Source organism: Gorilla gorilla, chromosome 9, assembly GCF_029281585.2.
Source record: "Gorilla gorilla gorilla isolate KB3781 chromosome 9, NHGRI_mGorGor1-v2.1_pri, whole genome shotgun sequence".
Lineage (NCBI taxonomy): Eukaryota > Metazoa > Chordata > Mammalia > Primates > Hominidae > Gorilla > Gorilla gorilla.
In genome coordinates this window covers 84,561,866-84,633,347 of record NC_073233.2, presented here as the reverse complement: position 1 = coordinate 84,633,347, position 71,482 = coordinate 84,561,866, and the positions used below count along the sequence as shown (strand labels likewise).

The window sequence follows — 71,482 nt, the reverse complement described above, 5'->3', positions numbered from 1 at the left end:
CCTGGGTACTTGAGATTAGGGAGTGGTGATGACTCTTAACGAGCATGCTGCCTTCAAGCATCTGGTTAACAAAGCACATCTTGCACCGCCCTTAATCCATTCAACCCTGAGTGGATACAGCACATGTTTCAGAGAGCACAGGGTTGGGGGTAAGGTCACAGATCAACAGGATCCCAAGGCAGAAGAATTTTTCTTAGTACAGAACAAAATGAAGTCTCCCATGTCTACCTCTTTCTACACAGACACGGCAACCATCCGATTTCCCAATCTTTTCCCCACCTTTCTCCCCTTTCTATTCCACAAAACCGCCATTGTCTTCATGGCCCGTTCTCAATGAGCTGTTGGGTACACCTCCCAGACGGGGTGGTGGCCGGGCAGAGGGGCTCCCCACTTCCCAGTAAGGGCGCCCCTCACCTCCCGGACGGGGTGGCTGGCCGGGCGGGGGGCTGACCCCCTCCACCTCCCTCCCGGACGGGGTGGCTGGCCGGGCGGGGGGCTGACCCCCCCACCTCCCTCCCAGACGGGGCGGCTGGCCGGGCGGGGGGCTGACCCCCCACCTCCATCCCGGACGGGGCGGCTGGCCGGGCAGAGGGGCTCCTCACTTCCCAGTAGGGGTGGCCGGGCAGAGGCGCCCCTCAGCTCCCGGACGGGGCGGCTGGCCGGGCGGGGGGCTGACCCCCCCACCTTCCTCCTGGACCAGGCGGCTGCCGGGCGGAGACGCTCCTGACTTCCCAGACGGGGTGGCCGCTGGGCGGAGGGGCTCCTCACCTCCCAGACGGGGCGGCTGCCGGGCGGAGGGGCTCCTCACCTCCCAGACGGGGCGGTTGCCAGGCAGAGGGTCTCCTCACTTATCAGACGGGGCGGCCGGGCAGAGACGCTCCTCACATCCCGGACGGGGCGGCAGGGCAGAGGTGCTCCCCACATCTCAGACGATGGGCGGCCGGGCAGAGACGCTCCTCACTTCCCAGACGTGATGGCGGCCGGGAAGAGGCGCTCCTCACTTCCTAGATGGGATGGCGGCCGGGCAGAGACGCTCCCCACTTTCCAGACTGGGCAGCCAGGCAGAGGGGCTCCTCACATCCCAGACGATGGGCGGCCAGGCGGAGACGCTCCTCGCTTCCCAGACGGGGGGCGGCCGGGCAGAGGCTGCAATCTCGGCCCTTTGGGAGGCCAAGGCAGGCGGCTGGGAGGTGGTTGTAGCGAGCCGAGATCACGCCACTGCACTCCAGCCTGGGCGCCACTGAGCACTGAGTTAACGAGACTCCGTCTGCAATCCCGGCATCTCGGGAGGCGGAGGCTGGCAGATCACTCGCGGTTAGGAGCTGGAGACCAGCCCGGCCGACACAGCAAAACCCCGTCTCCACCAAAAAAATACGAAAACCAGTCAGGCGTGGCGGCGCGCGCCTGCAATCGCAGGCACTCGGCAGGCTGAGGCAGGAGAATCAGGCAGGGAGGTTGCAGTGAGCTGAGATGGCAGCAGTACCGTCCAGCTTCGGCTCGGCATCAGAGGGAGACCGTGGAAAGAGAGGGAGAGGGAGACCGTGGGGAGAGGGAGAGGGAGAGGGAGAGGGAGAGGGAGAGGGAGCAAGGCTCGAACTTTTTTTTTTTTAAATTTTAGAGACAGGGTCTCACTCTGTCACCCAGGCTGGAGTGCAGTGGCATGATCATGGCTCACTGCAGCCTCTACCTCCTGGACTCAAGCGATCCCCCTGCCTCAGCCTCCTGAGTAGCTGGGACTACGGGTGTACACCACCACGTCCAGCTAATTTTTTGTGTGTGTGGAGATGGGGTCTCACTACGTTGCCCAGGATGGTCTTGAGCTCCTGGGCTCAAGTGGTCCTTCTGCCTTGGCCTCCCAAAGTGCTGGAATTACAGGCATGAGCCACTGCACCTGGCCCCAGTTTTGAACTTTATATTGCCAGTATATAAAAATGCAACTACTTTTTATGTATTTATCGCATGTTCACATGTTTTGCTAAACTCTATCATTTTAATTATTTACAGATTATTTGTAGATTCTATGTGGACAATAATATTATGTACAAACAGAGTTTTGTTTTTTTCCTTTCATATCTCTATTCTTTCATTTCTTCGTATTTTATTGTGCTGGCTAGGGGCTCCAGAAGAGAATTCAATAGCAGTTTTTGACAGAAGGAATCCTTTTTTTGTTCCTGATTTTAAAGAGGATTTAATAAAAAACAACTCACTGTTGAATATGATGTTTGCTTTAGGGGTTTTGCAGGTATTCTTTATGAAATTAAGGAAGTTTTTATTCTTGCAAGTTTGCTAAGAGGTTTTTTGTTTTCTTTTTCAATTGTGAATTAACTCGAGTTTTATTAAGCACTTTTTCATCTATGATATGAAAATATGGCTTTTCTCCTTTAATATGTTATTGTCCAATATTAAGATTAGGGTTGGCTATAAAAGACAGAAAACCCAACATACTAGTATCTTAAACATAAGAAGAGTTTACATCTTTCTCAGACACAGGTCTGGAGGAGGGAATTCAGGGGTATTTTGGCAACTCTGCTCCAGGAAGTACCCCAGGCCCCAGGGCCCTCCTGTTTTGTGCTCTGCCACCTCTCCAAGGGCCTCACCCAATTGATCCAAGATGGTGCTGCTGCCAGCACAGCCTCATGCCACAGGGCACGCAGAGAGGGCCAGGCAGGGGCACAGGGCTGGCCAGGTGGCACTCAAGAAAGGCTCCTAGAGCCTCGCGCCCTAGATTTTGCTTATATTTCATTTGAGATATTTACACACATGTTCGTAGGTTCTATAAACTTGCAATTTTCCTTTACTATGTTGACTTTGATTTTGCTATGGAGGAGCTGTATGAATTAGGGGTTATTCATTCCTTGAAGGCTTAGCATTGCGTATTTGAAAAAGTTTTTATCTTGGGAGTTTTATTGTGGGCAGATTAAAGACAAACTTTCTAAAAACAATTTTAAATTTACAGACACTTGCAAGTAGAATACACATACTCTATTTTTTCCTGAGTGAATATTTTAGTGTTTCCTACAAACAAGGACATTCCCTTACATAACCACAACACAACCAACAAAATCAGGAAACGCCCATGGATACATGACTCTAGTCTCCTCCAAAATCTTGCGTTGTCATGTCTTTTCGTCTTTTTCAGACTAAACAGTTCCTCAGTCCTTTCACTTTCATGAGCTTGAAACCTTTGAAGATTATAGGCCAGTTATTCTGTAGAATGGCCTTCACTTTTGGTCTGTCTGATGTCTCCTTATGATTAGATTCAGGATTGAAATCTTTAGCAGGAGTACTACCGGGGTGACACTGTGTTTTTCTCATTGCATCCTGTCAGGTGGCATGTGACTTCAGTTTGTCCCATTACTGGTGATCTTTGCTTTGATCACTTTGATGGTGCTTGCCAGGCTTCCCCATAGGAAAATTACTGCAGAAAATGATTCCTTTTCCATGTGTAATGAACATGTATTTTGTGGGGAGGTATTTTGAGACTATATAACTATACTGTTCCTCATCAAATTCTCCCTTCCTTGCTCGTTCCCTCCCTAACGGTTTGGACTCATGGTTTCTTATTTTATTCAGTGAGTTATAATCTGTCATTACTGTTACTTACTTTGATGCACAGAGTGATCCAGACATGACCCATGGGAGCCCCTATGGGATAACTTCTATGTCTTTTTGACATGTCCCCATAACTCTTTGAGCACTGATTTACTTTCTGGCACAGCAAGCTGTTCCAGGCTCATCTTGTAAGTTCGTTGTCCCAAGCCTGGAATCAGCTATTGCTACAAGGGGCCCTGGCTTGAAGAAGCCAAGACTGGAGCGTTCATTGCTATTGGGATGTGGCTTCCAGGCCCTCTCAATGGAGAGAGCTAGAAAGCATATCTATCTGGAAAACCATGAGTTCACACTGATACCTCCAAATCCAATCCAACACCATTGGGTTAATTTTATTTTTCTCTTTCCATACCTGTAACTCCCTTCTCTAGCAGGGAGAAACCTGGCTTTGATTACCTAAAATACATTTACTTTTTTTTATCATATATAACCATTCTTCCATCACTACCCCTCCCCGCTCTGAGTGGATATCCTCCTCACCCTGCCTGTGCTCGACACCCATGCCAAACAACCACCCCCACGTGGTCCCAGGACCTGGCCAGGGGAGTAAAGGCTGACGTTAGTTGAACTGACCTGCTTGATGCTCAGTCTTGCCCAACCCTAACTTCAGAAATTCAAGTTTTATTCTAGGAAAATGCCTTTTAATTTTGAATGGTCACGGAAAAGGAAACCATTTGCCTTCACAGCTGGGACGAGCTCTTAAAAAATAACGCCAACTCAAAGAAAACACTCAATTTAGTAGCCTCATTGAAATCCTGGAACCCCAAGAATACATCATTAGATTCCTGATTGGAGACCCTTTTCCTAAAATGAATGTTATGTGTTCATGCCTGTGTGAGCAGAGTCGCCTCAGGGTGCTTGAGCATTCTTTTATTTACTTATTTATTTTTCAGACAGGGTCTCCCTCTGTCACCTAGGCTGGAGTGCAGTGGCACAATCATGGCTCACTGTAACCTCAAACTCCTGGGCTCAAGCGATCCTCCCACCTCAGCCTCCCAAGTAGTTGTAACTACAGGTGTGTGCCACTATGCCTGGCTAATTTTTGTATTTTTTGTAGAGATGGGGTTTTGTCATTTGCCCAGACTGGTCTCGAACTCCTGGATTCAAGCCATCTGCCTGCCTCGGCCTCCCAAAGTGCTGGGGTTACAGGCGTGCACCACCGCCCCTGGCTGCTTAAGCATTCTTGATGTCTGTGAATCGTTATTAAGCCCACTCACAGCCCCAGTGCTCATGCCCTGCACTGCCTGGTCCAGACGGAGAACCATGGTAACTCCTGGTATCCGTGGCTCGCGGTTGTAGATTTCCATGGCTGACATATCTTAGGCCTGCCAGCATGCCCCTCCAGGGTGCTTCTTTCTGACTTACTGTTTCTAGTCTGAAGAGGTCTGAGGAACAAATCGCTGGCCCCAGTAGGAATGTGGGGATTTAAATGGAAATCCCATGGCAGTGTTTGTTCAGCCTTGCCCTACACCCTAGCCAAGTGCTCTGTTCTTCTTTCCCACCTTCTCTTTCCCTGCCTGCAACTGGGACCTGGGCCAAGCCAGAGGCTCTGGAGTCTGGCCACTGCCATTCCCCGGTTTAGGGAGAGGCCTTCCCCTACCATAGCCCGCTGTGCCCTTTCTGCTCCCATTCGTCTCTCCTCCTGCTTCTCACCCCTTAGAACTCTCTGTCCAGCTCTCATCTTTCCTCCAGGGCCCTTTCTTCTTTCGCTCTCTTTGTCACCTGTATTCTGAGCCTGATCCTGCCATGATTTGCTGGGCCTCAGTTTTCTCACCTGCAAAATGGGGAGAGGGTTGAACATGGTGGATTCTGAGGCCCCTCCTGGCTCTGCTCTCTCCTACGTCCCATCCCTGGCACACATCCTTGTATTTGTTCCTCTCTTTCTGCTTCTTGTTTGTGGATCATGTATCATTTCCTCTCTGCCTCTGATTCTTTTGGCGTCTCTCTCCATCTCCTTCCTCTGTGACTTTGTTTCTCTTCCTGCACATCTGCTTCTGTCATAATTTTTCTTCTTGGAGTCTCTTTATCTTTCTCCCTGTCTCCCTTTCTGTGTCTCCATTGCCTCTGACTCTATAGTTTCTGTCTCTCTCTGCCCCTCTTTCTGACTTTCTACTTCTTTCCCATCTGTGATAACTTTGATGTGATTCTGTTTCTCCTTCTCATCCCATTGCTACTTGGTCACTGCCTGCCAACTCCCTTCCTGACACTGCTTTTTCAGTCTGTTCCCGATGCCAATGTTCCTGGGTCCCCACCCACTTCCCTATCCCTGTTCAGAGTCCCCCTTCCCATTCCTGCCCTGACCTAGGACTGGGAGCAGGGAGCTGGTGCCATGCTGCCCCTACCAGAGCCAGGCTCCTCCCTGGAGTGGGAATAGCAGCTGTGAGGATGGCTCCAGGAAGCACGTTGGGCCCAGCTGGCCACCTCTGTCTTAAGGAAGGCTCAGAAAGTTAGACGCACCACTGAGAGGGTGGAAGTCCTGCCACAGCCCAAACCCAGATAGTGGCCATCGGCTCCACAAGCACCCTCCACCCAATGTGTGGGGTGCACACGCACATGTAATGCGTGCCCCTGCATACACGTGCATGCAGCTGGGACACAAGTTCTGGCACTCAGCTCTCATCGGGAGTTTCTGCTGGCACTCAGGACCACCTAAAGGTTGCTTCCTCTCTTTGGAGTCTACTCCAGCCTTAATTGCAAACTTCCGGCCCCAGTCTGGCCCTTGGAACGTTCTCTATGTAGATATGGATCAAGACCCAGTAGGAGGCTGGGCAGGTGGCTCACACCTGTAATCCTAGCAATTTGAGAGGCTGAGATGGGAAAACTGCTTGAGCCCAGGAGTTGTAGTCCCAGCTACTCAAGAGGATGAGGTGGGAGGATTGCCTGAGCCCAGGAAGTCGAGGTTGCAGTAAGCCACCATGGTGCCACTGCACTTCAGCCTGAGCAATGAGAGTGAGAACCCTTCTCAAAACAAAACAAAACAAAACCCAAAGACCCAATAGGGAGAAAGAATTCTGACCCAGCCCCAAGTTAGGAGCTGGTGTAATTCCCATCAAGCCCGCAGATTGCGATCTGGCCCCTATGCATCCCAGAATCTGGATCTAGTAGACATTTACTGGGCATCCACCAGTGCCCGGTGCACCTGTCACCCCAAGCAAACCTCACAGCTGCCCTAAGAGGCAGGTGCAATTGTCCTCCATTCACAAGTGAGGAGACCACAAGTCAGTCAGAGGCAGAATTTTCAGCCCAGCACAAGTCTGGCCTGCCCATATGTCCTCTGCCTACTGTGACAACCCATGTTGAAGATTTGCCAGTGGGAGGAGGAGCTGAAGGAGCCTGCAGAAGCCGACCTTTGACAGTGGGTCCTAGTCCTGGAAAAGACACAACAGAAATAAAGTAAGTGAGATCTGCCGTCTCACTAGGGGTCACGTCAGAGTCGGATTCTGACCAAAGGCTCTGGGCCTGGCATTTTCAGGGTGGGAGGTGTGGCAGGGCTGAGCCTTTAGAGCCAGGTCTAGGGGGCAGGCACATCACAGGTGGCACAGCCATGAAGGAAGCACGAAGCCCCCAGAGGGTGGCCCCAGATGTCAGAGTGAGGTGTGACAGGCCTGCCTGTGGGGTGCCCCACACTGGTGGTTTATCAGCACTGAGGAGGAGCTGCCTCCTTCCCCATCCCACTGCCCTGGAACTCTGCACAGGGGAGCCTGCTGGGCCCTCAGGTCTCCACAGCCTAGTGTCGTCTCTGCACATTCGGTCTCACCTCCAGCCTGTGGTGAAGGCTGCAAACATTGTGCCAAGCCTGCCTTGTTCGGGCATTTGTTGGGGCTAAAGCCGCTCCATTTTACATGTTAATCTGCCATGATGACTTCTGATTAACCCCAGTCAAGGAAGGCCTCTAAGATTTCTACTTTATTTACTATTCCTTGTATAAGAGCACTATGTACTGTAAATCCTGCCTTTAGGCCAAAACAACCTTGACCCTAAATCCTGTCCTTAGGCAGATTCACAGAGCATTCCTGCCTTTCCCTGTAACTGTCGTACACATTCCTTCCCTATGGTAGATAAGCCCTGGGTCTGGAAGGGAATGGCTCAGGAATCCACCAGTTTGTCTCTCGGACGTGGCTTCTCTTTGAGTCCCTCTGAAATGTTTCTTCTGAGGAAGGGGATATGTCAGCCTCTTTCTTCGGCCTCTCAGCTTCCTGGGCCTTTGGAAATAGGCTTGCACATGCCTGTCCACTGTGGAACAGCACCGGGGCCGTGGAGAATAATTTGACAGTGCATCAGACTGCAAACTCTCAGCCCCATGCCCTCCAGACACCAGCAGGAGTCCCGCTGACAAAAGCAGCTCCCTTTCTCATTGCATTGCTGCTCACAGGTCTCTGGATTCCTCCATCTGCTCCTTGCTCTTTGCTGCTGGCTCTCTGTCAGTTGCAGGTCCTCTCCAGCCTGCCGTCTGTTGCTTTTGTCTCACTCCACCACTTAGCTGGAGATTGCGATAAGGTCGCAGAGGGCAAGCTCATCAACCTGCACCATGCGTGAGGATAGTGGGGATAGGATTTGCCAGACCACAGGATCCGCTTCCAAAGCCGGTTGTTCGCGCCTCCTGTTGTGCCTTGTACCCTCCACCAGGTTGCAAACCTCTGCCTTTCCCATCAGGTTATAGCAGTCTCTTTTGTCTCACCAGTATCAAAAACAGAGCTGGCACAGACCAGGAGATCAGAAAATGTTGAGCCCACAGATGCATGAAGGCGTGAGACTCAACAAGTTGGACTAATGAGCAGAATGCTCTCAGGGGAACTTCATCAGGGATGAATGCAAAGACCACGTTTGAGCCCAGGACAGGGAGCTGGGGCCATGTGCTTCAGGTGGAGGAGGCAAACCCTCCAGGTGGCAGAGGGTGTTAACTCACTCTGGGTGCACTACATTGGGGGCAGCTGAAACACAAAGGTGGTCTCAGGCGGCAGCCCCACCAGGAGTGGGTTTAGACCACAGTGGATCTGTCCTGCTCAAGGCTATACTGGCCTGCAGTGCCGCGGCAAGTTCTGAATGCTGCCTTATGAGAACAAAAAGGGCAAACTGAAAGTACTATCTCCCTCCCAAATTTGGGTCCCTCTACCAGTCTCCAGGCTGGCCCTTACCTAGCCAGGGGACCAGCTCTCTACCCAATGCTAGTCCGCTGTTTTGTGCTCTGGGCTGGACCCTCCCTCTGCTCAGCACAGCCACTTGCTTCCGGGAAACCTGAGATTGGCTTTCTCTGCTTATTCTTTCTCTGTTTGAAGCTGTCTGGAACTGGGCCTGGCTTCTTTTACAGGATGCTGCCTGCCGACAAGCTCATTCTGAAGCAATTCAAACCAGGCTTGGTCCCTGCGATAAATCCCTGGCAGGGATCAGGAGTGACAGCAACACGTAAAATAAACCCCAAAGGAAAAACTCAGCCTCCTGAAACACTCTGTTAAGATGGCAAATTCACATCCAGTCACTGTGGGAGGTGCAAGTCAAGTTCACATTAAAATGATAATTTCCCACACTACCGGCTTGCACCTGGGGCTCCTGGTCGGGTGCTAAGTGCGTATTTAGTATCCACCCCAGGTGGCAGGACAGGCTCAGGATGTAACTCAGCCTCCCAGGGTCTCCAACAATCGTCTTCAGCCTCAGAGCAGCCCCCCTGACCCCACAAATTGTCTTGATTCCCCAGGAACCACTTTTACTCTAATAGAATTTTCTCTATTTTTATAGAAATCTCATTTGGAGCTTCAGAGGCTGTCTTTACCTCTTATCTCGCACTTACTGGGTGGCCTAGAATAAGTCATGCAGGCCTCTCAGCCTCAGATACCTCACCTGTGTCAGGGGCCCCCAGCATACCAAACTTTCCCTCTCGAGCATCTAATTTCATCCTCACCACAAGCCCAGAAGGTGCATCTATTTCCCCAAAGGGGAAAATGGGGCCCCTGAGGCCCCATTCCAGGAGGGAGATGCCAGGGTCTGTCCCTAAGCCTGTGCTTTTTTTTTTTTTTTTTTTTTTTAGATGGATTCTCACTCTGTCGCCCAGGCTGGAATGCAGTGTTGCATTCTCCACTCACTGCAAACTCTGCCTCCCGGGTTCAAGCAATTCTCCTGCCTCAGTCTCCCAAGTAGCTGGGATTGCAGGTGCATGCCACCACACCCGGCTAATTTTTGTATTTTTAGTAAAGATGGGGTTTCACCATGTTGGCCAGGCTGGCCTTGAACTCCTGGCCTCAAGTGATCTGCCTGCCCCAGCTTCCCAAAGTGCTGGGATTACAAGTGTGAGCCACCACACCCTAAGCCTGTGTTTTTTATGCCCCTGCACCCCAGGACCCTAACTTGGTCCTTTGTGTCCTGAGCCTATCACCTGCCTGAGCTGCCCACAAGCTACAGGCTGGGCCTGGTTCCGACTCCAGGTGTGCTCTCCTGCAGGCAGCTTTCTACTGCCAAGAAACTCCAGTGTAGGCCAATTATTGGAGCCTTGGTGCCCTCTGCTGGATAAAGACTAAAATACCAGCCTGATGAGAATTGAACACTGAGAACACATGGACACAGGAAGGGGAACATCACACACCAGGGCCAGTCGTGGGGTGGGGGGAGGGGGAGGGGGAGGGGAAGGGGGGAGGGATAGCATTAGCAGATATACCTAATGTTAAATGACGAGTTGATGGGTGCAGCACACCAACATGGCACATGTATACATATGTAACAAACCTGCACGTTGTGCACATGTACCCTAAAACTTAAAGTATAATAAAAATAAAAATAAAAAATACCAGCCTGAGACCACACTGGACAGTAATGTCTATTTCACATCCATCCATCATCATCCTTGCGTTCGCTTATCCACCTACCGATCAATCTCCCTTCCATCCACCCATCTAGTTTTCCATCTACTATGGTTCGAATGTGTCCCCCAAAGTCTGTATGTTGGAAATTTGATCCTCAATGTGGAGATATTGGGAGGTGAGGCCTTAACAAGATGAGGCCTTAGGTCATGGGGGCTCTGCTCTCATGAATGAATTAATGCCATTATCATGGGAATGGGTTGTTATTGTGAGTTCCTTATAAAAGAATGAGTTTGGCCCCCTTTTGCCTCTCTCTCACCTGCATGCTCTTTCTTGCCATGAGATGCCTTCCACCGTGTTGTGCTGCAGCAAGAAGTCCCTCACCAGATGCCGGCCCCTCAGTCTTGCACTTTTCAGCATCCAGAACCATGAACCAAATAAATTTCTGTTCATTCTGAATTACCTAGTCTGTGATATTCTGTTATAGCAGCACAAAATGAACTAAGACTCTATCTGTCCATCTACCCATCTATCTATCCATCCTTCCATCCACCCATTTGTCCTTTCATCTATCCACCCACCTGCCCATCCATCCATCTGCCATCCCTACATCCACTCATCCATCCGTCCATCCATCCATCTCAATTTTACTCATGTCCTGTAGGCATCATCCTCTCTCTCACTGCAGCATCCCCAGCTCCTCCCCTGCACTACGCCCTGCAGAGGCCTCAGTGAAAGAAACAAGAAAGACCCCCCCCCAACCCATGTGTCCCTTTCCTCTTTGCAGAGCACCTTCACTTCCATTATATCCTTTGTCATGACAGACACTCTAAGGAGCCTTGGGATTCCCATTTAACTGGTGAGGAACTGAAACCCAGAAAGGCCAAGCAGCATGATGCAGTAGAAATAGTCTTTGGGGACAGAGTGACCAGTTTCAAATCAGGGCTCTGTCATTTACTGATTCTGTCACCCTGAGCAAGAATCAGCTCTCTGAATCCCAGTTCCTCATCTGTAAAGTTAACTAATTCAACATGTATTTATTGTGTATATACTATGCACCAGGCTTGGCTTTGGGGGTACAGCAATGAACAGGGCAGGAAAGGCCATTGTTCGTCTGAGCCTTACGCTGTAGAGGTTCTAATGAGTCTCCAGTGAGATGAGACTATATTCCAGGGCCATAGACAAGTGCTACTTATGTCATGTCATTGTTATTACCTATGTAAGAAAAAAGTTTGGAAATGCTTTCCAGTAAAAAGAAAAGTTGGGGAAATGGTTGACACTATTTTTATTTTTTATTTCTATTTTTTGAATGGAGTCTCGCTCTGTCACCCAGGCTGGAGTGCAATGGCATGACCTTGGCTCACTGCAACCTCCGCCTCCTGGGTTCAAGCAATTCTCCTGCCTCAGCCTCCTGAATAGCTGGGATTACATGTGCCCACCACCACACCTGGCTAATTTTTGTATTTTTAGTAGAGACGGGGTTTCACCACGTTGGCCAGGCTGGTCTCGAACTTATGACCTCAGGTGATTCGCCCGCCTCTGCCTCCCAAAGTGCTGGGATTACAGGCATGAGCCACCACGCCTGACTGACATTATGTTAATTAAAAAGCAGAACATATTGGAGTTGAAGGCATGAATTTTGGAGCTAGAGTGCCTGGCTCTAAATCCCAGCTCTGCCACTTCAGAGCTGTGTGATCTTCGGCAAGCAATAACCCCTCTGTGCCTTGGTTCTCTCATCCACCAAATGGGGTTAATAATTCAACATATACTTATTGTATATCTAATATATGCCAGGCAGGGTTTTGGGGACCCAGTGATGAGCAAGACAGGGAAGGCCTGTCCTGTTCATAGGAGTGTGGCAACTGAATGAGTGCAAATCACCTGGGACAGTCCTAAATGAGACATGAACTGGGTGTTTGCAAAGGCTCTGTGGGTGTGATTTACTTGTGTTGTATGTTTGTTGCTGCTGCCTGACTACCTAGGGCTGACAACGGGAGTGGGGCAGGCTTTTCCTGTGGGCAAAGAGCTCAGAACAGCGACCAGAGTGTGGAGGTTGGAATGAGGCCGGTTTCCCAACTCCAAGGATAGAAGCCTGCAGGCTGAGCACTCCACAGCAGGGAGCAGTGAATGGCTCAGCAGTGGACATGTGCAAGCTTGAGTGGAGATACCACAGGGACCCGCTGTCCTGTCTCAGTGGTGGCATAGAGGCCACTTAAAACTCCTTCCTCGGTGAAGGACTTCCATTTTCCTGGGGAACAGACGGAGTGGCCTTTAACACCCTTGATGGGCCTTTAATACCCCACCAGCCAGGACAGTCCTGTCTCCTGGTAACACTCACCAGAGCAATGGCCCTCTGCCTGTGACTCAGTCTCTGCCAGGACCTAGGAGCTGGTAGCTGGCCTTCCCCCCAATTCCTGGGACTTGCCTCCTGGTCCTAGCCATGCCCTGCACTCTACAAGTTGCTTTGGAGAAGTGGCCCCAGCTGATGCTGTATGGCATAGAGACAAAGCTTCCTTGTCAATCCCTGCCCAAATTGTAGGTTCATGAGCGAAATCAACAATAGTCAATGTGCTAAGCCTTTAAGTTTGAGGTAGTTTCCCATCATCAGATAACTAGAGCGTAACACCATACTCTGCTGCTCTCCCCAGGAATTCAAAGAGATAAGATGCTTCTAGGATGTATGTCACATGACTTGCACAAGCTATGTCACCTTGTGTAAGTTATTCACCTACCCTGAGTCTCAGTTTCCTCGTCTGTCAAATGGAGACAACAATAGTAACATCTCAAAAATGCAGACGAAGCCATGAACTCTCCAGAGCCCCCTGCTACCTGCTCTTTGTCTTTAGGGTAAAATCTAAACTCCCAAGCCTGGTATTTAAGGCCCTCTTTTATTTGGCTCCTGCCAACCCCTCCAGCCTCATCGCCTGCCATGTCCCAGCCTCAGGAAACCAAGCATTTGCTTTTCCTGGCATTCTCCATGCCCTTGTGCCTCCAGACACTTGCTGATGCTGGTCCTGTTGCCTGATATGCCTTCCTCTCCTATGTGCCTGGTGAGTGGCTATGGACACTAGAGACACAGTCAGAGGACACCTCCTTCTTGACAGCTTCCTTGTCTTTACCCCACGCACTTAGTCTCCTCTTCTGGGCTCCGTGCACACCTTGTATTTTCTTCTAGCTGAGCTGTTATTGCCACAGGATTTTATAGAGGCAGACACCAGACAGTGGCCCCTTTAGGCATGGAAACCATGTCTCACTTGCAGGGCTAGGCACTCAGGAAAAAATTGGTTAAAGGGTTAAGTTTGGGCAAATGAGCCCTGGTGAGATCAGAGCCCTAAAGGCCTTGGGAACTGGGTGGACAGCAGGGTAGAATGTTGGTGTTGTGGCCCTAGCCAGTGGTATCAGCCATGTGTGGGCCACTGTGTTGGGGGTCTCTCCTGAGTTCTCTGGGTTTCCAGTGGGGGAGGAGCCAAGCCAGGAAGATGAACAGACTCCAGAAATAAGGTCTCTTCCAGATTAACAAAGACCTGGGGCCAGGCCTGCCTGTCACCTTTGTGTCTTGGTATCCACGTTCCTTGCAGGAAAACAGCCCACACCTGCATGTACCTTGCAGCTTCTAGCCTCTGCACACTTGCCTGTGTCACTCCTCTCTCCTCGGATGTGCTTGGAGGAAACTGCTCCTGGGAAAAACCTCCCCTTCCCGAGGCCCTGCCCCTTGACTCTCCCAGGGAAAGTGGTTGTGCTGAGGTCTTCCCTTTGCCCGTCCAGATCCACTTTCCACCCTCACCCGCCCTTTCTGGGCGCCAGGAGCTGACGTGTATGAACAACAGCAATGGGTCTCTTGTCCCTGGATTCAGTTGAGTTTGGCCAATGAGAAGCCCTAACAGCACATCAGAGGGAGGGAGGACACAGGATCGGGCTTCTAGTTCCCTGAGTCCCTCCCTGTACAGACGCTGCAATCTAGTTGTGCCCTTTCACCAAAGTCATTGCTCCTGTCAAGGGAGCCAGCTTTCTTCGCATCTCCTGAAAACTCCCTCTCCTCAGACCTTTGGGCCTGGGGAGGCAACAGTTCTGCCAACATTAGCCTTGAGTCACTGCAACATTCTCTATGGTGCCACTACCCCCACCCTTATCATCGCCCTGTGTGAACAGTTTCTCTAGAATTGTCCTAATTTGAGTGTGCCCTCAGTTTCTGCTGGACCTGACCAATACCAGCAGCGGCCCTAGGAAACAGACCCTTCAAACAGGATTCTGGAGTTGGGCTGGTTCTGTATTTGTGCAACACAGGGATTATCTCCTTGCTGGGAGAAATAGGATGCAAGCAAGTTATCACTGGTGGGAGCAAGGGCTGAATTGCAGGTCAGAAGCCAGACCTTGGGCTATGAGGCAGCTTTGGCACTTAGCCTGGTGGCAACGAGACTGCTTATGAACATGGTGGAGGCTCCTGACTACTTCTTTTGTTTTATTTTGTTTTGTCTCTTAGAATCAGATAAGATAAGCAACCTGGCTGTTTCTTACAGCCATGTATATATGAAATATGAAATTTAAAATTATGACCATACAACTGAGAACATGTGACCTTCAGAAGGCTTCCATGACAGCTTGAAGGAGTACCTCATGTCCTGTAGGTGCAGGGAAGGTATAACAGGGCACCAAGTCCAGGATCCAGCTAAAGGCTGCAGAGTTGTAACACCTCCCTCCTCACAGCCTCTTACACTAAAGGAGGGGCACATATATGTGCTTGACATATATGGAAAGAAAACTTCAAACTGTGCTACATGGAAACCCATCCTGAGTCATTACAGTAGAAGATATTGTCTTTTACCAGGTTCCCAGACTGAGCCGTCCACAGACTCAGAGTCCTTGACTGAGGGGACTCTGTGTCTCTTTGAGGAAATTATTGATCATGACTCTTCCTCCAAGGGTGACCTGTGGTATGAACCAAGGTGACTGTTCTCTGGGGAGGGACTCAGACCATCCAGAAGGTTACTAGAGACTAGGCCAAAGGATCCCTCTCTCCTAAAGAACAAAAATGCCCCGAGGGCCACTGGGAAAGAGTAGCAAGGTCAGGGAACACATGCGATCTTGGCCTGAGACCTTCTAATGGAGGGTCTGGTGGGATCATGCACGCATTCTGTGGTTGTCTCCCCAGTTTCAGAATGAATGATGGGAGTAGACATATATAACCACTAATAGAATCCCTATATTTGTTCCCTATATTTGTTTCCTGGCCTGTGGATTAGGGGTTCCATGGGGGAAAGTGTTCCATGGGGGAAAGCTCCCTACCCAGCTCCCCCCTGCCCAGTGAGTACAGCAAAAGCAATCCCCCTCGGGGAATTGCAGAAATTAGTGTCTGCATCAAAGACTTGAGAGAAGCAGGGGTGGTAATTCCTATCACAGCCCCATTTAAATTGCACTCTGACTGGAGCAAAGACCAGCTGGGTCCTAGAGAATAATAGTATATTATCACAAACTTATTAATAATTAGTAAATGATGCCAGGCGAAGCTGCCATTCCAGCTATCTTTTGGATCAAGTCAGTACAGCCCCTGACACCTGGTTTGCAGCCATTAGACTGGCAAATATTTTCTTTTCCATTCCTATCAGTAAGGAAAAAGAGGTTTGCAGAACAACAGGATGCCTTTATTTATTGTTTTGTCCCCAGAGCTATGTTACCTCTCTAGTTTGCTAACGTAATAGAGCTCAAAGGGACCTTGGATCAGCTCAGTATTCCACAGAACATCATGCTGGTTCATTATATTGATGTCATTTTGCTCATTGGATCTGGTGTTTAGGAGGGAGCCGGTATTTTAAATATCCTAGTGATACACGCCAGAGAGAAGGAGGCACACCTTGCAAAAATTCAGGGGGCTGTCATATTGGTGAAGTTTCTAGGGGCCCGTGGAATACCTTTTCTAATGCGAGAAGCAAGTTGTGGCATGTTGTACCAAACATCACATAGAAGGGGACATAGTGCTTGGTGAGCCTGTTTGGATGCTAGAAGCAATGTCTTAGGTTGGTGCAAAAGCAATTGCGGTTTTTGCCATAAAAGCATGGCATAAAAGTATGGCAAAAACCACAATTGCTTTCGCACCCACCTAATAATACCACATTTGGGAGTGTTGATCTATTTATCAGGTAGCCCAGAAATCTGCCAGTTTTCAGTAGATCCCAGGGCAGTAAAGGGGCTGAACAGCAGATTTGTGCAAGTTGCCCTGCCACTGAAACTTATGACCCAACAGACCCCATGGTATCTGTGGCAGACAGAGATGCAGTATAGAGCCTCTTCAACTTCCAGCTGGAGAATCACAGCACAGAGCACTAGGCTTTGGGCATAAAACCATATATATTACTTTTTGTGGACAACTTTCATCCACTTGAAAAGCAGTTCTGACTTGCTCCTACTCCTGGTGGAGACCAAATGTGACTATGAATACTGAATGACTGTTCTAGCAGAATTGACCACTGAACAAGGGGCTATCTGATTCACTGGATCAGAAGATTGGCCACGCATAGAAGCATTCTATGTGGCCAAGCAGATGGCCTAGACTGCCATGGTACCTTCTCTTATTTTTTGCCACTTCTCCTTCAACTGATACCTGATACCAAAACCATACATGGGAAGTTTCTCATTGGCAGTCGGTAGAGGAGGAAGAAGTGTAGGTCTGGTTCATGGGTGGATATCATGGTATGCTGGTACCAGCCAGAAAGGGATGGTAGCTGCATTACCTCTCCAATCAAGGCTGGTCCTGACATACAAGTGGTGAAAGGAAATCTTCCTCTTGGGCAGGATTTCAGAGGGGCACAGCTAGTTGTCCATTTTGTGCTGAAGGAGAGAGGGCCTGTGGTACTTATTTACTTTGACTCATGGGAAGTTGACAATGGACTGTCTGGATGGCCAGAGTCTTGCTATAAGCAAAATTGGAAATTGGTGTCAATGAGGTGTGTGGGCAGGCCTCTCAGAGCGGTCACATGTGCTCCACATGAATGCCCCACTAGTGGGCATCTATGACAGAAATCCCCAAGATTAGGTGGACAAGATGACTTGTGGCTATCAGTCAGCTTCTTTCCATAGCCCACCCCCTCCCCGTGCTTACTCAATGGCCATGTGGCCGTGACATTCAGAATGGAGACTTGCATTGGTTTGACAACATGGGCTTGCACTCATCAAGACCCATCTAGCTGCTTCCACAGCTGAGTGTCCAACCTGCAGATAGCAGAGGTCACTGCTAAGCTCAAAAACCGGCACCACTTCCCTGGGGGGTCAGCCAGTTACTTGGTGACAGTTTGATTATATGAGAGCTCTCCCTTCATAGAAGCAGCAATGCCTTTCTTTCTGCTTGTAGAGATAGAAATATAACTGTGTGTAGAGTTGCTTTTCTTGCCTACAGTGCTTTTGCCAATACCATCGTTCATAGTCTAAGAGTGCCCTATATGTTACTATGTTGTCCTACACGACATTGCCACTAACCAGGGGAAGCATTTTACTGCAAAGGAACTGAAGCAGTGAGCTCATCTCCCGTTGCCCAGAAGCACCTGGCTTGACAGAAATGTGGAATGGTCCATTGGAGAATAGCTCAGTTGCCAAATGAGCTAGGAGATGGCATCCTGTGCTTCCAGGATGCAGTATACGCCTTATACTAGGGGCCAAGTGGGCCATCTTCCTACAGCAGAAGGGATGGGCTGGGAACCAAGGAAAAAAGATAGGAGTGGCCTCTTTCACTATCACCCACAAACTCACTAGAAGAACATTTCCTGCCTGTGCCCGTGGTCTTGGATTCAGTGGTTTGGAGCACCTAGTTTCTCCCAGGGAAGAAACACTCCCTCCAGAGAATGCAGTAATTTTTCCAATGAATTGAAAACTGAAACTATTGCATGGCCATTTTGGGCTCCTCAGGACTCTGAATCAACGGACAGAGAAGGGAATCACTGTGTAAGCCCAAGTAATCAATCCCAATTATCACAAGGAAATATGGTTGTTGCCTTACAATGGGGACAGGGAGGACCATGACCAGAGCCCCATATACTAACTGGGGAGCCCTTTAATACTCCCTTGCCCAGTCCTGGTCAGTGGTAAAGGGGGAAACCCAATAAAGACCAGACACAGAGGCTTCAGATCCTTCCATCCATACTAACCAATGACACATCCATTCAGTGTGTTCTTTGACCACTGAAATTATGACAATTGTGTAGCAATACGAAAAACACTTCCACAGAGTTATAACCTGGCATTATTACCCTTCTTTTTTTAATAGCACCTATCACTTTCAAACACTAAAAATATGTCTACTTACTTATTATGTTTATTTTTTGTTTACTAACACATCTTTCCCTGCCCTGCTAGAAAGTAAGCTCTGTGAGGGACAAAAATCTTTATTTTTTGTTCTTTTAAATTTGTTTGTTGGTTGATTTAGCTCAGGTGTTTAGAACAGTGTCTGAAACATGGAAGGGAGCAAGAGGGAAAACAGGAATTAGGGGTGGGAGGTCGGGGTGGATGGAAGCCTGGCCCCTTGGCAGAACCATGATGAGGACACTCAGTAAACATTTGTTGAATGAATAAAGTGACATGAAGAAAGCAAAAGACAGTAATCCCTTCACTAGGTTGCTATAAAGGTTAAATGAGATGGGTATGCATAACCCTAGCATAGAGTGGATGCTGAGTGCACCTAGTAAAAGCTAACTTTACCTAGATAGGGGAAAGCAAGTGGAAGAGGGAGGGCTGGAGCCCATGGACTGAGGTCTCTATCTCCACTTAAGTGTTCACCCCAGAAAGGAGTGGCCTCTATTCTAGGTCTCATGTGAAGTGAAGTAAGTCCAGCACAGAAAGACAAATATTGGGTGTTCTCACTCATATGTGGGAGCTTAAAAAGTGGATCTCATGGAGGTAGAAGGTAGAATGATGGTTACCAGAGACTGGGAATGGAAGTGGGGAGAAAGGGAATGAAGAAAAATTGGTTAAAGGGCACACAAATACAGCTATGTAGAAGGAATAAGTTCTAGTGTTCGATAGTGCAGCAGAGAAATTACAGTTCACAGTAATTTATTATATATTTCAAAATAGCTAGAGAGAAGAATTTTAATGTTCCCAACACAAAGAAAAGATAAATGTTTGAGGTGATGGATATTCCAGTTACCCTGACTTGATCATTACACATTGTATCCATGAGCAAAGCCCAGACCTACAGTCAGCCCTGCCGCTTACCAGCTCTGTGCCCTTGGTCAAATCACCTAACTTCTCTGGGCCATACTTTATAAGGTGAGGATAATAGTAATGTCTGTCTCCGTGGGTTGTGTGAATGGTGCCTAGCACAGGGACTGGCACACAGCAGAGGTTCAAATAAACTAAGGGTTTCTTTAGTGCTTGCCCATCCTTCCTCCTGGGAGCTGCCCCCAACCAGGTCTGGAGCTGTCCGGAGTGCTGAAGACCTCTCCTCTCTTTCTCCATCCCCCTCTACGTGTCTCTCTTTACTTTATTCCCTTCTTCCTTCCTGCTTGTGGCTCCCCAGAGCACAGGGGTCTGAACAGATCTAATTTTCCAAGTGGCTTATTCAGGCTCCTGAGAGGGACAGATAGGGAATGAGCCATGTAGGAGGCGCTTCCCAGGGAGCAGGGTCTGAAAGGCACAGGCAGAGGAGTGGTGATCGTACAGGCTGTTAGGGGAAAGGACCCCCTCAGGCCAGAGTCTACTCTGAGAGCTTGACATCTAAGGACCCTGTTGCAGGAACCTTAGGGCCTACCAAGAGGCAACGAGTCGGCTCCAACAACGCAGAGTGGCAGGTCCGTCTGTGGGGAGCTTGCTCGGGAAGAAGGTAAGAGGCACCAGGTTGAGGGACAGAAGGATGACCCTTGGCTGCAGGGGCTGCAGGGCCCATGACTATGACAGGAATCCCCCATCCCCCTTCCCCAGGTTCCTGTCACCTTCCCTATTTTGGTCATTCGTGTGTTAGTGCAGCTAAAGGCATCTTCAACTTTTGGAGATTATGGGGCTGTGGAGTTGACTAACTCGAGGAGCTTGGCTCTATGAGTCAAGCAGTGTTTGGCTAATCCTTGGGGCCCATCTCCCTGAGTCTAAAAATACAAATGGTCTCTCCCCAGGAGGGTGGCACATTAGTCTATTGTGCCCAGAGGTGGAGGCACTAGAGGCTCACACACTCTTGGGAGAAGGGTTGGGAGAGGAGATGTGGCCAGCCTAAGGGACAAAAACCACCTGTCTCTGGATTTTTGTAAACATGTAGAACATCAGAGCTGAATGACCTTTGCAAACCTAAATGTCTAAGCCAAGCTCTCCCTGTACAGCTGGGAAAACTGAGGCACAGAACGGGTTGTAGACTCTGTCCCATAAATCAGTGGCAGAACTGGGATTAAAAGCAGCTCCTGCCTTGGCCCAGTGCTGGCCTGCTAAGATCTTCAGCCCTCTGTGAGCCCCTGCTGGCCATCCACTGCAGAGTTCTCGGGATACTGAGCATGGCCAGCAAGACCTCAGGCCAGGGGAGCCTGCTGCAGCTTTGTGGGACTGAGGGCTACCCATGCTCCTTTCTGTGCCTGTCTCCTTATCTGTACACAGAGGAATTGATTTAGATGTTTATATCTCCAAGGATCCTTCAGCTCCGATGTTCCAGGTGTCAGTAAAAAGAGGTGATTTTTGTCTTTGGCTAGGAGGCAGGAAGCTAAGCTCTGGTCCAAGTTCAGTCCTAACATTTGGTGAGACCTTGGACAAGTCACTGTCCCACCCAGAGCCACAGTTTCCTCCTCTGTAAAAGGGGGTAAAAAGTCCTTGTCAGGGCCTCTGGGCGTGGCTGTGTGTGCCTCTAGTCCCAGCTACTCAGGAGGCTGAGGCAAGAGAATTGCTTACTCGTGAGGTGGAGATTGCGGTAAGCTGAGATCGCGCCACTGCAATCCAGCCTGGGCAACAAGAGCGAAACTCCGTCTCAAGGAAAAAAAGAAAAAAAGAGAGTGGAATAGAAAAAGAGAAGAACAGAATTGAGCAGAATAAACTAAAATAGATAGGAATAACAGTAGTAACTACGAGACCGCATTGCAGGTAGCAAGGGTAAGTGGTTCTGAGAGACGTCCTTTCAGGGTACTCAAGTTCTATACAGTCAGTCTCGTGAGTCTACCAAGGTAAAATGTATTTCTTACTGCAGGGCACAGTCTGCCTGAGCTTGGCTGTACTCTGGGGACACAGGCAGGATCTGGCTGGGCCCCAGCCGTGAGGAGCCTGAGTCTGGTGGGAGACAGGTGTGTATGTAGGGCACAGGGGAGCCCAGAGGCTGGAGCTGCTGATCTGCTTGGATATGTGGAGGGCTTCACAGAAGAGGTGACATTGGACAGGGCCTGATGATGAGAAATTGATTTTGGAGTGGAGCTGACGGGGAAAGGCATTCCAGGCGGAGGGCGCTCCAGCTTGTGCAAAGGCTTGGAGGTAGCATGCCAGCAGGACCGGGAGAACGTCAACAGTTTGGCTCTGCATAGCCAGAGACTGGCAGCAGTGGGTGGGGAGACCCTCAGACTCCTTCTCCACCCGTGCTGTGGGGGACTGAGCTCCAGCCACAGTGCTGGCTCTCAGGAGCCAGGAGGCAGAGGGGTGAGGGGCACACTCTCTGGAGTCACACTGCAGGGAGTCCCACTGCCGCCCCCTCCACCCCATCCCGCACCCATGTGACCTCAGGCAAGTCACTAATCCTCTCTGTGCTATGGTTTCTTCACTAATGGCATGAAGCTGATCCACTGCAGATAGCAGGCTCAGGACCGTGCCTTCACCCAGCGGCACAGCTTGCAGCCCGCGCTTGCGTTTCCCGTGAGGTGGCTTAGTCCTGAGCTGTGTGGAGCAGCTCCCCCGCGTGGCCAAATACAGAACAGCGCTTCCAACCCTCAAGAGAAAGGGCGTTTGGGAAGTCGGCCCAGCAGAGCAGATGGGACACAGGCCCAGCTTCTGTTTCCACTCAGTCCTGGTGGGCCTCTCTTTGAGGACCTCCCGCACTATCTAAGACATGGAGGGGGTGGGCTTGTGGCCCTCACAGTACGGGTCCCCAGAGGCTCAGCGGAAGCCAGGGCTCCAGGCCCTGAAGTCCATGTGATGAGGGGTCTTCAGGCTCCAGCAAGGAGACCCTCAGCCTTCCTGGGTTTTCTGCAAAAAGGGAGTGCAGTGAGAACCCAGGCCACATCCCAAACAAGTGGTGGCCCTTTTGTGGCTGCGATTGCCGTGCTGGTCAGGACCCAAGTGGGGAAGACGGAAAAGATGCAGAGGAAATCAAGTGTGGACCCCGACCTTGGCAAGGGCTCCCTTCTGTCCTGGGGCCTGGGGGTGAAACTGGCAGCTTTATTATTCAGGGCTACTTCTCTTACTAAGGTAGAGATGCATGTATCTGTGTCTACTTAGACCTTAAGGATGCCACCCAGGGCCAAGGTTAAGATTACAAGCCGATGATGATAAGCAAAATGCGGTCTGTCATACAGTGAGTATTATGCAGCCACGAAAAGGAATGAAGTACTGACGTATGCTGCAATAAGGACGAACCTGGAAAGCATTACTCTAAGTCAAAGAAGCCAGACACAGGCCAGGCACGGTGGCTCACCCCTGTAATCCCAGCATTTTGAGAGGCCCGGAGTGGGGGCGGGGGTGGGTGGGTGGATCACAAGGTCAGGAGTTCAAGACTAACCTGACCAACATGGTAAAACCCCATCTCTACTAAAAATACAAAAATTAACCAGAATACAAAAATTAGCCAGGTGTGGTGGTGGGTGCCTGTAATCCCAGCTACTCAGGAGGCTGAGGCAGGAGAATCTCTTGAACCCAGGGTGTGGAGTTTGCAGTGAGCTGAGTTCATGTCACTGCACTCCAGCCTGGGCGACAGAGTGAGACCCTGTCAAAAAAAAAGAAGCCACACACAAAGTACCATGTGTTATGTGCATTTGTATGACATGTCGAGAATAGGCAAATCCATAGAGACAAAAAGCAGATTCATGGTTGACGGGGGTTGAGGGAGGGAGGAATGGGGAGCAACTGCTAATGGGTTTATTTCTGGGGTGATAAAAGCGTTCTATAATTCAATGGTGGTGATGGTTACATAACTTGGTGAATATACTAAAACCACTTTATTGTACATTTTTTAAAAGAATGAATTTTATATGTATCTCAATTAAAAAAAATTCTTTAAAAAAGAAAAAAAAGGATTATAAGCTGGGAGCCAACCTGCCTGGGTTCAAATTCTAGCTGTACCACTGTGGTGGTTATGAGTCCTGAGCAACTCCCCAACTGCTCCTCTAAAAAAATAGAGATAATGGTCAACATGCTTCTTAGTGCTGTTGCAACATTGAATGACAAAATGTTTGAGAAAGTTCTTTAGGACAACACAGAGAAAGCTGTCGACAGCCAAGTGTGCGGCTCACACCTGTAATCCAAGCTCCCTCAGAGGCCGAAGTGGGAGGACTGCTTGAACCCAGGAATGTGAGTCTGCAGTGAGCCATGATTGCACCACTGCACTCCAGGCTGGGCAACAGAGCAAGACCCTGTATCGGAAAAAGAAAGAAAGAAGAAAACTATCAATACATATTCACAATTGTCAGGGCCAGTGGAGTTGGGTAGGGCAGGACGTTGGTCAAAATGATTGGGCAGACAGGCCGGGAGGGCCATATTAATACAAATCTATCCTCCATTAAAGGGATATTTTTCATCAGATCAAACTCAGATTTGGTGGCCTTGGCTGTTATTGTTATGGGGGGCAGATTAAAGGGAAATTCTACCTTTGCTAGACCAGTGGGGATGGGGGTGGGGTGGCAGCAGAGTGGGTGCCCGGGAGTTCCGAGCAGCTCTCCAGGGCTAGAGAACTGTGGGCTTCAGGGCAGGCCACAGTGGACCTGGGCCTGCAAAGGTGACCCTGCCATTCTGGCCCCAGTTGTGGTGCTGTGGATGCACTCGGCGGTGCTGGGGGGATTGGAGATGACCACCCTGCTGAGCCGTGCCTGGGCCGAGGGCCTGGTGGATGGGAGATTAGTCTTCCTGCCCTATGACATGCTGCTCTTCTCCCTGTCCTACTGCAACCGCTCCTACCTGTCTTTCGGCACTGGTGGACCCCTGCAGGAGGCCTATGATGCAGTGCTCACCATCAGCCAGGAGTCTGGCCCCATAGACAAGGCCTTTGCTGCTGCCTGGCCCGATGGAGAGGCGGCTGCCCACCTGGAGCCAGAGCAGGTAGGTATGCTCCCAGTGCAGACCCCGAATGCCTTGAGTGGGGGTCCGGGACAGGGGTGCACGCGCTCAGGCCCATCTCCACCATGGGCGCATGGCCTCTTTTTGACAAAGTATCTCTCTGCCTAGTCCCTGGGTGTGGTCAATCGCTTTCTCCTTCTTGTATATGTAAATGTATATGTATATGTATATGTATATGTATATGTGTATGTATATGTGTATGTGTATGTATATGTGTATGTGTATGTATATGTATATGTGTATGTATATGTATATGTGTATGTATATGTATATGTGTATGTATATGTATATGTATATGTGTATGTATATGTATATGTATATGTGTATGTATATGTATATGTGTATGTCTGCAGTAGTCCCCCTTATCCACTGGGGACATGTTCCCAGACCCCCAGCGGATGCCTGATGCCGTGGATGGTACTAAACTCTATATATGCTGCGTTTCCTATACCTGCATACCTATAATAAAGTCTAATTTATAAATTAGGCACGGTAAGAGATTAACAACAATAACTAAATAATAAAATAGAACAATTATAACAATATATTGTAATATGAATTAGTGGATGTGGTCTTTCTGCCTCTTTCAAAATATCTTAATATTTTGAGACCCTGATTGACTGTGGGTAGCTGAAACCATGGAAAGAGAAATTGCAGATAAGGGGGGACTCCCACATGTCTCTGTTCTTCCCTATATCGCTCACCTTTTTGGCCTGCCTTGTCAGTGCTCCTCTGTGTCTCTTCTGCTTCTATTTATCTATCTCCAGCTCTCTCAGTCCCTGAAATTCTCATTTCTGGCCCAGCTGCTCTTTCTCTTATACACATTTCTCCTCTCCTGGCTCTGCATCTCTCTTGCAAATGACAAAGATCAGAAGGGGAAAGTGTTGGGAGCGTGGGAGAGTGGGAGAGAGGGGACGATTTTCTGTAGTCACTGCTGTGATTCTGAAAAGAGTTAGTGGTGGGGGACGCAGCTGCTGGCCTGGCTTGGATTACAGGACTCAGTGAACTTGGGTCTCCTGGGGATGCCCGCTTCTTGGTGTTAAGAAGACAGCAGTGCCTGGAGGTGGTGACGGATGTGGATGCTGATGGTGGGCCATTCAGGCAGTCATTTATCTGACAGATGTGGACTGAGTCCCTCTCATGCACCACTACGTCTGGTGTCAGGAAGACAGTGGTGAACAAGACAGACCTGGCCTTTAAGGAGTTTCTATTCTGTTAGGGCGAGACAGGCGACAACCAAATAACCAGATAGCTAAATTCCCATAGTGATAATGCCACCGAGAAAACAGAACAGGATACAATGATAGAGGAGCAGGATGGAGTAGTGGCCAACAAGAGCTAGATGGGCAGGGAAGCCCACTTGGGGGGTGGCACTTGAGCTGAGCTCCAAATAGTAAGGAAGCAGCTAGATGAGCATCTGGATGAAGAGCGACCAGTCAGGGGAAGCAGCAAGTGCAAAGGGCCTGAGGCAGAGCGAGCTCCAATTGATGGAGGAAAACGAAGGAGGGAGTGTGGAGTGGCTGAGCTGTCATGGGTGATGAGACAGGAATTTGAGATGAGCTTGGGGCCTGAGCATGTGAGGCTTTGTGGGCCACGAAGAGTCTGAACTTATTGTAAGTAAAATGGGAAACCATCAGTGGGGTTTGAGTAAGAAATGATTTGATTTAAGCCTTTAAAAATCACTTTGGTGGCCTTATGGGGAGAGGCCTGCAGAGGGCTCCTATCCCACGGGGCCTCCCTTCTGCGTGCTCAGCCCCGGCAGTCTACAGGGGGCTTTCCCAGCCTCCGTCTCTCAGGACCCTAGGGCCCCCGGTGCTCCTGTCCATCCCAGAGCCCCAGCCAGGACTTGTCAAGGCCCTGGCTGCCTCCTGAGAAGGTCCGTTTGAGACTTGAGGAAGAAGCCCATGACCCTGGACGTGCTCCACACCCTGAGCTTCAGGCTCCCCATCTGTATAGTGATGGGGTTGGCCAGAATGACTCCCAGGGGCCCTCCAGCTTTGAAAACAATTCTCCCTGGGGTCTAAATTCCTGTGTGTTCCTGAATCCAAACCATCCCTGAGTCTCAGGCGCATCTGGAAGCGGGCAGCCTTCCAATCCCAGCCCTCTCTGGGCTGCCCCACGAGGACTCTTGGCAACTTGGGAACGTTGCGACTGGGGACCAGCAGATGCAACAGGCCCAGGGGTTCCAGACCTGAGCCCGAGGCAGAGGGGCTGCGTGGAGACAGTGTTCAGTGCCCTCCTGGCCCAGCTGGGACTGACAGTGAGACAGAAATGGAAACGGGGAGAGGAAAGATGACGGCTCTGAGTCAGAGGCCAGACTGAGGCTGGGAGGGGGCGTTGGCATCACTCCCACTGCCCTGCCCCTTCTCTTGCCTCCAGTTTGGGCATCCAGCAGCTGCAGCTGGTGTGGGGTCCCCACCGGATCCTGCTGACAGCCCAGGAGCTCACCTTCATCCATCCACCCCTGAACAGACAGGTGGGTAGGGCAGGGGCTGAGCTGAGTGGGCGGACAGCAGACAGAGGCCCAGTCTATGCTCCTGACCACGCCTGCCCCCTCCAGAGGCTGCATGTGGATGGTGAATGGAGAAGTGTGGCGGATGGTGGGAGCCTGAGGTCAGTGGCCCAGGGGTCAGCAAAGAGTCTGCCAGCCCCCCGGGAACCCACCAATGTGGCCCTGTACCAAGCGAGGGCCTCTGCCACCCCCATGCCCAGGCCTAGGCAGCTGCAGTCAGTTTGGGAGAAGCCGAGGGAGCCCATAACCTCTTGGGCCTCTGTATGGCCTACTCCTGTTACAGACTGAGAAACTGAGGCCCAGATAGGAGCAGCACCTTTCCTGGGTCCCTTGGCAAGTTGGCAGCAGGGCTAGGAGTGGGAAGTAGAACCTCAGCTCCTGGCCCAGCATGGTTCATCATCTGACCTGAAGGAACAGCCAGTTCCCAGGCCCTCGGCCCTCAGTGCTGCCGGTGCGGCTCACCCCAGGGCCTCTCTTAGGGACCAAGGCCAGCCTAGGTCACCCTCCAGCCTGCTTAGGTAAGGTGAGATCCTGGGTCTCCCAGGCCCTGATGTGGGGGCAGCACCCAGCCCAGGATAGCCTCGGGCAGAGCCGGGGCCACCAGCTGGCAGGGAGGCTGGGCGGTCAGAGGTGAGCTCAGCAAGATCTCAGGACGCTGAGGACACCGCCATTTCTCAGGTGCTATCATTCTCAAGTTCAACAATTCATGGATGCTATGATTCACCTACACCAAGACTCTCACGGTAGATGAGCCGGGCTAGTTGTTTCTACAGAGGCAACATGAGCTGCTTGCTCCTTCTTTTCTACCTGTCCCCTGAGGGAATTCCATCTTTTTTTCTTTTCTACTGCAAGGAGGCTTTAACGGTGTTCAAAGAGTGTTTTGTCTGCTTCTCCGAGTTGGCTGACGGGCTGCAGGTGAGGCTGAGAGGCAAAACCCATCAGCGATGGAAGAGAGAAGGCCAAGGTTACAGCTAGCTCTGGGCCAGGCCAAGGCAAGGGCAGAGCCCCCACCTGAGACCCCTCCTCTCCTACCCGCCCCTCTCTCCTCACCATGAATCCCCAGGTCACAGAGCTCCCCACCCAAGCAGTTCACAGGGTTAGGGGTGTCATGAGGGCCTGAGGCCTGCAAGGCAAAGCTGTAGACCAGGGGCGAGCATACTTGATACCCACCATCTCATTAAGCCCCTGAGATGTGGGTGGGTGCTATCATCCTCACTTTACAGATTTGGAACCTGCAGCTCAGAGAACCGAAGTCACCCACCCCAGGTCACAGAGCTGGAAAGTGGTGGTGTCAGGACTGGAACTGGAGTCCATCAGCCAAAGCCTGGCCCTTGGCTCTGCCTGGCTTATAGCAAATGTTTCCGCTCACCAGGCTGTGCCTGGCTCAGAACACACAGAAGGAATGAGTTGATGGGGAAGAAACTGAGCTGAGAGAGGTAGAGGGGTTTTCCTGAGGTCCCACAGCTGAGGAGCAGCAGCAGCTAAACTCTTGCTCTTCCTTGAACAGGGAGACTGGGTGTGGCTGAAGAAGTGTGAAGTGGGCTCAGACCCTGAGCTGCGCCCAAGCTACCTCAGCCTCCTGAGGAAGGCAGGGCTGTAGAGGGCGCAGAAGGTGGGTGGGGAGTGAGGCTACTCAGGAGACCCTTACTGATCCAGATTGGTCTCAAAGAGGAAGTTATTCTTGCCATCGTGATCCTGCCCACTGCCAATGCTTCAATCACAGTGGTTCACTACTGCTGTCACTGTCCCATGCCAGCATCCTTAAAGCCACGTCAGCACCCCATAACCCATAATCCCCATAACCACCAGGGTGCAGTATCCTCCATCAATGCTCTCGCATGGCAACTCATGATGAAGGGACCTCATCCTGCAGCCCCCTCCCTCTACCCATCCTTTCTTTTATTCGCTGTTTACTGAGCATCACTTATGTGCCAGGCACTTATGTGCAGTGTTCTGGGCTTTGGGGATACAGAATGGAGAAGAGAGAAAAAGTCCCCTCCCTCAGGGAGATCCTAAGCACCTGTTATCACTAACCACATAAGCATTTTCACCCCCAAGATCATTACCATCCTGAGAGGCACTGAGGGATGGAGACAGAGCATGAGACTTGAGTCAGGAAGATCTGGGTGAAATCTTGCCTCCATGGAACTCTTAGCTTTCCTGTAAAATGGAGCTAGTGATAGCCACCTTCTGGGGGATTATGATTGCAGAGAATGCATGAAATAACTTAGAACTCTTCCTGGCAAGTGGTGTGCTTTTGATACATGGTGAATTTTATTGATATCTCCAATATCACCACAGTCTGAAATAAAGTTCAGAAGGATTAAGTGACTGGAAGTTAAGTTAGGCATTTCCCAGTGGTCATCTTGCAACTATGTCAGTAGATTTTTTTTTCTTTTTTTCGAGACAGGGTCTCGCTCTTTCACCCAGGCTGGAGTGCAGTGGCTGAATCTCAGCTCACTACAACCTCCGTCTCCCGGGCTCAAGCGATCCTCCGACCTCAGCCTCCCAAGTAGCTGGGATTACAGGTGTGCACCACCACACCCAGCTAATTTTTGTATTTTTAGTAGAGACAGGGTTTCACCATGTTGGCCAGGCTGATCTCGAACTCCCGGCTTCAAGTGATCTGCCATTTATCCACCTATTGACCCATTCACCCATTCACAACCCACCCACCCACCAACCACCCATCTACTCACCCATCCATCCACCCATTCATCCACCCGTTCATCCACCCACCCATCCACCCATCCATCTGCCCACCCACTCACCAACCATGAAACCACCCATCCACCAACCACCCATCCACCTACCCAACAACTCACCCACCCACCAACCACCTATCCACCCACTGACCAATCACCCACCAACCCATCCACCCACCCAGCCACCCACCCATTCACTCATCCATCCATCCACCCACCCATCTACCCACCAGCCCACCAAGTACCCACTCACCCACCCATTCACCCATCATCCATCCACCCTCCCACCCATCAGCCACCCACCCACCCATCTACCTGCCTACCCACCAGCTCCCCACCCACCCATCCATTTATCCGTCTACCACCCACCACCATCTATCCATGCATACATTCATCCATCCATCCTCCATCCATCCCTCACCACCCACCCATTTATCCATCTGTCTGTCCATCCATCCATTCATTCAACATTTCTGATGCTTCTCCATGCTTAGCCTTGTGCTTGGTGCTAAGAGCAGGTGGCCTAGATGTGGATTGCACCTGGTCCAGCCCTCGAACGGCCCCTGAGGGCTGCTAAGGTGCCCATTTCCCTGACAGATGCGGGAGCTGCAGTGTGAGAACGTCGCCACCTGCCTGGGCATTTTCGTGATCTCTGGGGAACCTGCTGCGGAAAGAGGTCCTGCACCTAGACTGGACCTTCAAGGCCTCCCTGCTGCTGGATTTGATCTGCATGAGATCCCTCCCTGGGCCTGGCACTGCAGGGAAGTGGGGATGGCAGGGAGATAGGAGATGCTCAGATTTCCCACAGCTGGGCTCTTTCAGCTTTGTCTAATCCAGGGATATCCAAACTGCATGGCCATGGGTACAGGGAGGCAGGAAGGCTTTCTGGGGCTTGTGGGAATTCCGAGAGAACCAGGTTTCCTCTCATTCGTTACAGATCCAACGGACCCCCATTAAGTCCACCTCAGGGCGTGAGGTATCTGCACCACTAACATTTCCCTCCTGGCTGCCTCAAGTTCCAAAACTGTGTGGTGGACAGATGCTTTGTGCTCAGGGTCACTGACCATGGTTATGCAGAGCCCCTGGACACTTAGCAGGATCCCCAACCCTGGCCAGCCCTGGAAGGTCAGCTCAGGGATAGGCAGGGGGCTGCCAGTAGGTTTGGGGGCCTCTGTTTAACCAGGTGCTTGTAAGGTGCAGGGAGAGGGAGATCTCCAGTCCCCTGGTATTGGTGACCTTGAGTTGATTGCTTCTCCTCTCTGAACAAGCTGTAGGCTCTTTACCTGTGAATTGGGGAGAATAGATGCACCCGGCCTGGCTTGGGTGGTCAGTAGGTGATGGTGGCGTGGCCCTGCCCTGTGATTGCAGAGCTGCTATGGACAGCTCCTGAGCTGCTGCCGGGGCCTGGGCGCCCTGGGCGGTGCACCCTCACAGGGGACATCTTCAGCACTGGCATCATCCTGCAGGAGGTGCTGACTCGGGGCCCACTCTACTGCTCCTTGGGACTCCCAGTGGAAGGTAGGTATCCTCCTCCCCTTGCTTGGCTGTCCCTGGCTAGTCTCTGCCTAGTGGGAAATTCTATCGCAATCAGGAAATCTGGGCCTGAAGACCACGTAGACACACACACCTAAAGTCTGACCATGAGAACTTGACTTAAACCGGGCAGCCTTTGAAGGGGTGGCCTGCCCCTCCACACCTGTGGGTATTTCTAGTCGGGTGGGACGAGAGACTGAGAAAGAGATAAAACACAGAGACAAAGTATAGAGAAACAACAGTGGGCCCAGGGGACCGGCGCTCAGCATACCAAGGACCTGCACCGGCACCGGTCTCTGAGTTCCCTCAGTTTTTATTGATTATTGTGTTCATTATTTCAGCAAAAAGGAATGTAGTAGGAGGGCAGGGTGATAATAAGGAGAAGGTCAGCAACAAGCATGTGAGCAATAGAATCTATGTCATAATTAAGTTCAAGGGAAGGTACTATGACTGGACGTGCACGTAAGCCAGATTTATGTTTCTCTCCACCCAAACATCTCAGTGGAGTAAAGAATAACAAGGCAGCATTACTGCAAACATGTCTCACCTCCCACCATAGGGCGGTTTTTCTCTCATCTCAGAATTGAACAAATGTACAATCGGGTTTTATACCAAGACATTCAGTTCCCAGGGGCAGGCAGGAGACAGTGGCCTTCCTCTATCTCAACTGCAAGAGGCTTTCCTCTTTTACTAACCCACTTCAGCACAGACCCTTTACGGATGTCGGGCTGGGGGACGGTCAGGTCTTTCTTATCCCATGAGGCCATATTTCAGGCTATCACATGGGGAGAAACCTTGGACAGTACCCAGCTTTCCAGGGCAGAGGTCCCTGCGGCTTTCCACAGTGCATTGTGCCCCTGGTTTATTGAGACTAGAGAATGGCGATGACTTTTACCAAGTATACTGCTTGTAAACATTTTGTTAACAAGGCACGTCCTGCACAGGCCTAGATCACTTAAACCTTGATTTCATACAACACATGTTTTTGTGAGCTCCAGGTTGGGTCAAAGTGGTTGGGTCAAAGTGGCTGGGGCAAAGCTACAAATTAACAACATCTCAGCAAAGAAATTATTTAAAGTACAGGTCTTTTTCAAAATGGAGTCTCTTATGTCTTCCCTTTCTACATAGACACAGTAACAGTCTGATTTCTCTTTCTTTTCCCTACAGCCTTCAGCAACTCTGCCAGAATAGCAGCTGACCCACTCCAGGGGCTAAGGACGTTGTGCTCTGGGTGAAAATCCCCACCCCTGCCTTCCTCCCCAGTATCATTGCCATGCCTGTAGGTGCTCATGCCCTGCCTGCACCTGCCCTCCATGCCCAGCACAGGCTACACAGAGCTCAGCCCTACTCCAGCTGTGTCACTGTCTTACTCTGTGACCTTACACAAATTGCCTACCCTCTCTGAGCCTCAGTGTTGTCATCTATAAATGGGAATCCAGTAACAAATGTGCTAGATCCCCAGCCCCGTGGCCAACGTGGCCAGGCTGCTCAATACCAGGGGGCTTCGTTACCTGCCCAGGCAGGCTCCTTCAGAGCATCTCTGTCCTCACACTTCTGGCTCCCCAGGATAATCACTCGCAGCTTCCCCATCGTCACCTGGCCTGTACACACTTTCTCTCTTCCAGCCCCAGTGCCAAGGCCCAACTCCAAAAATGTTTCCTCCCCTCTGTGCTCTCTGTCCGGCTCCCTGGACCCCAGACTTTTCTTTCTGTCATCCTTCTGCTGCCTCTTCCCAGTCCGAGGGACCTGGCCCTCCACAGACACCTGGCACCTCGGCCCACAGTGCAGAGCAGTGACGGTGCCGAGCTCACCATCAGCTCCCACCCCAGTGGATAATCTTTAACTCACAGGAGGCCCAGCCCCACTGCCTTTCTCCACCACAGCCCTGTGAATAATGAGCATTCCAGGCCCAAATTTATGAGGTGGAGGAGTGGGAAGAAGGGGGGCCTTATAAGACCATTTGTTCAACACTCCTCGGCTGCCTCCCCGTCATCTGCCTCTGAGGAGGGAAGGACTGGCCAGATGGGATCTGCAAGCCATGCCACCAGTGCAAGGCGCTCCAGGCCTGGCTCCATCCAGCTTTGGGTGCAGGGACCCAGGCCTGGAATGCTCTGGCCACCCTTGAGGAGGCTGTCAGCCTAGGGCCCACTGCTTCCTGCTGTGTGCTTTCCTAGGCCTCAGGGAGTACAGGGCTCAGGCCACAGGCTCCAGGGAACACCAACCTAAGCCCAGCTTCACACCAACATGCCTCGTGACTTTGAGTAAATTCCTTTTAGGCTCCAAGCCTCAGTGTTCTCATCTGTAAAATGGGAACCATGATGTCTGCCTTCCAGCGCAGCTGTGAGGATTCAGTGAAATGCTGTAGGCAGAGTGCCTGGCATGCAGTGGGTCCTCAATAAATATCTGCGGAGTGATGTGAGGAGCGTGCTAAGGGGGGTCCCAGGCTCTCTCCTGACTCTAACATCTCTTTAGGATCCTGTGGGTGGGGGAGCACTTTGCAGTTCCCAAGGCACTTTCAAATGCATGATTCCATTTGACAACCCTGGGAGGTGGCTAATCGCCCCCCTTTTAGAGTTAAGTGAGGCTCAGAGAGGGGAAGGGACTTCTCAGAGGGGAAGCTGTGGACCTGGGATTGGGTGGACATCCCTGGTCCAAGCTCAGTGTTCTAAAATCTCTTGGCGTCATCCGTGGGGCATCCTCTTAGAGCCCAGCCAGATCCCACCAGAGCTGGATGCTCAGCCTCCTCCCCCAGCCCTCAGCACTGTCCATCAATCATGGCTATGCCTGGGGTGTGGACAGCATGCCTGGCGCAGTGAGGGGAGCATGAGACCTAGCCTGGCCTGGGGCAGGGGTTCCCAGCATGTTCACATATGAAGACTCCATTTTAATGTCAAAAATGGTTAGAGCCTCTCATGCTACTATTTGACTTCTAATATCCACTAACTGAGAACATACCCAATGATAAAATCGGCTGTGAAATCAGCAACACTTTGAAATGGATTTGTTTGTATTCATTACAGTGCCATCTGCATACCTTTGAAAATCAGTAGTACATGTGTGCATGTGGTGTATGATTGGTTCCATCAGCACACAGTCTTTTGTAAGCACATACGACTTCCCAGATCCCACACTCGGGGGCCCTCAGGGTCTAACGCCTGGAGGCTGGGAACCTCTGGGCAGAGATCGTGCAGGCTGGGTGCAAACCAGGCCCCATTCTAGTGTCTGCTTTTGACTGGCCCTATGTGGGTACCTGATTTCACTCCCAGGAGCCTCAGTTTCCCTGTCTGTAAAATGGAATGGTGACTCCTGCATTATCCCCAATGAGAAGCCAAAAAGGGATGGGAAGGGGACTGAACCCCAGAAAGAAATTTCTCCTCCCTGGCTCCAAGGGCTCCCACCTCCCTCACTCATGAGAGGAGGTTCCCGGCCCTCCTCAGAGGAGATTAACCTACTCTGCCTCGTGACAACACTTCCAAATATGTAGTATGGTTATATCCATCTTCCAGGTGAGGAAGCTGAGGCTCAGAGAGGTGATGCGCCTTGTGCGGACTGTAAATGGGTCATCTGAAGTCCCACTCTGATCTGTGGACTCCAGAGCCTGAGCTCGGTGTCAGCCCCTCTTCCTCCCAGCCTACTTTAGAATCGCTCGGCTCCCCCTGGTTCTCCAGCAGCCCCCCCGAGGCAGGGGTTATTTCCATCAGTTGTTAGGTGGGGAAACTGAGGCTCAGAGTCATAGCAGAACTAGAGCACTGACTTAGCCTGGTGTGGAGACAGGATGACATGTGGCCAGGTTTTCTTGAGGACAGAATCATAATGATGATGATAATGATAAGCAGGCAGTGTCATTCACACCTGTGGGGAACTGGCACGCCAGTGTCTGCGTGGCAAGGCTGGAGGAAAGAGCTGCGCTGTCAAGGTTTCAAGATCATTGGTGGGCATTGTTGGCAACAGAGCAGCGGCAGTTGTTGCGGGGCCTGAGGGTGGGGGAGAGTCTGCCAGGTGCTAACATCCGTCATCTTCCACCTCAGCACTCCTCTCAAGAAGGCAGTTTATTTGAGACCAGCCTGACTAACATGGAGAAACCCCGTCTCTACTAAAAATACAAAATTATTTGGGCGTGGTGGTGCATACCTGGAGGCTGAGGCAGGAGAATCGCTTGAACCTGGGAGGCAGAGGTTGTGGTGAGCTGGGATCACGACATTAAAAAAAAAAAAAAAAGAACAGAAAAATAAAAGAAAAAAGAAGGCAGTTTATATGCTCATTTCACAGATCGGGAGACTGAGGCTCAGAGAGGTCATTGTCTTCTCCACCATCCCATAGTATCGTGGTGGCAGATACAGAATTCAAAACCAGCTCGCAGCTCTCCTGGCTCCCAGTTTGAGACCCTTTCCTTGGCCACACCCAGGGTAGACCCAGGAGAACAATAATGCCACATCCACTGGCCAGCCATACCCTGGAAACAGGAGCTGAGGAATATCCTCAGGCCCAGAACCTGGCACCGCCATAAGCCTACTCTGCCCACGCTCTCAGGATCCGAGGCCAGGCTCCTTTCATGACCCTTCCCAGGACCCCAGGCCCACCCCATGGTGTTGGTTGCCGAAATCATCAGGAGGGTGGCATCTCCCCCTCCTCTGTGCCGGCCGCTGGTGACCCCTGATCACGGGCCGCCTGAGTGCGTTGGCTGATGAAGCAGTGCTGGGACGAGGCTCCAGAGGACAGACCTAGCATGGACCAGATCTACAGCCAGGTGAGTGCTCCCCAGAGGAGCCAGTGCTCACAAAAAATGGCCCATTCGTTCAGCTCACTTAGCTCAATGCAAGCCCTGTGAGTTCCCTGGGACCTGGAAAGCCATGCAGTAAGGGGCAACCACCCAGCACTGTCACCCCTGAGGTCCGCCTTTTAAGGAGAACTTTCTCAGGGCCACAGGTTCCAGGGATATTTGTCCCATGCCTTCCTGAGTGTCAAGCCCCATGCTGAGGGCCATGCTCCCCTCCTTTCATCCTTGCCACTGCCCTCTGAGGAAACAGTGTTAGTTTCTTGGCTTCGTGGGAGAGAAATGAGTCCTGGAGAGGTGGGGGGACTTGCCCAATGTAACTGAGCAAGTGAAAGATGGGGCTGGAGTCCAACCCAGGTCTGTCTGTCTGCAGAGCTGCGCCAGGAACCCCGCCTTGTACCAGGCCTTCTGGCACTAGAGGAGAGAGGCCATTGTGGCTGTGGAGACAGTACTACTTCCTGAGTCAGTGAGGGGAAAATGTGAGGGGCCCTGGGGCCCCCCCAGGACTGCCTTGGGGATTTCAGTGGGAGGAGCAAGGCAAGTCTGTGCAAGCTGGCGGGGCAGCAGTGGAGTATGTGAACATGACCAAGCTGGCTGATGGCTTCCACGGGGCCATCCCATCAGACCCAAGGGAACAGTGCCTCCCCTCCCCGTCCTCCACACTCCAGCCATGGTGGAGAGTTGCCAAGGAGTGGTTCAGGGAACAATAAAGGGGTTAGGACAGGTGATGAGAGGGAGAGAGGCAGCAAGGCAGTCCAAGGAGACGCACACAGGTGTCCTTTGAGAAGCCCTGCCCATCCCCTCTCTTCCCACAACCCCTCCCCACTTAGCTCTGGCATCAGGGGTGGTGCCCCCCTCCACAGATGAGAAATCTGGAGCTCAGAGTAAATGACCTCTAAGCAGTCACCATAATGGTGGGTAGCAGAGCTAGGATGAGCAACCAGTTTCTAAAGCACAAGCTTGGAATCTTTCCAGGGGATCGGAGGTTGCCATGGCCAGTGAGGTGGGGAAGGGCTCTTGCCTTGAGTGAGGGGTGACTGTGGGATTCTTGCCCAAGATTCCTGGCCAAGGCCCCACGGCAAAGAAGGCTGAGATGGGCACACATGAATTCCACCTGAAGAAGGGGGGAATGGCATCACACTGTGGGGAGGTGAGGGGTCAGATGCCTGGATTCACATCTATGTGAGAATCCAGTGGATATCATCCCACTTACCCACTGTTTGACCTTGGACAAGTTAATGGTCCTCTTGGGCCTCAGCCTCCCTGTATGTTTCCTGGAAAGATAACTAACCCTGGCCTAACTCTCCAGATAGGTGTGACCATCCAGTGAGATAACTAATTTTTTTTTTAATGTAGCTCTTTGATAAGGAGAGAGTGAGTAAGTTACAAGAGAAAGAACACTGACATTAAAGTCAAAAGGCCTGGGTTTCGGGAGGCAGAAGTTGTGGTGAGCTGAGATTGCGCCATTGCACTCCAGCCTGGATAACAAGAGCGAAACTCTGTCTCAAAAAAAAAAAAAAAAAGGCCTGGGTTTATATTCATTTCACATTGTTCTAGGAGTAGTAGCCAATGCAATTAGATGAGAAAATTAATTTTGGAAAGGAAGAAGAAATATACATAATTCCAAATGATAAAATAATTCGGTGGGGTGGCAGGTGATAAAATTAATATAAAAGACTTTAGTTTGAAACTCAGATCCACCACTGTGTGCTCCTTGGCAAGTTATTCCACCTCTCAGATCCTTTGTCTCTTCATTTATGAAATGGTGGCCTTCCATGCAGAGGTGACCTTGGAGTTGGCTTCATGTCCTTGTTGGTGTCTCAAGGTCAGCAGCTGTCGTGCCCACCCTGTAAAGCTTATGTCTCTGCTTTTGTTGGACAATACAAAATAGGTGCATTTAAGGGGCTGCTGCCACTCCCTACCTTGCAGACATTTGGCTGAGAGACGTGGCATTAATGGAGGTTGGATGTGCATACCTACACACACACACAACACACACACACAGACGTGTACACACACACACACACACGCACACACTCTCACACGTTCAAGATGCTGGATTTTGACAAGCATGGACCCCTTCACTTTGACCATCATTGATTTGCTTCTCTTACTGACTGCACTCTGGGAAGGTGCAAACCACACTGGGTAAGGTTCTAGTAAGTCTTCCTAGGAAAACTGCTGCCAGATGTCCTGTAAGGTTGTTGTTGAAGATGTAGTTTATGATCACACATAAGGGTTCTCATACGAAGAACTAAGAGGCTCTTCTCTTTGCTTGGCACTAGGAGTAGTTGTATTTCTTTTGAGCAATTAGTTTAATGTTTCATTGTCTTATGGACCCCATGGATTGTATAATCTATATTTCTCTCTTTGCTTTGTTGCTAGGAAGCTCATATCCAAAATGGTGACCAAATTCTAGCATGGATTTTGCATACAGATTTCACTCCCAGATTTACCTTTTTTTAAAAAAAGCCTTTACTCTCCTTTGGTCCTAATATCCTCACACGTTTATTATTTTGTTGTGTGGTACTGCTTTTATTCTTCTTCATCATTAAAATTTCAGAGGAACAAAGTAGAAATAGAGACAGATTATACATATAAATAATCTACATATATTCTTTCTATCTATCCATCCATCCATCCACCTACCCTTCCATCTGTCCAACCATCCATCCATCCATCCAACCATCTGTTCATCCATCCATCCATCCATCTGTCCATCTGTCTGTCCATCTGTCCAACCATCCATCTGTTTATTTGTCTATTATCTATCTATCTATCTATCTATCTATCTATCTATCTATCTATCTATCTGTCTATCTTTGAGAAGAACAAAGAATCTCACAGCGTTGTTGTGAGACCCAGTGCAATAGGGTTGTGTTTGTTAACCATAATGCTGTGCTGGGTACAGACTCCTTTGCAAAGTCCTCTTGCTGCCTGCCCACCCCACACAGAATTAACCCGTTAATCTGGCACAAAGCTGACTGCACTTTTCCCTTGTCAGAGCCACCATCCCCCTGTCATTTACATATCTATTCCCCAAAACAATGCAGCTCCTTCAAGCGGGGATTCTGTTTGGTGCATTTCTGTGGCCCCAGACTCCCAGCTGAGGACCAGGTGTGCTGACCTTCATGGATGACTTGGCATTTTTGTTCCATTTTCAGTTCAAAAGCATCAACCAAGGCAAGAAGATCAGTGTTGCTGACTCCATGCTGTGGTTGCTGGAGAAATATTCCCAGAACCTGGAGGACCTGATTCAGGAGCAGACTGAGGAACTGGAGCTGAAGAGAGAGAAGACAGAAAGGCTGCTCTGTCAGATGAGTGGCCCCTGGACTTGAGTGTGCCTCTAGCCTTAGCTCTGAGCACAGGGCCTGGAATATAGTGGGTGCTCAGCAGATCTGGATTCCATGAATTTATTCAATTCACTCATCCATGTTTATTTATCTAACATTTTTCTTATGCAGCACATTATTTTGTTTAGTTAGTTAGTTTAGTTAGTTTTGTTTATTACTATTATTTTAGATACAGGGTCTCACTATGTTGCTCAGGCTGGCCTCACACTCCTGGCCTTAAGTGATTCTCCTTCCTCAGCCTCCCAAAGTGCTGGGATTACAGGCGTGAGCCACTGCACATGGCTTATACAACATATTTTTATGGAGCCCTCACCATGTGCCAGGTACTCTGTTGGGCATGTGAGTAGAATTTCTGCTCTCTCACATCCTTGGGAGCAAGGAGCTGGGCACAATGCTTCCCGCACCCCAATATCACTTCAGAGGAAGTCATGTCCAGAGAGGGCAAGTATTCACTCTAGGGCAGTCAGCACCGCAGCAGACTTGAACCAGATCTGCTGATGCTCAACACAGTTTCCTCTCAAATATCCCTTCCTAGCCTCCAAACTGTCAAAAATAGACCCTCATACCTTATGTGTCTGGCCCTTCCCATCCCTTCAGGTCTGTGGCTGAAGCTCGGAAAATGGGGGCAACTGTGGAACCAGGGTATTTTGACCAGGTTACCATATACTTCAGTGACATTGTCGGTTTCACCATCATCTCAGCCCTGAGTGAACCCATTGAGGTGGTGGGCTTGCTCAGCATGTAGATCTCTACATGCTGTTTGATGCTGTTCTGGGCAGCCATGACCTGTATAAGGTGAGAATACCAGGAGGCTGGCATTCCATTCCTCCCTTTACTACTGTGCCTTGATGGTACAATTACTTCCATTCATTTATTTATGTATTTATATCAGCTAGCTATTGCTGTATAATAAATACCCCCCAAACTCAACAGGGTAAAATGATAAGCATTTATTATTGTTCACAAACCTATGGGGCCACCAGAAAGTTCTTCTGGACACACTCACACATCTGTGGTCAGCTATGGGTGAGGTAGCAGCTCTGCTGATCTCAGTTGGGTTCTCTCATGTCTCTGGAGCCTTGTGGAACTCAATTCTGTTCCACAGTCTATCTTCCTTCAGCAGGCTAGTCCGGCATTGTTTACATGATGTGGCAGGGTTCTGAGAGAGAGGACAGAAGTACACAAGGCTCTTGAGATCTAACCTGGGATCAGGCATATTACAATTTCTGATGTATTCTATTGGTCAAAATGAAAGACTAGCTCAGATTCAAGAGCCGAGGAAACAAAGTCCACCTCTTGATGGAAGAAGCTTCAGAGTCCCATTGCAATGGGGTGAACATAGAGGGGGTGGAGGATATGGGCCATTTTGCATTTAATGGACCACAGTGTTTACTTGTCCATTGTCCATTTATCGATCCCTTTACAATCTTATCAGCAGGCTCTTCTGTGCCTGACCCTGTGCTGGGCATGAGCAGACAGATGACTCAGCCCCCAATCCTATGCTCAAGGAGCTCTCAGTCCTGTAGGTAAAAGATAATGACCCGCAGTAAAAGTAATAATCCTGGGAGGCAGAGGAGGCTGAGAGGGCCCCAACCCAGCTAGGGGTAGATGTGTAAAGAGCAGGGAAGACTTCCTGGAAGAGGTGCTGTCTTCCCAGCATTGTCCCGTCTGGGAGTGGCAGGCCTAAGCAGGCAATGGGGGAAAAATATGCTAAAGCCTGAGGCTTCAGAGGGCCTGGTGAGTGTGGCAATGCTGAATAAGCTGGGCTGGCTGGACATGAATGCGCCAGGAGTGGGGAGTTGGGGGCACTGGAGAGAACAGCAGAGGCCTCAGTAGGGCCTTCAAGCCCCTCCCTGTGCACCTCTCAGTCCTGGGTTTGAGCCCCAGGCTGGCCACCAGCTTCTGTGTGGCTTTGGGCTAACAGCTTCCCCTCTCTGGGCCTCTGTTTCTTTGACAGTGAACAGGAATGGTGAGCACAGTCCTGGGGGTGTTCACGGAGGATGGGAGGATCCTGTCCCCCATGCGCAAGTGGGTGTCAAGCATGGAGTGTGAGAGGGAGTCACCTCCTGCCCGCCACTCCTCCACTCTACCCATGCTGTGGGGACCTTCCAACCCCAACCCTTCTCCTCGTTCTGATCCAGGGGGTCTGGGGGCAGCTTCGGACATGGTAGGGAAGGTACGGAGGGAGGTCCCAGGAAACAACACACCAAGGCTCTATTGGCCTTAGCCCTAATTTGTGACTCACCAGCCCTGTCCAGCCACGGCCCTCCACAAAGGCAGAGGCAGGGGAGGGCCAGGCCCTGAGGGCTGAAGCCAGATTGAAAAGGATGCCTTGGGAGAAATTTTCCGAGGACACAATGAACTCTTTGAGATGCCAGACAATCTGCTGATAGCATTATTTATAGTACCCCAACAACAATAATCACCAGCACTTATTGAGTGTTTAGTGTATACTGGATGCTAGTATTAAATGCTTTATATGTATTAGCTCATTTATTCAGCAAAACAATTTACGAGGTATGAACTGGTACTGCTAATTTATATGTGAGGAAAATGAGGCAACAGAGGCTAAGTGGCTTATTTGTTAACATCATCCCAGTGGGATCTGAGGCCAAGATTTGAACCTGATTATGCTGGTCCAAAGGCCCTTCTTCAGGGAGGCTCACCATCCCCATGACATAGACATCCTCAGGATAAAGCTGTGGGTTCATAATGGCCCACAAGCCCTCCAGGAGCTGCCCTACCTACCTCCCCAGTTGTGTCTCCAGCCGCTCCACCTCTGCAGGCCTCTGGATCCTCACACATGCCTTGCTGTCTCTAGCCACCAGGCCTTGGGACCTCTGTTTCTCCTCCTGGAGCAGCACTCTCCCTCCTCTTCACCTAGCTCCCTCCTGGCCGTGTGTCTGGTCTCGGGTTAGCCTTCTCCCCCTCCTAGATACAGTTAGGGGCACCTGTTTGATGCTCGCATAACTCCCCCTACATTGCACTTTATGTTCCACACTGAATTACTCCCCAGTGGCCGGCAGTGTTCAGCACATCATAGATCCTCAGGAAATGTGTGTTGAGGGAATGAGGAGGACATTGAGGCACAGAGAGGGAAGTGACCCACCTAAGGTCACACAGCTGGCCGGCAGCAGAGCCAGGACAGGAACCTATGGCATCCACCATGGTGCTCCATCCACTGCACCATACTGACCGACACACACCCACAGGGACCTGCACCACTGACACCTGAGGGTGCAGCTTCCCTCCTGTTCCCCACTCAGGACCTTAGATCCCCGCCCTGGCCTGCGGTTCCAAGGCGTTCCTGAGTTTCCCTCTTGCCTCCAGAGCCGCCCTGGCCCCACAGCCCCAGGAAAACATTCCTCATCTCATCTCGCTGAGCCCCACAGCTTTGATCTGCCCTGAGTCACACCGGCCTTATGTCTTCCTCCACTGCTAATCTTTCCTCACACATGTGTCCCCTGGCTCTGAATCATCCCTTCTCATCTGCTCTGAACTCTGGCCAGGAGGTCTGCATCTTTCTGGCAGAATGAAATGAAATCAAACAAGGCCCACACAACCCTCCAGATGTGGGGAAAGAGGAGGCCCCTTCTTCATGGTGTGCAAGCGTCTCTCATCACTCACGCCATCCGCCTTGGTTTCCCCTTTGTCCCCAACAGGATCTGGTTACTGCTCTTTAATCCGGTCTGGGTTGGGCGGCAGCCAGACAATCATTTCCTGGTTTTGCAGGGGTCTGCGATTCCCTCCCACGCTCGCTGAGTGTGCACTTTCATGGACATGACTCTAGAGCGGAGCCGCTGGGGGCTGTCACAGAGGCAAGGCCTCAGCCCCACCTGTGGCTCAGCCAGGCGTAAGTCTTGCCCTGGCCCTACTGCCAAGCCACCCTGGGCATGTCACCTCTCTGAGCCTCAGTATTCCACTTACAAAACAGGGATGAAAGTGTCTCTGGTTTAGGATTGCTCTGCAGATTAAGGAATGTGAGAGAAAGCACCATTGGTCATTTAGGCACCACCTTAACCTTGAGCACCCGCCACATGCCAGATGCTGAAAGCACAGAGGGAAAGGGCAGCATTAGTTAATCACCTACAGAGGGCTAAGTTGGCTGGGGAAATTTCACAAGTGATCTCATCTAACCCTTTCAGTGCCTGTCAGGGGTATGGATTACTATCCCTACTGTACAGATGAGGATGCAGGCACAGGGAGGGTAAATGACTCACCCAGGGTCACACAGCAAGTCAGTGGTGGGGTTAGAATTCACATCTGCGTTTGATAGTATGGGCCCTTTGCTTGCACCTCTCCCCTGGCTGTTTCTCCCATCTGTGAAGGGAACCACTGCCTCACTTACAGCTGAGAGCCCACTATGATAGGCAGCTTTGAGTACATCACCTTTACGAGTCCCTGGAGAGCATGCCTGTGCCTGGTCATCTTTCTGTCTCTAGGGTTAAGGAGTGAATGTTAATCACCCTGCACGTTCCCTTCCAGCTCAGGCATCAGGCAGGTCAGCAGCTTAGAGATCAGCTTTAGCAGATCAGAGAATGTGGTCTGGTTGTGTGGCCACTATGAGGCTTTCTACTCCTCCCCCCTAGTCTGGACTGTGGGGGCACACATCTGAGGCAGGGCTGGGTCCCCAGAGCTGGTGCACCGTCCCTGAATCACAGCTGCACACCCAGCAGGCAGGGTGGGAGCAGAACCTCCTCAAAAGAGAGAGAGAAAGGGCCCAAGCCATGTCCATCAAGAGGCAGCATAGTGCACAGACTCTGGAGCTGGACTGACCAAGTTCAAACCCACGCACTGGCTACAAGTGACCTTGGCAAGTGACTTAATGCCTCTGACCCAGTTTTCACCTATAAAATGGCCTTAGTAATAGTACCCACATCCCCGAATTCTTGTGACGATCTAATGAGTTCATAATTGTAAAGGGTTTGGGACTGTGTTTGGCACATAGTAAGCACTATACAAGTATTTAAGAGGCACTGAGTCCTTTTTCCAGTCTTGCCAATCAAGTAAGGCATTCCACCTCCTGCAGTGAGGAAGAAGAGAGAGAAGGGAAAGCCAGGAGTCTCTCAAAATTTTCTCTCCTGGGGAGTGGAGTGGAAAATCTCTTTCTTGGAAAGGTGCACAGCTTGGGGCAGCCCTGCCACCACCCCCGCCACTCTTACCACCAGCCAATGAATGCTGGGTGGACAGCAGCAGGCAGGCCGCGGGGCGAGAGAGCAGGCCACAGCCCAGAGGAGGGAAACATTTTTCTCACAGCTGGGGACTGGGAAGATTCTGTGCCCTAGATCACGTGTGAGCGGGACCGATGGAGGGGTGGGATTTCAGCAGTTAGAGACTGGGGATAGCTTTTCAGGCAGAGGGACCTGGCAGACGTGAGCAAGCAGTAGGTGTCTCTTGAAATGGTAGAAAGGGTTTCTGTCTGGCTGAAGCATGGGGAATCAGAAGCAACTGTTAGAAAACGTCAGGAAATCCTGCAGATGAAGGAGGCCCTTGATAGCTAGGCCAGGGGGCCTGAATTTTAAGCCATGGCCATAGGGAGCAGATTGAAGTGCATATCAGAGCAGAATGTGATGTGATCAGGGCAGATCACTTTTTGGTGGTGAGGTGGAGGACAGTCGGGATGAGGGAGAGATCGCAGGGTCATGGGGGTGTTGGTAGTGGGGCACAGCCCACACTTGCATGTTGCGTGAGAAATTTTTTGAATTACAGCGCCCCCTAAGGGCTGTGGAGCATCACTATTCTTCTGTACCAGGCGCTAAGTGCAGAAGTGCCTGGCAAGGGAGGCACTGCAGCCCAGGCCCAGTGAAGCCAACATGTACTTGCTGTAGGAGGAACAGTGCAGGAGCCAGGAAAGACTCAGAGGGTAGAGTCACTGTCTTCACCCTGGCAGGCTTGGCCTGTGGCAGGGGAGAAGGCTATGCTTCATTCACGTCTGTGTTCCAAGCACCTAGAACAGGGACTTAGGAACAGAGGAAGGTGCTTAGGGAAGGTATATGGGTCCAGTTCAGGGGGTGGAGCTGGAACCAGCCAGTGAAAGGCAGGTTTTAACTCAACTCAAGTTTTGAAAATCAGAGTTGCAGCTGGGGGCAGTGGCTCACACCTGTAATCCCAGGACTTTGGAAGGCTGAGCCAGGCAGATCACCTGAGGTCAGGAGTTCAAGACCAGCCTGGTCAACATGGTGAAACCCCATCTATACAAAAAATACAAAAATTAGCCAGATGTGGTGGCTCACGCCTGTAGTCCCAGCTACTTGGGAGGCTGAGCCATGAGAGTCACTTGAACCCAGGAGGTGGAGGTTGCAGTGAGCTGAGATCATGCCACTGCACTCCAGCCTGGGCAACCTTGGTAAAAAAGAAAGAAAGAAAGAATGAAAGAATGAAAGAAAGAAAGAAAGAAAGAAAGAAAGAAAGAAAGAAAGAAAGAAAGAAAGAAAGAAAAAGAAGAAAGAAAGAAAGAGAAAGAAAGAAAGAAAGAAAGAAAGAAAGAAAGAAAGAAAGAAAGAAAGAAAGAAAAAGAAAGAAAGGAAAGAAAGAAAATCCGGGTTGCCTAAAGAGAGAGGTGGCTACTGAAGAAGGAGAGACTTTTCCTATCGAGGGATGTGAGCGGGCGAGGACAGCAACTGGGGTGGGGGAAATTGGGTGGGTGACCAACAAAGCCCCTTCCAGTTAGGAGATTCCAAAACCGTGATGATGAGGAGGAGGACGACAGCAGCCTCTGTGTATTCAGCACTGGTATGCCTGCTTCTGTAAATACTTCACCTCTAACATTCGTTCCACATAAGAGGAAACTGAGGCTCGCCCAGGTGAAGTCGTCCAGGTAAATGGCAGGGCCAGGGCTTGAACCTACATCTGTCTCATTCCAAAACCTACATTCTTTCCAGTACACCTTTGGAAGGCCAGCAGGGTTTGGAAAATTGGAGGCGTCCTCTAAATATATACAGTCCTCTCCAAATTAATCCCTGATCTGCCAGTATGGCCTTGAGCAGATGGGGTACCCAGGTCTGCCACCAAGGAGCTCGTGGACTGAGGCCAGAGACAAAAAAAAAAAAGCCACTGTCACCTGGAATACAGACAAAGGTGATCTGAAATGTACAGATCCAATCGTTGCTAAAGTGCTTGGCACTGGAAGCCTGGCAAAGATGGCACTGCAGGCCAGAGACCCACTGGGTGGGTTGGGACTCCCGAGAAGCAGCCATGTGTAGCAGAATGTGTGGTGGGCTAGCGAGGATATGTTCTCACGCTGGAGTGTGAAGGCTGTGGTTTCTAGGTGGAGACCATCGGGGACGCCTACATGGTGGTGTGGGGGCTGCCTCAGTGCAATGGGAGTCAGCATGCGGCCGAGATCAATAACATGGCTCTGGATATCCTTGGCTCTGTGGGTGACTTCCGGAAGAGGCATGCACCCAACGTGCCCATTTGCATCAGGGCTGGCCTGCATTCAGGTATGGGCTAGGGGCCTCCAGGGTGAGGGGGCCACATCCATCTCCCAATCTTCCCTGGGGCGCTGGCTGGGACACCTCCAGTGGCATGCTTCTTGATGTCTGAGATTCTAAAACTCTATAGTAAAAACATTTTATGTTTCTTTTTCCTTACATTATTTTGAGGTCCTAATTATGTTATAAATAAGAGAGTCTGGCCGGGCACGGTGGCTCACACCTGTAGTCTGAGCATTTTGGGAGGCCCAGGCAGGGGGATCACAGGAGGTCAGGAGTTTGAGACCAGCCTGGCCAACATGGAGAAACCCTGTCTCTACTAAAAATACAAAAATTAGTTGGGCGTGGTGGCGCATGCCTGTAATCTCAGCTACTCAGGAGGCTGAGGCACAAGAATCGCTTGAACCCTGGAGGCGGAGGTTGCAGTGGGCCAAGATGGAGCCACTGCACTCCAACCTGGGCAACAGAGTAAGATTCTGTCTCCAAAAAAAAAAAAAAGAGAATATGTGATGCTGATAGTCTGATGGAAGAGGCAGGACAGAAACCTTCTGTGGTCATGCAAACAACCAAATGGTTGCTGGGATGGGTCTGGGAGAGCCCTCAGAGTCATGAATATACCCTTCCCATGTCCCTACTCCTTCCACCATGGTTCCCCTCACCTGCAGGATAAAGTCCATTGGCACTGCCACTACCGCCCCGCCACTGCCATAGCCTCTCCAACCCCATCTCCCACCACTCCCTGCATGGCCCTCCATCCACACTCAGCTGTGTGCAGTTTCACACACACGGGTTCTCTGCCTCTGTGCCTCTGCACCTGCTGTTCCCTGCCCACTCATTCTCTCATCCTTCAAGACAGAGCACATGTATCCTCTTCTCCAGTAAGTCCCCTGGGCTGGGTTAGAGGCCCTTTTTGGTGCTGGCACAGTCCTGGTGCTTCTTTTATCACAGCCTTGATTGCAGGTTACACATCTCTCCCCACCGGGCTGGGAGCTGCCCAAGAGCAGGGAGGGGCTCTGATCTATCTACGGCCCCTCACCTCCAGCACAGAGCCTGGCATAAGCATCAGCTCCTCTCTGGATGTCATTGGAGACTCCAGTTAGCTTTATCCTCACCCCGCAACTGGAGCCCAGGACGTGCAGTGGGGAATGGCACGGAGGGTAGAGAAGGGTGAGGCTGTCACTGGGCTCTCTCTCTGGTCCAAGACCTGCTGGAGCTCACTGGGTACATTCGAGTTTCAGGGCCCTGTGCAGCAGGGCTCGTGGGTCTCATGATGCCTTGGTATTGCCTCTTTGGGGACACTGTCAACACAGCTTCCCAGATGGATTCCACAGGGCTGCATGAGTATCTCACACTTCTATCCTGCCCAGGGGAGAGACTCTTTCAATAACCTGTGCGGCCTGGCTGTTTAATATAGTTCTTGGTAACCAAATCACCACCTGGTGGTGGCGTACCCTAGTTTTCAGGAAAGCAACTACTATGTTGGTGCAAAAGTAATAGCCATTTTGGCGTTAAAACTAATGACCACGCCATTCTCCTGCCTCAGCCTCCCGAGTAACTGGGATTACAGGCGCATGCCACCACACCCGGCTAATATTTTGTATTTTCAGTAGAGACAGGGTTTCATCATGTTAGCCATGATGATCTCCTGACCTTGTGATCCACCTGCCTTGGCCTCCCAAAGTGCTGGGATTACAGGCGTGAACCACCAAACCAGGGAGGCGGAGCAGTGAACCGAGATCACAAAAAAAAAAAAAAAAAGAAAAAAAGAAAAAAAACAGCTAATGGCTAAAGCTGCAATTACTTTTGCACCAACCTAATAGAAGGAGATGATATATGTCATTGGCTCTTTTAACTTTCCACACAATATTTATGGTGATCTCATGAGGGCATTAGCAGAGAAAACAATGACTCAAGAGGCAGGAAATCTGGGTCCTAGCCCTGGCTCTGCAACTGGCTTGCTTAGTGTCCTTGAGCAAAATGTTCTTCCTGTAGGCCTTAGTTTCCCCATTGTACAAAGAGGAGACCCTTTAAAGTGTTTTTTTTTAATTGGTCACGTGCCACCTCCTTTTATGCTGGGGCAGTCCCGACACCACCATGAAGACATCCCCAACGTTTTTGGCCGTTACTGGCAGCAGGCGCTACCATGATGGCTTGGCTAGAGCAGCTAAGATGTTGAAGCCCCAGGTCCTCTGCTCTGGCTGTGTAGGTAGCTGCTCCTTAATGTTCAGGGTACATACATCCTGCATAACTGGACGCTATGGCTCTACTGGGAAGTCCTGCTCTTAAAAGAAAACTAAAAACTGTGTATCTTCTCAGACTCAGCCTTCACAGACTTCCTTACAAGTAGAAATTATGTTCCTAGGGGTTCTGACTCCATCATGAGTTCCCCTTAGCACTCAACCTATGTAATTTGCTTTGCCTCTGGGTCTCTTTTAGTGACCGACAATTTAGAGGGGCAAGAGGCCCAGAAGAAGGGTATTGCATAAATCATCACTATGTGTATGATTGATTGGAACTGCAGTCGTCGCAGCCTCTTAATGATTTTACCAAATACTAGGTATGCTGTCACCAGGTGATGATCTGATGACTGCCTTTCTTCTCAGCATACAGAATTCATGTCAGCCGAAGCACTGTCCAGATACTGCTCAGCCTTGATGAAAGCTACCAAATTGATATCAGAGGTCAGCCTGAGCTGAAGGTGAGAGAATTTTGTGGTCTTTGTGGGAAAAGTCTCCAAGGATCCAGTTTCTGTGGGAAGCAGGAAAGATTCTTATCTGACTGATGTGGCTGCCCAAGTTGGGGATGTAGCTGGTCACCTTTACATGCCCTCTATGCTCTCCAAATTCTAAAGAAACATTGCTTCCTGGGAGCCATCTGGCTCCTTGTGAGAGGAAAGGCCAGGACAGAGAAGTCACTTCTCCTGATGACCTATCTGTGTAGCACGCCAGTGTACAACACACATCAAAATATTTATCACTCATAGTAATAATGAAAGGAGCATTGTTGTCCCCATTTTACAGTTGAAAAAATTCAATTAAAGAGGCAGAATGGCTTGTCAAAGTCACATAGCTCGTAATTCAGATCTCATGGCTCCAAAGCTTGTGCCTTCTCCATAGCACTGTTGGGCTCCTGCCCATCCCTCAGAACCCCAGATCAGACATCACCTCTCACTGCAGCCTACCCTGACCCAGGAACACTCATCCTCCTCCTCCTTCCCCACAAACAGTGACTGCCATGCCTTCTCTGTGTACCCACCAGTCCCAAGGCCAGTACTCTGCTGCTACAGTGTAATGTTGGGTTGTTAATGCTCATGATTACCTCAAAGGCAGAGAAAGGTCTGTAACCTGTGCATTCTCTCTCAACATTATCATTCTATAAAGGCAATGGTACAGCAATCCTTTCAGTGACTTTTCTTCCTACCCCACCTCCTCTTCCTCAAATTCCTAAGCTGAAGCCAGGTCTGGCAGGGAGACCGGAGCAATCTAGCTTAAAGGCCTGATGCACTGGGTCCCAGAAATTCGGTGCCATATGGGACTCACTTCATTACACTGTGGAACGTCGGTGCAGGAGGGTGCAGCACAGAGACGGGCAGCAACTTGTTCATGATCACACAGCCCGTGAAGGCCAGCAAAGGTGGAATCCTTTGCTCTGGATGGCTGGGGTTGGGGAGAGTGAGCTGGAATAAGTCAGGGCAGATGTGTCTTATTTAGGGGGGTGAACACTGGGCGTCCTGAGGAATGGATGACTTATGCCAGAAAGGGACACAGAGAGTTGTGGGGAGGGCAGAGAGGTGTGGAGAGGGCAGAGAGGCGTGGGGAGGGCAGAGAGGCGTGGGGAGGGCAGAGAGGCGTGGGGAGGGCAGAGAGGCGTGGGGAGGGCAGAGAGGTGTGGGGAGGGCAGAGAGGTGTGTGGAGGGCAGAGAGGTGTGTGGAGGGCAGAGAGGTGTGGGGAGGGCAGAGAGGTGTGTGGAGGGCAGAGAGGTGTGCGGAGGGCAGAGAGGTGGGGGAGGGCAGAGGGGTGTGGGGAGGGCAGAGAGGTGTGCGGAGGGCAGAGAGGTGTGGGGAGGGCAGAGAGATGTGGGGAGGGCAGAGAGGTGTGTGGAGGGCAGAGAGGTGTGTGGAGGGCAGAGAGGTGTGCGGAGGGCAGAGAGGTCTGGGGAGGGCAGCATGCCAACCTTAGGCTCTTCAGGCTGGCCCAAGGTCTCCAAGGACAATATTCATCCCATAGAGCCCTGGCCCAGGATGGGACATGGAACCTCCAGCCCAGCCAGCCCCGACCCTCCTGTTCTCAAGCCCCCTCGCTCCTGACCTTCAGGAGCTGCACTCCCACCCCAGGGGAGGCCACCATACCAGGTCCTTCCACTGTGAAGGTTGGAGAGAATCACAGATGGTGAGATCTTAGCACTCTAGATCTGCTGATCACAGGGCTCACGATTCTTTTCTCTCTCTCTCTCTCTCTTCTTTCTTTCTTTCCCAGGCTGGAGAGCAGTGGCGCGATCTTGGTTCACTGCAACCTCCACCTCCCAGGTTCAAGTGATTCTCATGCCTCGGCTTCCTGAATAGCTGTGATTACAGGCATGTGCCACCGTGCCTAGCTAATTTTTGTATTTTTAGTAGAGATGGAGTTTCTTCATGTTGGCCAGGCTGGTCTTGAACTCCTGACCTCAAGTGATCCACCTGCCTCAGCTTCCCAAAAGGCTAGGACTATAGGTGTGAGCCACCACGCACCCAGCTGGGTTATTTCTTTAACAGAGAAATATTAACTTATTTAATCTTTACAACTTTGTGAGGTACTGAGGCAATGGAGGCACAGAGAAGTAAAGTAAGTTGGCCAAAGTCACACAGCTAGGAGGCAGCAGAGCCAGGATTTCAATCTCCAGGCTCTAGGCTGCTCTCCATGGAGCTGTTGAATCACACATTTTGTCCTTGCTCTTCAGCTTGAGGAGGTTTGCATGGGGAGGGACCTTCCCATCCCCTTCCCTCTCTCTTCCAGGGGAAGGGCATCGAAGAGACCTACTGGCTGGGGAGAAGGCAGGCTTCCCCAGGCCCCTCCCCACACCTGTGGACATCAGACCTGGGTGAGTAAGAGAGATTTCCCAAAAAGCTTGGACGCTTTTGTTTTGCATTTGGTATTTGTTATTTTTCTGATTATAAAAGTATTTCCCGCCTAGTGTGGAAAACTTGGAAAATACAGAATTCTTCGAATATTCAATAATCCCCATCTTTCTACTCCTGGGAGGCAGCTGCTGTTAGCACTTCAGCAGGGCTCCCACACACCTGTTTCTCATGTGCTTGGCGTGCGTGAGGTCATGTGGCCCAGATCTCTTCTCATCCTGACCTGTGCCCTCAGCTCACTGTCCTGGGCACCTTCCTGTATTGTTCAGAGTACTTTATAAACATACCCACAGTAGGCCAGGCATGGTGGCTCACGCCTGTAATCCCAGCACTTTGGGAGGTCGAGGCAGGTGGATCACCTGAGGTCAGGAGTTCGAGACCAACCTGGCCAACATGGTGAAACCCCGTCTCTACTAAAAATACAAAAAGTAGCTGGGCATGGTGGCGGGTGCCTATAGTCCCAGCTACTCAGGAGGCTGAGGCAGGAGAATCGCTTGAACCCAGGAGGCCAAGGCTGCAGTGAGAGGAGACTGCGCCATTGCACTCCAGCCTGGGCAACAAGAACAAAACTCTTGACTCAAAAAACAAAAAACAAAAACCATAAACATACCCGCAGTGACTGCATCTGGATTGCAACATGTGGACACTCCAGGATTGCAACATGTGGACACTCCAGGATTTGCAAAGCCTATCTCTATTTCAGAGAATGCAGAATCTTTCCATTTTGAGCTGACTACAGGTCATGATTTGGTAAACATTATCATGCATTTATTGCTATTCAGACTATTTCTGCAGATGAGGAATTTTTAGATAAAAAGAGCATCCACATTTTGGGAGCCATGTGAAGCAGATTCTCAGAGAGCTTGTGCCTGCTTGGTGGTTTGTCTCTTCCCTCTGTCCTCTGTCCCCTAGAACCCATGTCCCTCACTGAGGGCAATATGGATGGGGTTGGGGAAGGGAGAAAAGTTAATAACATTTTACTTCAAAGTGCTCTTCCCCACCCCCTTCCACCCCATCAGTGGGCAGGCAGTCTGTAGAGGGTCGGAGGGCAAGGGGCACAGGTGTCGCCAATTGCCAAGAAGGTCCCAGAGACCATAGAGGCTAACTGGCTGATTGCACTGGTGGGGAGGCTGAGCCTGGGGAAGGGCAGGGCCCCACCTGGCGTGCTACATTGCCACCATATCAGTGCCTGGGCCAGAGCTCAGGCTTGCTGTCTCCCTGCCCAGAATGCACCCTTCATCAAAACTTCCAACGGGCTCTGCTCAGTTCTTCCAACATGGCCCCCCCCACCCAAGGCCACCTCTTCCCATCCCTCAAAGACAAGCAATATGGGCTTCCTGGGAAGGGACCACAGTTGGAGCAGCCCAGGCTGAGCATCCTCCAACCAGGCGGGACTGATGTGAACAGGGCAGGTCACAGCAGCCTTTCCCCTCCTGCTGTTGGGGGGCCAAGGCCTTGGGACCCCAGGGAGCCTGGGGCACAGCAGTGCCTCAGGGCAGGAGTTGCTGCCATTCATCTGAGTTCCCCCTTGCCACACACATCAGTGTCGAGAGGGGCTCCCAGCAAGGGGGAGAGGGAAAGAGAGTGAGTGCGTGGGCAGACGCCAGCATAGGATGGCGAGCCTCCCGGGGTGCAGACACACAGGGACACCCTTTTCACAGGGACACGCCAGCCTCTTAGAGGCAGAGCCAGCTTGCGCTGGTAGAAAGGCCTTCACACGGCTGGGGCCCTTCTCCTTTGCAGAGTGATGGATGGCCTGTGGGACAGGCAGTGTGATGTGAACCCAGGTCTCAGGCCTGGCCCTGACTGTTGTGTGGCAGATCTTGCTCCTGTCTGGGCCTGTTGGGCTCTGTGGCTGGACTCAGTCCTCAGCTCCCCCGTGGCCCTCTTCTCCCTTCCCTTACGTGGAGGGCCTCTCCTCCTGTTCTCCTCCCTGTGTCCTGAGGAGTGAGCCCTCCTCTGGCCTTGCCTCCCTACCAGCGCCCACCCCACTGCTCATCTCCACTCAGAGCTCAACTTCTCAGGAGCTGGCGGCTGCTGCTGACTTCACTTCCTCACCTCCCACTCCCTTCTTGGCCCCCGCAGTCTGACTTCCACCCCCTCAGGCCAGAGGGCTCTTCGGAAGGTCTCCGGTGACCTCCGTCCATGTCACCAGATCTGGGGGCAGTTTCAGTTCTCAACCTGACTGCTCAGCAGCGTTTGCCCTGCTGCCCTCCTTTTCCTAAAAACTCTTTCTTCCCTGGCCTCCTCCTCTGGCACCAGCTCATCCTCCCCTTCTTGGGGCCTCCCTGTCTACCCAGACACTAACGACACCCAGTACACATCTCGGGCTCCCACCCCACTGGGCACCAGGCTCCCGTAGCTCTGGCTGCTCACTCAGTGGTTCCTTCTGGGGCTTCACAGCACCATGGATTGCAAAGCTCCAGCAACCCTTGAAACCTGGTCCTCCAACATCCCCAGTCAGACAGCCCAACACCATCCCGAGCTCCTGGCGTCTCCACACCTACCCCTATCCATTAGCAAGTCTGGAGCCTCCAGAGCCTCTGGGGAGGCAGGTGGGAGTCCTTGCCCCCTCCCAGGCCTCAGGCTCAGATCCTGCACACAGGATGTGTGTGTGCCTAGCAGCCCCCACTCCATCACACACCCCTCCCCCGGCTGGCTTCTCCACCTCCATGCCCCCACCCTGGCCCAAGCCACCACGCCTCTCAGGTGGCCCGCCGCAGGGCTCCTAGCCAGTTCCCTTCCATCCATCTCTACCCGGCAGCCAGAATTATCTTTTAAAAATACAAACATGGGCCAGGTGTGGTGGCTCACGCCTGTAATCCCAGCACTTTGGGAGGCCAGGGCGGGCAGGTCACTTGAGGTCAGGAGTTGGAGACCAGCGTGGCCAACACGGAGAAATCCCATCTTTACTAAAAACACAAAAATTAGCCAGGTGTGCGGCAGGCGTCTGTAATTTCAGCTACTTGGGAGGCTGAGGCAGGAGAATCGCTTGAACCCAGGAGGCGGAGGTTGCAGTGAGCGGAGATCGTGCCACTGCACTGCAGCCTGGATGACAGAGCAAGACTCTGTCTCAAAACAACAACGATAACAAAAGTGACAGACATGATGGATGAGACAGTTTGCTGCTTCTAACCCTTCTGGACTGACCCATTGCCCTGAGACTAAGCAGCCTTTCGTGCAGCCTCCAAGGCCCTGCGCTGTCCAGCCAGTGCCTGCCCCTTGGCATGGCCTCTCCTGCCACCTTCTGCTGCTCACCACCTGCTCACGGGCCTCCTCGCTATCCCTAAAGCACACCATGTTCTTCCTACCTCCGGCCGCTTGCTCTTGCTGTTCCTGTACCTGGAATGCCCTTTCTGTCATCCTGGTCTCAGTCAAATGCTGCTTCAGTCAGGAGGTGGCACAGGTCACACACTCTAGATGGGCCCTGCTGTCACCCTGCAGCTCATTTCCCAGCGTGGTGGCCCCCACAGCACTTGTAACTACTGACATTTCTTGTTTGCCAGTTGACGGAGCTTGCCCTGCCCATGTAAGACTCAGGAGATCCCGGACCGCCAAGACATCGGCACATCCGTCCATCGGTGCTCAGCACCCAGGGAATGTGACCTCTTGAGTCTCCTATGCACCAGCCGCCTTCCACCAAGTCCCCTCCCTGGTCTGTCCCTTCAGGCACTACTGAAAAGCCCAGATCCCAGCCCTCACCCCGCCCATCCTGTCTCAGAACCCGGAACCTGCAGATCCGGCAGCCATTTGTCATCCTGCGCCCCCTCAGCTGATGGCTTTTCTGGACAGAAACTTTAGAAAGTGCCAGAAATGTTTTCATCTTCTTGGCTTAGAGGGAGAGAGGAGAGCAGAGGTTAGTCGCAGTGGGCACCACCTGACATGGGAGCCTCCCAGACCTCCAGGCAGGCAGGGGAGGGTCTCTGCACCCCAGTCCTGCACATAAGCTCACCAGGTGCACACACTCGTCATGGGTGTGGAACACCGCGTGCCCCTCTACTTGTCTGGAGATGAGATCACAGACAGACACACACACACACACACACACACAATCTCTGCAGGAGGGACTCAGGACAGGCTGGATAAGAACTTGTCTTGGAGCCGCATTTACAAAGCAGTTACCAAATTTTTGCTTGCACTGTATGTTATAATTTGATTTTTATTTTTTTGAAGCCAAGTTTCCTAAAAATGTTTTTATCCCCACTTTATGTGTTGCCCATATCTGCAGAAGTGATTTATCTTTCTATCTGGGGATTTTGAGGAGGCTGGTGGAGATCGGGGGAGGGAACAAAGGGCCCCCCCATGCCCCCCACAACCATGTCTTGGGGTAGCCACAAAATCAAACAGCAGTGCCCACAGAAGCACTTTTCTTCGGACATCACAGAGACACTCCACACAGTGGCCCCCTCTCTCCTCTGCCCCCGCAAAACAGGCGCAAAAACCTCCCCTGCCAGCCAGGTTGCTGTGAGACCCTGGCTGTCCCTCAGAGCCTGGCTTTCTTCTCTGGGTAACGGCAGTGACCAAGCTCCACCCTGTTCCTGGCACCTGTGGGCAGCAAGTGAGAAAAGGAAAGTGTGTAGGAGTCCATGGTCCCTACCCTGGATCTGTATATTACCTGGGAGTCACAGAAGCCCTCACCATGGCCTCCTAGCCTCCTAAGGTCATGTCCTGAGTAGGGGTGGAAGCTGGGGTAGTTCCCCATCTCCTAGGAGGCCACTGTACTTGAAGCCACACCTGCAGATGAATCAGCCACGGCATGGCCTTGGAAAAGACACTTCACCTTTCGCAGCCTCAGATCCCCAAAGTTCAAGGCAGGGCAGGTGGCGTGTGCACATGGCCGGGCTGCTCGCGGCCCAGGAGCACGAAGGAAGTGAAAGGAGCTCCCCGTCAGCAGGGTGGGGCTGTAAAAGCTACGACTGTGGCTTTCAGTGGTCGCTTTGTGATTCTTGTTTCTCCTTTTTCTCCAGAGATCCTTGGTAAGACTTCATAAACCAAGAAATCAGGGCAGCCTTTGCGAAAGCCCGTCAGGACACGGCAGGGACCCAGAGCTCTGGGAAGACCTTGGCCAGGCCCTGAGTAGAACGGTTTGGGGCAGGTGCCTGCACCAGCGTGGAGCCTCCTGTGGATACCCCTTCCCCCTCCCTGCTCCACTTCCTTCAAAGACTTCCTTGCTGAGCTCTCCGGTGGCCAACCTGGTGCTCGTTACTAAGTGCCCAGAGTGATAGTAATTGATGCATTCCCATAAGAATCCTAGAGCTGAACTTGCCTCTCAACACCAAAACAATAAAAATAGAAACCCTCCCCTCCTTTCACATGGTGCTTTGTCCTCGGCAAATGGTTTTGATGCAGAGAGCTCATTACCATGAGAGCCGACCCTGAGGAGCCCTGTGCCCGCTGCTGGCTGCAGGGCCCAAGGCCCAGGGGGAAGAGGTCATTTGCCCCAGGTGGCACAGCTGCTTTGGGCAGAAGCAAGGCTGGGATGAGGAAGAGAAGCCAGGCAGACGAGGGCTCCAGGCTCAGCTGGCCTCGCACTTGCAACATATCTGTTTTGTCATCTCTAAAAGGGGCATTGAGAGGATTCAGAGCTTCTAACACAGGGCCTGGCCCATAGGAAATGCTCAAAGTGCGCTGCCTCCTTCCCTGCCTCTCCTCCCCAAACCAGCACGTTGCCTCCTTCCCTGCCTCTCCTCCCCAAGGCAGCCTAAACATTTGGGTGTCTGTGAGCACTGTGTCAGGAGTCCAGGCCTTGGGACACAGGAACTCAGAAACTCAAGATGGAGGAGGGAAGGTGAGAATTCCTCAGTTTTCAGGAAAATGAGATGAGAGTTCTGCCTTACAGAAAAAAAAAAAAAAAAAAAAAACACCCCAACAGCCAACTTATTAAATTGGCTTCCAACATCAAAGAGTGCTCACCAAATCCTCGCGGGTGATTTCAGAGCAGGCAAGATCAGGCACACGTGGAATTCATTTCCCCAACTGAGGGTAGAGGGGCGGCGCCAAGTGGGCAGGTTAAGCCCCAAACAAACTTATCCTTTCCTCAAAAGACCCCTTAGGAGGGGGGAGCTGGCACAAAAACTTTGAAGTGGTGGTTGTTGGGAAAATGTTCTGCCGGAGGGCTGCTGTGCCCACAGACGCCAGGGTGCCCCTGTGTGTGTGTGTGTGTATGTGTGTGTGTGTGTGTGTGTGTAAGAGACAAGAGGTATGTAAGGATGTGATGGTGATTGTAGAATTGGCTTTGGGAGATGCCACTGCCTGTCCCTACCTGTGCAACTTTGGGCCTAACCTTTCTATACCTCAGTTTCCTGAAATGCAAAATGGAGCCAGTTACTCTTACATCCCATATCATCATGAGAGTTGAATGAGAGGACTGTGGAAACACCACATCTGACCCTGCGAGCCTGCAGGAGTGTTGAGCAGGGAGGATCTGCACGCGTGTGTCTGTGGAATGTGCCCATGGCTTGTGTGTGATTGTGTCTGTGTGTGTGGGACAGCTGTGGGGTGGGGTGGGGGACAGGGACAGAGATGTGGCCCCGGTTTCTCCACAGGCCATCTGGGTGGCCCCCTTTAGGGCTATGGATTTTCTCTCGGGGCTCTAGTTTCTTCATCTGTAAAATGAGTATGTGGTCTAGGTGACTCCTGAAGCCCCTCTGGGTGCATAGCTGTGTGTCTGCCGTGAGCACCCATGAGCATGTGCATGGGTTCATGCCCTGGCACCACAGCTGGGCAGGAGGAGACTGGAGCTCAACCAGGACTCCCCTTTCCTACTGTGGACTGAAGGCCTGTGTTCTCCGCCCACATTCCTATGTCGAAACCCCAGTCCCAATGTGATGGCTTAGGAGGTGGGACCTTTGAGAGGTGATCAGATTATAAGGCTGGAGCCCTCACAAATGGGATTAGTGCCCTTGTGAGAAGAGGCCAGTGAGCTAGCTCTTTCCACCAAGGGAGAGCACAGCAACAAGGGGCCATCTGCGAACCTGTAAGAGAGGCCTCACCAGTGCCAGGCCCTGACGGCACCTTGATCTGGGACTTCCAAGCTCCAAAACGGTGAGAAGCAAATATCTATTGTTGAAGCCCTCCAATCTGTGTTATTCTGTTACAGCAGCCCAAGCTGACTAAGACACCTGCCAGGAGCCAAGTGGCCCAGGCTGGTCTGTTGGCACCTCTAGGCCTTCTGTTCCTCGCTGCACAGGAGGGTCCAGGCCCCTGCCCTAACTGCCTTATGAGGCTGCTGTTAGATCAAGGAGGCAGTGCGTGTGAACACACGCTCAGCTAAGAAGTGTGGTGCAGATGTGACTTGGGGGGTGGGGTGGGTGAACAGATCTGTGTGACCTTGTATATTTAAGTGGACACCAGAGCTGAAAGGGCCCTTTGCAGGCAAGTGACAGTGAGCCTGTGCCTGTGCCTGTGGACATGTGTGGGTTGTCATTGTGTCTGTGTCTGCATGTATGTGCTCATCTGTGGGCATCTGTGCATGTTGTCTGTGTATATGTGCATTTATGTGTCCGTGTGTTTCTGTGTACATGCATTTATGGCCTTGGTGTGTCTACATGTATGCAGCTTTACTGTGTATGTTATGTGTCTGAGCGTGTCTGAGCACCAAAATCTGGGGCAGTGGTACATCCCTTCCTGTCCCAAAATCTGGGGCAGTGACACATGTATCTGTGTGCATACCATGTGTGTCCATATGTGTGATGTGTGTCCAAGTACCTGTTGCATGCATGTGTGCTGTTTGTCAGGGTGTGTCTAGATTCAGCCATGGGTCTTCGTGCTCTTGGGCCCTCTGGAAGGCTGTATGGTGGGAGCAGCTCTTGCCCCTCTGCTCACTCCCTCAACTGCCCTTGCTGAGAAGGGCTGAGTCAGCTCTGTTCTTAGAGGCTCCTAAGGACTCTAGGAGGAAACTCTGGCTCCAAAGCTGACATACTGCATGTAACTAGACTCCCTACATTGGTCTGTTTTCACACTGCTATAAAGATACTACCTGAGACTGGGTAATTCATAAACAAAAGAGGTTTAATTGATTCACAGTTCTGCATGGTTGCGGAGGCCTCAGGAAACTTACAATCATGGCAGAAGGCAAAGGGAAGCAAGGCAACTCTTATATGGTGTTGAGAGAGAGAGAGAGAGAGAGGGAGAGAAAGAGAGAGAAGGGGGAAGCGCCCGACACTTACAAAACAACCAGATCTCATGAGAACTCACTCACTACCATGAGACCAGCCTGGGGAAACCACCCCCATGATCCAATCACCTCCCACCAGGTCCCTCCCTTGACACGTCATTCAGATTACAATTCGAGATGAGATTTGGGTGGGGACACAGCCAAACCATATTTCCCCCCCCACAACACACACCAGGGTTCTCACCTCTCTCTAACCTTCCTCCATCAGCTAGGGACAAAGGAAGAAGGCCCATGCCCACCTGGATCCTGCATCATGCCCCAGTCTGGGGCTGGCCGTTTCCTCCTGGGAGGCTTTATGTCTCATTTATTTCCTCACTTACCTGCTACCTGCTGTGGGCCAGGTGTGTGCCAGGAGCTTCATGCACATTGTCTCAACCATGCCCACTCTCTAAAATGAGAGTTATTTGCGCACCTTACAGATGAGGAACTGGAGGCTTGGAGGGTGAAGTACCTTGTATGTGTCAGCCCATCTGTCTCCTGATCTGAGGTGGTGATGCAGGGCTACAAAAGCCCAGAAAAACAGCAATGGTCCCTGGAGGGTTCCCAGGGGAGGCAGCCTCAATGAGCACACAACTTCCTTTTCTGCAGAACAGGGGTGAGGACAGCACCTTCCAGGTGAGTCTGAGGAAGCCCTCAGGAGGAGCCAGCATGGCATTCGCATGGGCTTCCATGCACATGCTCAGATGGGACCCCGGAGATGGAGCCCCAAGTCATGGCTTTCATGATGAGTCAATGCCAGCTGGTGCCAATGAAGGCCCCCTGCCTTCCCCCCAGCAGCCTGTGACCATTCACCTGTCCCTTGGAGTACATTCCCAGCAAGGGGACATTCTGGCATTTCTAGAGGTTGGGTTCTCACTATGGCAGATGGAGCTATGGGCTTCCAGAAGGTCCTTGCAGGGCTGGGTGATCTGGAATTGCTTGGTCCCTGGTTCTTCAGGTGGGCACACTTTGGGATGGACTCCTTAGAAAAGCCCAAATACTTTAGCCTGGCATTCAAGGCCCTACACATGCTGGCCCCACCTCATCTGCCCCCTACACAACCAACTCTTTGGCTATGACACACTCCTTACTCTTCTGCAAACCCCTCATGATGCGGCATCTTTGCTCTTATTATTTTCTCTACCTAGATGACCTTGTCCCTTTTTCAACACCTGGTGAATGCCTCTACATCCTTCAAAGTCCACCTAAAATGCCACCTTCTCCTGAAACCCTTTCCCAGTCCTCCTCGGTATGGAATTAGTAGCTGCCATGCCTGATCCTCACTTGACAGGAGGGACCTTATCTAGTTCCTTCCTTTAGTCCAATGCCCAGGAAGAGGCATGTACGAGAAAGCTGAATTGATGAATGAACAAATTAAGGAACTAACTAGCCCAAAGGCATCGAATAAATAATCTCCCCTCCCGCAATGCCAGCTCCTGAGGTCACCTTTTGGTTTCTCCTCTGCTGTTCTCTGCATCTGAGCTTGGTTGATCTGATGCTTAGCTGGGATCCCGGCACACCAGGCACAGGCAGCATGTCAGCTCATGGCTCCCCTCGCAGCCCTGCCTCTGCTCACCACTGCCCTCATGCTGCAGTGGATGCCCTCACCTCCAACCCCTGCACCGGCCTGGAGGCTCTTTCTCAGCTCACTGTTTCCCACTCCTTCTGGCTAACTCCTTCCTCTCCAAATCTCTGTTCCTCTGCCACTGCCTCCAGGAATCCTTCCCTGACACACTCCCTTTCATCCCAACGTGCTGTGGGAGGGGCACCTCCTCTGGCCCTCTGGTGGCAGGTGAGCCTCCCTTTAAGGAAATCCACGTGCATGACAATCAAGATTTGCTCAAAAGACAGAGTGGAGTCTACACTCTCATAGAATGGGAGGTGAAGTGACACAGAGAAGGAGGGAAAGGCCACACATGTACTGAGCACCTGCTGTGTGCACTGTCTCAGGACCCTGCATCTTCATTGAGTGGTGAGGACACGAGGCTCTGAGAGGAGACTGACAAGCCAAATGGGCTGCTGCGTTCCCCGGGCTGTGGGACACCCAAGCCCGGCTCCTTCTCAAGGGCTGGCCATGCCACCTCCCATGTAGGCTCTGACTTGGACTTCCCTGCACAAGTCCCTCTTGCTGGAGGCCCCAGTCTCTCCATCAGGACCAGTGCAGGTTTCCGCGGCCTGAGAGACTCTTTGAGCAATCCACTAGGGGGCAGGCAAGTTGTTCCAGAGTGAACCAGGAGCCCCTCTGGCAACCCAGGAGACTCGTGGGCCCCTCCCCAGCCCGCAGGCTCCCAGGGCTCGGCTGCCCAGCAGGGAGAGGGAGGAGGGGGATACATGGAGTGATGGGGCACCCCACGGAGGAGTCCCACGTGGGCAACTTCCCTGAATGACTGAAGCACAAAGAGAGTTCTTCAACAACTCTCCATTTCTCACTGGCGCACTGGGGAGCTGCATGTGGTTTTTGGCTCTGTCAAGTGCAGAGTGTGGGCTCGAGAATATGGAACCTGGCCCTTGTGCATCGTGAAACAGCAGATCTCAGGGTCCTGTCCCCACCGGAAAGGCCTGGCCCAAGCTGGCGTGTGTCCAGGATGTGTCCAGCCTCCAGACACTAACATTTTCTATGACATAACGCATAGGCGATCATCGTATACCATTCTTGCCTGGATGCTGGCTCCTGTGGCCTATCACACTCTCTCCTGGGAGGCAGCTGTGACTGCCCCATCTACAGACAGGAGAAGCATCTCTGATCTGTGGACATTTCCCCCTGAGCCACAAATTACCCTGACTTCTCTGCCTGGTCTCCTGGCGCAGAAATGGGTGATGGCCCTCTCTTCCCTGTCCTTCTCATGACAACTCTCCACCACCTCCACAATCAGTCATCAAGTCCTGTGCGGCCTGCCACGATGGTCTCTGACTTCGGTCCACAACAAGGGCACCAGGCTTCATGCGGCTCTCTTGCCTCTATTCCCACCCCTAGTCTACCTGCAACGCAGACCTTGCGACGTCACTTTTTGACTTAGCAAGTGTGCACTACTGATGACCAAGGGCCTTTGCTGAGGAGCTCCTACCAGCTGCCCCTGCCAGCTCTCTCCCCTGGCTGCCCAGCCCCTTTCTATCCCTATGCCCTGGCCCATCTTGTCCTTCCAAATCCCTCTGACCCCCAGTTTCAACCTAGAGAGTTTTTATTCTAAAAAGTATTCCTATTAGTAGTTATATTTACCCATTAAGGCCTGGAGCCAGTGGCCTGGAGATAACCTTCCCCATCACTATTGTGTCCGGGTACAAAATCCTTCCAGCTTGAGGAACATCACAATATCGTCTCAGCATATTTTCAGAATTGTTATTACAGACATGGGCTGGTGGGAGCTGGCCATGAGGGCAGTCTCTGTTCTTCCCATGTGTCCACCTTGAGCCCACACTCTTCACTTTGACAGAAACTAAAACCACATCCAACTCCCCAGTGCACCTATGAGAAATGGAGAGTTGGTGAAGAATTCCTGGGAGCCAGAGAAGACAACGCATCATGGCTCACCACGCAGCCAAACTTCATGAACTTTTTAAAGCCTCAGTTCTCCTTCCCGGAGTCCCTTCCCTGGCAGCTGCTTCACCTTTCTCCATCCTTTTCCCATCACCCCCTCATCCCCAAATCTCCGTGTTGTCCCCAGCCCACCAGCACCCAGCCTCAGCTTCCTTGTTCATTGGTGGTTACCCAAAGAACAACTACAAGACTGGTCCAAGGTCCAGGAACCCTTTAAAGGGCTGGCTCAGGTCTCCCCAGGCACTGACTCCAAGGCTTCCCCTGTGGGCAGCCCATGGGAGGGTCTTTATTTCACTAGAAAGAAGGAACTAATGTGGATGGAATATCTGCAATGTACCTCTCACTTCCATCATGCAAGGCAAAGATTATTTTCTCTCTATTTATTTTTGATGCAGCTACTGAGACTCAGTCCAAGGTCACCCAGCAAGCCAGTGGCAGAACTGGACCTCAACTCCAAAGCCCCCACCACCTGCACCACTCTGGTGGCCTTATGGGCCCCAGCCAAATACTATATGGAAAAAGGTGACTCAGACAAGGTCACCAGCTGCAAGGTAGGGCCCAGCGAATGGAGCTGGAGTAGGGTGCAGAGGACGGGGCAGGTGAGGCCAGGTGAAGCCAAGGCCAGCAGCCAGGTCTCTGGATGTGGATGGAAGAGTTGAGGGGGCAGATGCCAGAGTGTGCTGTGGGCCCAGGTCAAGGTCAGAACTTGCAGGGTAGGTGGGACACGGAAGAATGAAAAGGCAGAGAAACTAATGAACTCTGGCCACCCGCCTGGGGAAGCCCACTGGAGGGCTGTTTCTTCCCACAGCCACCATGCCCTCTCACTTGGCCTCTTGGACTTATGTAGCAGGGAAATGAAGAGCTTTTTGAACTGGAGGCTCGGCTTTTTTTTTTTTTTTTTTCTGGCATGGAAACCCCACAGGGTAGTTTCTGCAGCCCTCACCTCTGGTAACTCTAAATCAGGTGAAAGAGGGAGAGACAGATGGGAAGGAAGAGAGAGAGGGGGAGGGAGAGGCAGGAGAAAGAGAGAGGGAGAGGGACTTTGATAGAGCTAACTGGGCACAGCTAGGGAGAGCAGGAAAGGGGAGAGGAGATGGTGGAGGATGTATGTGGGTTCGTGATATAGAGCCTGGCCCCAGTGTGTCGTGAAAGAGACAGGAAAACGGGAAGTGTGACGTGGACTCAGACGCCCTGGGCCATCAAAGGCTTTTAAGCAGGAGGGTGACCTGGTCAAACCTGTGTTTTGGAGAGACTCCATCTGGCTGCCATGTGGGGCCTGAGTGGATGAGCGGGAAAAGAGATCCTGAGCCAGGAAGCAGCCCTGGGGAAAGGGCCAGGGGAGAAAACGCCAGGCCGAAGAGGGAGTGAGAGCCGGGAACTTCCACCTTTAGAGATCAGGTGGAGGAGGAGGAAGAGAAGGGCCTGCAGCAGGATCCTGAAGGAGATGCAACAGAGGAGAGAGGAGGGCCAGGAGGGGGTGTTCCAAGGTGCCACGGGAAGAAGGCCATTAAAGGAGGAGGGGAAGCTGTGAAGAACATAGCCAAGGGACCTGGGCACTGTCCCTTGGTCTGGCCACAGCAGTTCTGCCATGGATGTGCTTGCTGGAATGAGGGGCTGGAGACAGGTGGAGAGTGGAGGCAATGGAGGCAGCAAGAGTGGCTTTCTTGCAGGTAGCTCCCTTGTGGGTCTGGCTAGGAGGAGATGAGAGGAGGGGGCCACAGCTGAAGGGAACCTGGAAGACCCAGAAGGGGCGTGTGAAACAGAGGCGTGTACAGGAGGGCTTGCCCAGAATGTTCCCCAGGAGGCAGGTGCTGCCTCTGCCAGCAGGAAGCACAGCCCATCCACCAGGAGGCCAGGTGGTCACTGATGCCAGCAGAGGCAAGTTTGGTTTTGGGAGTCAGGTTCAGGCCTCAAATCCGGGTCTCCTGACCCCAGCACCACAGGAGAGAAAAACCAGCAAGCAGGCTGAAGTCACACAGCCTAGAAGAGGTCAGGGAGTGGCAGCCCTGAGGCCACATAACCCCTTTTTAAGCTTCCAGACCTTCAGAGAGATTGGCTTGGGGACAAGGCCTGGCATCCACCCCTCAGGAGACAGGATGCAGTACTCTGCATTCTGAAGCCCCAGCCCAGCTCCCAGGGCCCGAAGCTCACAGCATCCCAGCTGGATTAATTATGAGATTCCTGGGAGGCCAAAGGAGTCTGTCTGACTAATTTAGCCCAAACTATGTCCTTTCCCCTCCTTTCCTTTTTCACGTCAGGAAACCATCCCTGGTGGAAGCCACTTGACTTATGTGTGGTCTGCTTCTGAGAAAAATCAGAGTCACAAGCCATGCGAGATGACAGCCTAGTTCCCATGACCATGTGCACCTGTGCCTGTGTGTACAGGCATGCTCACGTGTCTGAGTGTGTGCACGTCCATGCACACAGACGAGAGGCTTATCTGTGCTCTCTGCTGTGTGTGCACTGGGTTTGGGGAGCCTTGGTATTTTAAGTCTTTATTGTACATACTGGACGTGAGCTGTGTTTGTGTGCAATGTGTGTGGTATGTTTGTGAGTGTGGTGTTCGTGTAGGATGTATGGATATAGTGTGTGTACACGGTGTATGCTCAATGTACATGTTTGTGTTGTGTTTTGCACATGTGTTTAATTGAGAGTTGGATTTGTGCAGGGTGTATGTAATCATGTGTGGTGACTATGTGACTTTTGAGGGCGTCTCTGAAATGTCTGAATGTTTGTGAATCGTGTGTGTGCCTATGTGAAATTCGTGTATGAGGTCGATGCATGCTTGTTGTTTTCGTGAGTCGTGGCCCTGTGCATCTCATGTTGCCTCTGAGGGTGCATATGAAGGATGTGTGTGTGGCTGTGGCTGGGCTGTTGTTGCAGGTGCACTATGTCTGTGGGGCGAGCGCATGTGGCTCTCATCAGCAGGTGGAAAAATGTCATGGGGGAGGGGTGAAAGTCCAATGTAGCAGAGAGGGCAGCCCCCTCTTGCCTCCTTCTTGCCCCTGTAGAGCCTCAGCTTCCCCTCAATGGATAGTACTTGAAGGACTCTAGGAAGACCCTATGGTCATGAGGAAGATGGCAACATGACTAGGACAAGATGGGGGCTCTGAGACCTGTGCCTAAGAAGACCCTGTCCCAGTGACAACTGGGTGTGCCCAGGCCTTCGCCCCCTCACTTGCCCCTTGAGGGCTTCCACCTGCCCCCCTGAGGAACGCTGTACCCTCATGCTGCCTACCCATACTGTCCCTGAGGGGCAGCCACAGCTACATTCTAGGCAGGTTTCCTCCCTACATCCCCTGAGCACAGCCAGGGAAAGCTTGAAAACCACTTCTCTCTCCCTGAAACAAACTAGCACAAAGACCATAGCTGCTGCCAAAACCCTCAAATGCTGACCTGGGCAGGGAGTACCGCAAGCTGTGCCATTGACTGGTGAGCAACAGCTTAATACAAACGCACTCACCCTTCAAACTGCCCTAGTTGTCCATTGTCCATCGCTGCCCTCACTCTACTGGGTTCAGAGGTGAGGCCACCAGCCCAAAGTTACACAGCAGTAAGTGGCGCAGCGAGGATGGGAATGCAGATGGGTCTCTCTCCTAAACCCAGGTTGCTTCTCTTCCTCCATTCTGCCCTTCTCAGTCCCCTCCTCACCCCAACTAAGATGGGAGGGGGAACACAACTACACACAGAACGTTTAGATAATTTGCTCTTTGGGCTCATTAATGCTCCTTCAAGTGACGAAATGATCGAGTATTCGGTGGGTAGGTGCTGGAGCCCCACTGCCTGGACTCACCTGTACTGGCTGTGCAAGCTTAAGTTAATTACTCATCCTTGCTGCATTTCCTCATGAGTCATCTGCAAAATGGAGCTGCTGCTAATAATAATAATAATAATAATATCTACCTTCTTGGGTGTAGTTAAGGATTGAATGGCTTGCAATATGACAGCTGCATTAGAAAGCTGCCCGGCCCAGCCTATTCCCTTCCTGACTTGAAATTACTCACAGTGAGAAAGATTAATAATCCTGTTAACCATAATCTTTACATTTCATTCCTTCATTTCTGCGATGCAGTGAGGGAGGGGCGGCGTTATCTCCACTTCATAGGTGAAAGCTGGGCAACTATGACAGCAGGGGCCAGGGCCTGCCCCGAGCCCCACCGCAGAGGCTGCCTGCCCCTCATCATCACGGTGCTTCCCTGGAGCAGTGCGTCTCAAAGGGTGGTCTGAGGACTGGCAGCATCAGCGCCACTGAGGGTTTGCTGGAGGTGCACATTCCGGGCCCCACCTCTGACCTACTGAACCAAGCTCTCTGGGGTGGGGCCTGGCAATCTATTTAGCCAGCCCTCAGGGATTCTGATGCTTGCCAAAGCTTGAGAAGAACTGGGCTAGACCTCTGAAGAGGTTGCTGTGTGAACCCAGGAGCACCCCAACGTGAGGCCTGTGGAAGAAAGTGGAGAGGAGAATAAGACCCTCGGCCCACTGTGTGACCTCAGGCCACGTCCTCACCCTCTCTGGGCCTAGAATCTGTCATATTTCTTGGCATGGGATTAGAGGAGGCAGGGAAGATTCTCTGAAATTTATGTCCACCTCTCCTCCTCTGTGCCGGCACCCTGCTCCTGTGAGTGGTGCTTTTAGGAGCTCATGTGTTTGCAGCCACCTCTTCCTGGCCTTGGCTCTGTTGCTGTTTTTATACCTTGGAGATGACACGTTGTGACCTCACAGACCATAACCAAAGCCCAAAGTGATAAACACTGGATCATCAAGAAAAGGGTACATCAGGTTTAACCTTTAAGCAGTTAAAACAGAGGAAAAAGTTGCATGGCTCAAAGGCACAAAACCTCGGGTTCCCAGCAGCCTGGTGCTGCAGAAAGCTGCGGTTTCATGGTCCACAGCTCAGCACAGCATCAGGTTGTGGAGACACTTCTGATCCTGCCCTGCCTGGTCCATCCCCCCAACTCCCTTGGGGCCTCTGGGAGCCTCCAGTCCCTTCAGCCACAGTAGTCACTGACGGGACTCTGAACCAGGAGCCTTTCGTGTGGTGGCTGCGGGGTATATGGGGCCTCACCAGCACCTGCTTCCCCTGCCTTGGTAACGCTAAGTGCTGCCATGAGGGGGTGCCTTGTGCCGCCATCAAGAACAGAAAACCCGCAGAGTAAGTCCTCATTCTCTGGCCACGAATGAGGACTTGGAGCCTGAGGACTTGGATGGGCATGCCCACTGTGTCTGCTGTGTGACCACCAGCAAGTCATAGAGTCCCTGCAGGCTTCATCTCTCTTCTGTAAAAGGGGGCAGAGATAGGCCTCCCCTCGTCAGATGGCTATGGGCAGGGGATAAGTAAAGAACCTGGCCCCAGGCCTGGTCCTGCAAGCCCTTGATATTCCCACTCAAGAGACCAGCTACTCCCCACCACTGGGCCATTCATAACATCCTCCTGCTCCTCCAGGAGGTGGCCTAGAGCTGGTGTGGCCTGAGTCCATTTGCCCTAGGGAGAAAGGGAGGGGAGTCAGGGGAAGAACTGGGGAACCCAGGGTTCTGCCCTAGAAGGCAGGGCCCAGAAGGGGCTCATGAGGGAACTTCCAGACTCTCAGGGGCCCATGTGGGTGCTGGGCAGAAGCAGGGAGTGAGGACAGCCACATCTCTGCACTGAGACCTGGACTGAAAATCAGAAGACCTCGGTTCAATTACTGGCTCCATAGCTGTGCTGTGTGACTTTAGGCAGTTGCTTAACCTCTCTGAGCCTGGTCAGTAATTGAGAATAAAGGTCTCTGAGTTTCCTGGTCAGTCATTGAGAATAAAGACACCTAACTGGAAGGCTGTCTATGGCTGTCTTTACTCTCATTTGCCACATGAGATGAAGGACTGACCCACAGTGAGGGTTCAGCAAACAGCAGTGGAGACTAAATTGTCAGTCTAGGGTGCCATGGTCCTTTCCACTCTGGCTCTACAGTTAGATCAGGACAGCAAGGCTCAGAGAGTTTTAGCAGCTTGTCCAAGGTCACACAGGATGTGCACATCATCACCTTTCTGGGCCACTAGCTCCTGCGTAGGACCCTCAGGTTTCAATCTGGCCTGAGGTGAAATCCTCCCAGGGAGCTTTGAGCCTGACTTGATGCCCGAGTGGGTTTTTTCATTACAGAATGGTAGTCCCGAGGACACAGGAAGAGACGCATCTCTTATATTTTCACTGACAATGCATGAAGGAATGGAAGCATTTCCACAAAAATATTAACACCGTGAAGACTGAGCTGTCTGCTGATGGGCTGCCCAGGAGAACTCCCCATTTCTGGAGGTGTGCCAGCAGAAGCTAAGTGACACTGGATGGAAAGTTGGACTTGGTGGCCTTTAAAAGACCCTCCACATGGCTGCAAGGCAAGCCCGAGTCTGCTCAGTTTCCACCCACTCCTCCTCCTGCAGACTCAAGCTCTGCCTCCTAGACTTGGCCTTCAAGGCCTCTAGACTCAATCATCGTCTGTGCTCTCATCTGTCTCTCATCTGGCCTGGGAGCTCCAAAAAAGTAGGCATTGGGCATTTTTATTCAGCAACTGTCCTGGGCCCACCAGAGGAGAGAGGTCATGTTTACTGAGCAAAGGCCCCCGCGACCAGGAACTTCACACGTGTCATTACAGGCCATCCTCATACACCCGGTACTGTAATTAGTTTCACTTTGCAGGTCAGCAAACCAAGGTCAGGAAGGCTGAGCAACCTGCCAAAAGTCACACAACAACATGACTGCCGAAGAAGTGAAGAGATGAAGGAAGGGGCGCTGAGTCTGTGGGCTTCCCGGCTTTTAGCCCCTGGTCCCCAGAGGCATCTGCAGCAGGTGGGCACGCTTGGTTGCCCATCCGCCTCAAATGTTGGGGAGCCCCATCCGGGCACTGAGTAAGGTGGAACCCCACGAGCTGACTAACCACAACCACAGCCTCTGGGGGCGGGGGAGTGGGAGGTGGGGCACTCACCCCCAGCCCACCATAGCCCCAGCCCCGCCCTCCTGGGCCCTAGCAGAAGCTCTGCCATGGCCCAGTGATTTCTGCTTGGTAGCAGCTCCGGGAAGGGTGAGGCAGTGCTCAGTGAGCCTGGGCCTGGATGGCTGGGAGCTGGTCCGATACACAAGGCCAGGAACTGCCCGAATGATCCAGTCACTCTGCTAATACTGCAGGGCAGCTTCAAAGCACTTTCCTGGACATTTGGGCCCTTAGACAGGGACCTGGAAAAGGAAGCCCACAGGATATAGAAGTATCCACCAACTGCCACAATAAAGGCAGTGAGAAGTTGCCTAACAACCACTGGGTGCAGGCTCCAGCTGGATCCATTGCACTTAGTTCTAGCACCAACTCCAAGTAGTAGCTACTATCTTTCCCACTTTACAGATAGGGGCACTGAGGTTCCATTTGACCAAATGGAGCACTAGAGACCAGAGAGGGGGCTGGATGGACCAGCTAGGACCCTATGGACATAGATCTGAGGCCTTGGGTGGCTGGGAGGGAAGGGAAAGAGGTTTGGATACCCTTCGCAGGCCCTGCTGAGAGATTCCTTACCTGCACCTCCTGCCCATCCCCTCACTGCAGCTCGGGCCTCCTCCTTAGGGAAGCCTTCCCTGATTTCCTCTTCTAAGACTAGGTCAGGCCCCTATGGCACCTGCTATCACGGCTTGTCCTCTCTGGGTTGACCCCATCTCCCCAGATCCATCTCTACAGTGGACTGAACAGGGGGAAGAAAAGGCAGTAACTGTAGAGACTTCAGGGAATCCCGCTTCTGAGCCCAGCCTT

At 51.6% G+C, this 71,482-nt stretch overlaps 1 pseudogene; it reads left to right on the top strand.

The window, feature by feature from the left end:
* The first annotated feature begins 20,857 nt into the window (after positions 1-20,857).
* Positions 20,858-57,102, top strand: LOC101135125 (guanylate cyclase D-like; annotated as a pseudogene).
* The last annotated feature ends 14,380 nt before the right edge of the window (positions 57,103-71,482 follow it).